General features: G+C 46.9%; 3 protein-coding genes across 5 annotated transcripts; 1 reads left to right on the top strand and 2 right to left on the bottom strand.

Moving 5' to 3' along the window:
- Positions 1–2880: 2880 nt before the first annotated feature.
- Positions 2881–16256, bottom strand: CSTF1 (cleavage stimulation factor subunit 1). 2 transcript variants are annotated; one of them, XM_081097747.1, is made up of 6 exons: positions 16159–16256; positions 12983–13183; positions 11308–11585; positions 10957–11154; positions 10086–10476; positions 2881–5062 (listed from the first exon to the last, which is right to left on the bottom strand). In XM_081097747.1, exons 2-6 carry the CDS (start codon positions 13149–13151, stop codon positions 4803–4805), a joined length of 1296 nt encoding a protein of 431 aa, XP_080953873.1. In that variant the 5' UTR covers positions 13152–13183; positions 16159–16256; the 3' UTR covers positions 2881–4802. The 2 variants fall into 2 exon arrangements, with proteins under 2 accessions (XP_080953873.1, XP_080953872.1); XM_081097746.1 differs by lacking the exon at positions 2881–5062 and adding an exon at positions 6628–8119 and having other exon boundaries at positions 16159–16244.
- A 376-nt stretch (positions 16257–16632) lies between these two features.
- Positions 16633–31637, top strand: AURKA (aurora kinase A). Its single transcript, XM_081097845.1, has 9 exons — positions 16633–16715; positions 19848–19894; positions 20702–20981; positions 22364–22418; positions 23960–24151; positions 25219–25357; positions 27757–27905; positions 30459–30633; positions 30778–31637. The coding sequence occupies exons 2-9, from the start codon at positions 19853–19855 to the stop codon at positions 30961–30963; spliced, it is 1218 nt and encodes a 405-aa protein (XP_080953971.1). The 5' UTR covers positions 16633–16715; positions 19848–19852; the 3' UTR covers positions 30964–31637.
- FAM210B (family with sequence similarity 210 member B) lies at positions 29972–42212 on the bottom strand. 2 transcript variants are annotated; one of them, XM_081097846.1, is made up of 4 exons: positions 41928–42141; positions 35859–36031; positions 35486–35653; positions 29972–30123 (listed from the first exon to the last, which is right to left on the bottom strand). In XM_081097846.1, the coding sequence occupies exons 1-4, from the start codon at positions 42111–42113 to the stop codon at positions 30042–30044; spliced, it is 609 nt and encodes a 202-aa protein (XP_080953972.1). In that variant the 5' UTR covers positions 42114–42141; the 3' UTR covers positions 29972–30041. The 2 variants fall into 2 exon arrangements, with proteins under 2 accessions (XP_080953972.1, XP_080953973.1); XM_081097847.1 differs by lacking the exon at positions 29972–30123 and having other exon boundaries at positions 35377–35653; positions 41928–42212.
- Positions 42213–70143: the final 27931 nt, after the last annotated feature.

Below are 70143 nucleotides of genomic sequence, written 5' to 3' on the forward strand. Positions count from 1 at the left end.
AATACTTCCCACTGTTCTCATGTGGACCTGCAACTCTCAAGCCCCTGGAGCAGTGGCCGTGGGACACTGGGCACTCGATACCTGCTTATTACTTTTTAAAATTTTTATTGATGTCAGAGAGGGAGGAGAGACAGAAACATCAATGATGAGAGTCATTGATTACCTGCCTCCTGCACGCCTCCTACTGGGGATCGAGCCTACAACTTGGGAATGTGCTCTGACCGGAATCAAACCATGACCTCCTGGTTCATAGGTCAACCACTGAGCCACACCAGCTGGGCTCAATACTACTTATTAAAATGCAGCGGACACCAGCATTAAAGGCGTGGCAGGAAACACCAGACTGCATTGCTTTGAAACCATCTGATTAGCTGGCAGATTTGAACCTTGTGAAGGTAAATAAAAAATGGTTCTTTTGGTCAAACTAGAATTGCATAAGCTGCCAACAAATTCCCCTGCCTCCCTTAGCGTAGGGATAAAGCAGGATGGCTGAGACCCCATGGCTACCATAATTACTAGCGGTAACTCACTGTAGTAGCCTTAATTTTGATCCCAAGGTTGAGAGGGAAAAGGAATCAGAGCAAGACTTGGAACAAAAAGCGAAGGGATTGCTGTGGGTGTGCAGTGGTCATGGGACTGGGGGAAAGGCTGAACGTCAGCCGAGAACGAGGAAAAGCAGGACAGAAAGTGTTGCCAGAGGCAAGCAGTCCTGCAGGCGGAGGGAGGGGGAAGGGCAGCTTCGCCCGAGGGCGCAGGGAAAGGGGCTGCAGGACAGGTACTGGCCAAGGAGCGAGAGGCAAAGGATAAAAGCTGCAGAAACAGGGCGAAAGCATGAAGAGCGAAAGCTACAGGAATCGAAATGTTTCCTAACAGCTGTTTGGGTTGTTTCAATCTGCTTGGTCACTTCTGAAGTGTCTTGATCCTTGGTCCCATTTTGATTCCTTGTTGTGGTTCTTCAAACATACGCCTCTCCTCTGCATCTGATAATCAGTCTTCCCAAGTCTGACTGGTTTCTAGCTTCTACTGATTCTCATCACAGTGCTGTTTCTCCAGCTGTTCATGGATTGTGGCCTCGTGATTCTTAGAGCTTTATCAGGAGGCTTGAGGCCTGGGGTTCAATGTGTTCTTCCAGAGAATCTGTGCTGGCTTCTGTCAGGTACCTGAGGCCACTGCCAACTAGGGTTGCCTAAAATTCCTGGCTTGTGTTTCTCCCAGTCACACAGGTCGTGTGAATTGTTCCAGCCTTTTTGGACCAACAGCTTGTGGACATGATTTTCCGAGAAGACCCTGCCCTGTGCCAACTCCACACCCCTCCCTGCAAACCTAGGCACGTGCAGAGTCTCAGGGAACCCTCCTTCTCCCAGGCAGGGTTTTTGTCAAGTTCTCCCTTTCGCTGAGGGGGCACCTTTTGGGTTCTGGGCTTTCTTTCTGGGTCTTGATCAAAGTTCCCACCCTGTGAAAATTCAGCTCAGAAATTAGGCTAGGAGGGATTAATAAATGTCCTTGGTGTAACTGACAGGTAGCTGTCCTGTTAACTTCCTGGATTTATGCATTCTGGTTGTTTTTGCCCCAGGAATCCCTTATTTTCTTGCTAGCTCAGCTATCTATTTATAGCTTAAAAATAAACTCTGTCCAGGTTTGTTCCAAAAAAGTTCTCAGAGCATCTGCCTGCCATATTTTCAGGGACATGTCTCCCCCTCAAAGTACATGCCTTCCCTCTCCCCATCTGTTTATGTCATAGAGGCCTGGCGCACGAGATGCATGCATGGGTAGGGTCCCTATTCCTGGCCAGTGATCAGGGCTGATCAGGTTCCCCGCCTCCTCCTTCCCTCACTCCCTCAGCGCCCCCCCACCACCACCCACTGCTGGTCTCCCACCGTGTTCTGCGCCGCCCCCAGTGGTCAGTGCGTGTCATAGTGAGTGATCGAACTCCCGTTCTCCACGAATTCCCAAGGGGACACTTTGCATGTTAGCCTTTTATATAACTAGAGGCCCAGTGCACGAAAGTTCGTGCACTCGAGGGGGGTGGGGTGGGCAGGAGTCCCTCAGCCCACCTGTGCCCTCTCGCAGTCCAGGACCGCTTGGGGGATGTCCACCTGCTGGCTTAGGCCCACTTCCTGTGAGAGGGATGTCTGACTGCCTAAGCCAGGAGTCAGACATCACTCTCACAGTCCAGGGGCCCTTGCTCCTTACCGCCCGCCTGCTTGCTGCTCCTTACTATTGGGCTTGCTGCTCCTTAGAGCTGCCTCAGAGGTGGGAGAGGCTCCTGCCACTGCCGCTGCGCTTGCCCGGCTTCTGGTTGAGTGACGCTCCCCCTGTGGGAGTGCACTGACCACCAGGGGGCAGCTCCTGCATTGACCCCTGGTGGTCAGTGTGTGTCATAGCAACCGGTTGTTCTGCTGTTTGGTCAATTTGCATATTACTCTTTTATTATATAGGATTATATAGAATAATTGAAGATGTGTTTATAAAAGAAGCTTCCCTGACTCAAGTGCACGCTGAGGATGGTTCTGATGAAGCTCTTTCATCACAGAAAAGGAAGCTGAGGTCTTGAAGAGGAAAGGCTGCCTTCCTGTCTATCTCCCCTCCTTCCCCAGGCTACCCTCCTACCTAGCACGTCACACACCCCCACCCCTTGAACAAGGGAAACCAATGCTTAAGGCAAAAGGCAGGTTTTTCTGAATGACCTAAATGAATGGAACTATACCCAAGTTTTTAAATTCATAGAGTAGAAGAGCAAAGATACACAGCTAAAGGTGATTAAACTACAAAAACCTGACTTCCAGAACAAAGCATTAAAGTGTGAAAAGTAACAATTGAGTCATAATTACAAAAACATTTAAAGCAAGCAAGCTCCAAAACAATGAACTAACTTTAAATTATCATTATATACAAAAAGTTTATTTTAGAAATCACATATCTTTAAAAAATAACATAGTTTTAAATTCTTATCCTGACTGGGTATTATTCACCATTTGAATGCCAGGGTGGTGTGGTACAATTAATTATGTGCAGATACCAAGTTCATGAAATACTCATGGCATTTATACCAGTTCAAAACATTAAGGTAATTTTTTAAAGAAAAAAATAACAAAACCCTATGTTAGAAAGTTCATTTTGGAAACACACAAAAGTATCTTGATCTTGTAAACAGAAGTCCTGAAACTACAGATCCCATTGCTGAGACTATTCCAAAAACTGGAAAAAGTAGGTATTAGTATCTTAATGCACGAACAGTTAAAGGATCCAGCGGGGCTTACATGCAGAGTATAGAGTGGGCATCCCAGGGCGTGTGCCAGAGCAGAACAATGCGGAAATGCCAACCTCTCCTTTAGTTTCACAGGTTGGAAGAAAAAGAAAAGCCAGGAAAAGAAGTGGGAAGCCATGTTTGATAATTTTTTTGATAGAACTGGTTATCTTTGTTCCTAGTCAACTGGTTTCTTTTAATCTTACAAAAGCAGCACCCTTTGATGTCCTAGTTCAAATACCAGGGAATCAGGACATAAAATAAGTTTACTCACTATGCAGCACAAAATATAGGTCTTTGTAAACCTGAACAAAAAGCTGTGATTTAACTCGTTAAGAATGCTTAAAATCGTTTTATAAAGAATTAAAATGATCCTTAAGGATGATGACTAAAGCAGAATTTTTATGCAATCATCATCATATTTTAAAATCCCTGTAACATAAGATAATTACATTACTCTATTTCACACTTTTTACCTAATGTTCCCAGGTTATATTTTTAGGTGCTCCCACCCAGATCATGAGGTATATGTATTTGGGGATAAATATAAACCAAAGATATCTTAGTGAGGGGAGTTTGGGTTCTTTGACCCAGTTAGAGCTCAACACAAAGAAATATTGTCACCTTCTAAAAAAATTTCAAGAAAAAGAAAACTTGTATCAGTCAGTTAATTGCAAATATATTCTGAGAACACAGTTGCCTTGTGTGTCCACGATGAGTAGTTAAGGTTCAGGCTGAAAAATAAGATTTAAAGTTACAGAAGAACAAAGCCAATCAATATTAGCCATTCATGAAGACAAGCAACACCTGAGGGCAGTGGTGGGACCACCTAATTCCGATTAGCTGGGATATAATCTCCAAATCTATGCTTCCCATCAAATGGCGTCATTTGATGGGAAGTGCATTTACTGAAGACGAGCACTGCAGGTATGAAAGGTAATGTGGGAGGTCTGATGAAAGATGCTCCTGTAATCTTCAGGAAAACTGGCCGTTGATGTTACTGAAGTGAAAATGTGTAACAGTAAAGTTGCAGGTCTGAGCTTTATTATTAGGATGTCCTTTCAGAGAACTGATTCTCTGAAGTGGTTTAATAGGGCACGAAACTCGATTCTCAAGGTATGCCTCCTCATCGGTCAAAATGCATTTGGAAAGGAAAACACAGAGAGGATGTGGAACAGGCACAGAAGATGACAAAAGAGCCCAATGAGAATTCCTCAGGACAGATCCACACGAGATCTGGAAAGCACTTTAATACTCTACCCTTCTTCAAAAGATCAAGTTCAGAGAAATGGCAAGTCCTGTATTTACAAAACCGATGAAAATCACTGTAATAATCAGTGAGTGCAGAGCAGGGGTCTGCGTTTCCCACTTTTTCCACCATGATTCCACATCAAGGTAAAAAAGGACCCTTTGTACAAAATCCAAGAAGGATGTAGAGGTGGCAGCCCGACTGCCAAAGATGGTACCACGACTTTCTACTGAGGCTGGTGATGGGACACATGGGAGGGAGGGGCAGGGTCCTCTAGAAAAGAACCCTATTTAAGGCGGGGGGGTTCTAGTCTGTGGTTGACCTCCGGTACCAGAACCTGGCCCTGAAGTCATCGCTGCAGGTCATGAAGCCGGGGTTGGTGGGCGAGTGCACGATGCAGCGCACGATGTTGTTGTGGCCCAGGGACAGCAGGTTTCGGCGCTCAGCTGTGCGTGAGTCCCAGCAGCACAGGCTGATGGTCCTCTCGTCTGGCAGCAGCACGTAGTCCTCTGTATGGTTGAAGACAGCCTGTGTCCGGTGCACCTGCCGCCCGCTCAAGCCAGCACCTGCGCACAGACCAAGAGGTTAAAGGCCAGGTAGCTTTACAAGTTCACACCTTAGACCCTCACTCTGACTGTTCTACTTTGGCTATTAATCCCATAGATGTAAAAAGAGCATTTGAAAATTGCTAAAGTATTACACATCTATTGTGCAATTTTGGGAACTCTAAAGTATGAAAAAGAGAATCAGTTCTGGGCCCAATCCCTTAGACAACTGCTAACTGTGATGCACGCAGAGGTATAGAAACCTTTTAAGAAACAATACAAAACTGGTGCCACATCATATACGTCTTTTCTATCATAGTTTAAACCAACTTTCTGTTGGGTACATTTTCCATCATTTTTACTGTCTGCAAATGTTTCTACCCCATCGTTTAGAAACATCATTACTTAGTTCTTTTCCTGCTAGGCATTTAGTCCGTATCCAATGGTAAGCAACGTGGTGATAAACGTTCTTTGTTCAGAGCACATTACTTCCTTAGAATTAAATTCCTAGGACTAGAATTACTGGGATGTAGGAACATCTACTCTCCAAAAGAAAGCATTATACTGTTTTATGACCATGAAAAAAATATAGTTTGTTTAAACTACTATATAAAGTATAAAAAATAAAAACTGCCTGATAATTTTACACCCATAGTCAATATTTTGATGATTATCCTTCCCATATATCTGTGTTGTACTCATTTGAAATTACGTAAGCCAGAGCATATATCATATGCTGTTTTTATTCCACAGTCAGTAGTGCAGACCATATAAAAAGGGAACATAGGGTAATGAATAACAATACAAACTTTGGTGTCTGAGCTGGAGTCAACACTTGTTAGCGATGTGACCTTGAACAAATTACTTCACCCCATCTTAATTCTCTTGTTTCATGGGGATTATTAAAGCAGCACCCCAACACTGCTGTGGGGATCAAATGAGGGAGAACCTGTTCAACAACTGTTCCTACACAATTTACTCGGGCTTCTGGTGGACATTCATGCTGCCTCTAACTTTCCACCACTCCAGACAATGCTGGGGGGACATCTTCATTTGTGCCTGCACATGCTGCTCAATGGTCTTTTTAGGTTGAATTTCTAAGAGTGAGTATAATGGGTCAAAAGATGCAGGGTCGGGCAAAAGTGGGTTTACAATTTTAAGTACAATAATTATTATTTATTGTTATTTTTCATATGAACCATTGTAAACCTACTTTTGCCTCACCCTGTGTATTTATTTAAAATTTTGTTATGTGACACCAATTGCCCTTCAGAAATATTTTACTAATTAATACTCGTAACAATGTATTTATTGAAATGTTTATCAATATTAGATAATACCAACCTTTTAAATTCCTGAAATCTGATGAGCACAAAATAATACTTCCCTTTTCATTTCTTAGTTTTTCAGTGAGGTTGGTCATTTATCTTTTCTGTGTTCACTGACCAATGTCTGACATGTGTCTATTATATATGCTATGATTATTTCCCCTCTAATCCAGCATTTTACGTTTAACCGGCAGTTTATTTGCTTATAACCTAAACATTGTCAGTTTGAGAAGAAATACACTATGATATATAGATCTTGCCATTTAAATTCTAGGTTTCTTTATTTTTTACCCTCGGTAAAAATTTATCCAAGAAACAGGATACATATATATTTTAAAACATGAACCATCAGAGAGTAAAATAGAAAATTAAGCGTGATTTAAGTTTTGGTGCTCCTTGATTTTTCCTTTTCTTTTTTTAATTCCTTAAAGACGTAGTAGAATAAAAGGATCACTGGCTCTGAATCTCTTTGAGATAACCAGTGATGAAATAAAAAAAACAAACAAAAACCCACACTCTCACACAAGGTCAGGTTACCCATCCCTGCCCTGCCCGCAAGGTAAAAAATAAACTTGTATTAGATGACAATTGATTTTTTAAAAATCCAAGTAGAGAAAGAAGCAATCATTTTTAACTGAAATCCTTCTGTTTTCTGATTACTGTTCAACTTGCTACTGCTTAGCAAAAAGCAACATTTCCATAGTGTTCATCTCAAATCTTATTGCTTTACAACTGTGGTATACCATCCTTTAAAAAAAAAAGATGAAGCAGTCAATCCAGCAATTAATTTGACATGGCTTTCATTGAAAAAGGAAGGGAGAAGAGGGTGGTAGAAAAGAAAAAAACAATAGACAAAAGGTAATTTAAACATACAAAGATTTTCTTAAAAAAAAAAAAATTAAAAAAAAGAGAAAGTTATTTTCAACAAAAGGGAAAAAAGCACTGAAAGCCCATGAGTCAAAGCCATAGCCAAAACCATGTTCTATCTTACTAGTTTTCTTTTTTTGTCCCCCCTTTTTTTCCTTTTCTTTTTTAAAATAAAATCTCTCCGAAACCACCATCACTTTTAATCCTCCCCAGATTGGGCTTCGTCTTCGGGCCCTTCATCCCCAGACTTCTCGGGCGGAGGGCTTTCCGGCTCCTCGTTTCTTTGGGAGAAGGAGTCTTTTCCTTTGATACCTTTGAAGCTGTGGGGCGACCCACTTTCCATTTGCCTTTCACAGGACTTGGCGTCACTGTAGCCTTTAGCCTGGGTTTGGGCATTTTCTTTTCTTCTCTCTCAGGTTTGGACTTCTTAACCCTCTTTTTGTTTTTCTTTTTTGAACTGCCATAGTCACTATCATCATTGTCTTCCATTAGAAAATCTTCGTCGCTGCCGGAATCTTTCTCCTGGAACTGTGGTGCCTCATCCTCTTCTTCTGGTTCTTCTCCGCTGCCCACATCTTCCAGGAGCATCTCTCTCTGTTTAGAAGCTGCTTTAGAGGCTGCCTGCCGCTGCTGGCGCACATTTTTACGATCTTCCTTTTCGTCCTCACTGTCCTCTGCTGAGTGAGAATCATCCTGCTTAGTCTTCCCATCTTTTCCTTCTGAGTCTTCACTATCTTCCTGTGAATTCTTTCCAGACCGCCTTTTATTTTTAGCTTCTCGTGGAGATGATCGCATTTTCTTAGCTGGAGGACCGGATCTCTTCCGTAATCTTCATCAGCATCATCAGAGTCCTGAAACTGAATAATCAACGGCCTTCCCATTTCTGACAGGCCGAGACACGTTCGCTGTTGAATCAGGACTGAGTTGAGAAGCCAAAGACCAGGTGACCACCCCCACCTCAACCCCACGTGCTCTGCGCCCCACCCCCGCAACTTTGGCCGAGGGGGCCGATACCACAGAACCCCGAGCTGCTGGCTTCTCAAACAACGCCGCTTCTCGGTTCAGAGGCCTGCAATCAGACCAAGCCCCCGTACCTCCGTCTCTTCCTTAATTTTGTTTACAGTGTTTTCAATTAACTTTTAACATCAAAACTTCTACTGTTTAATTGGTACTTTTCTCTTTTCCTTCATTATTTTAAGACTAGAGGCCCAATGCATGAAATTCATGCAAGAGTAGGCCTTCCTTCCCCCAGCTGCTGGCACCGGCTTCCGTTGCAGCCCTGGCTTTGTCCAGAAGGTTATCTGGAAGGACACCTGGTCTAATTAGCATATTACTCTTTTATTATTATAGATAATTCTAACTAAACATCTAACTAAACATCTGGAAACATCTAAATTTGCTGACACAAAGGGTCTTAACCTGTGAAATAGGAAAACTGAAATTTGCATATAAATTCAGTACAACCTTATCTAAAATCAACTCCCAACTGCCCAACAAAACCAACCATAAAACATTTCAAACATTCATTAAAAAAAATCCAAATATAATAAATTCTTGTCAGCAGTCTGGTGTATCGTCTCAAGAGGGAGGAGGTTTTTCCATTTTTTAAGATTTTTAAAATTGATTTCAGAGAGGAAGGGAGAGGGAGAGACAGAAACATCAATAATGACAGAGAATCATGGATCGGCTGCCTCCTGCATGCCCCTTACTGAGGATTGAGCCCCCAACCTGGGCATGTGCCCTGACCGGGAATCGAACCGTGACCTCCTGGTTCATAGGTTGACACTCAATCACTGAGCCACGCCGGCCGGGCGGTTTTCCCATTTTACTTGATCACTTTTATACATCCCTTTTGCAGCACACACAGTCTTTTCATAGCAATAATCCAATATTTTTCAAACAAGCTTCATACAAAAGTGCTCAAAGAAGTCACCAAGAACTACAATAAAAAATGACTTTTCCCAACACTTGCTATACCAGAAGCCAGAAAGACAGCAGGAAGGAAACTCAGGTTTCAAGGCACTAAAACTGCAGTAGGCTATGCCGCTCCCTAGTGGCCAAGATCTCACCAACTCTTCAATTTTCTCTGCAACACTATCTTAACACCATAGCAGAGCCCCTTTCAAAACAGTTTTGGGAGCTTTTAGGTTAGAGTCATGCAATTTCAGCACATGACACAGCATATCACAGAGGAGGAAACTAGCTGAAGTTTACTGGAGGTTTTCTATCACACAACAGCCTTTGCTTCTACAGGAACAGAAGAATGAGACACAATATTTTAACAACACTCACTATAAATAGCTAGACTTGAACAGACTACTGTGAAAGGATAAATTTAAATCTCATCACAGAGCTCACAGCCACAACTGTTACCAATTAGAGGCCTACATGAATTAATGAGAAGCAGAAGAACAATTTTTTCTGTCTGAAGCACCCACTTTCTATCTAGGTTCAATTCAGAACACTTGTGGTCTCCCTTGGGGGCTACCTCTGCTCGCTCAGGAATGGGCCAAGATCTTCCCTCTCAGCCTTCCTTGTCCTAATGTGTACACTTATGGGGGCTTTTCTCTGGACTGCAGAGAAGAGGACAGGCAGTCAGCCTGCAAACAGACCACCAGTTCTCAAATGCTACCTGCATGGAATCAGATCTAGTTAAGCTATTATGTATTGAGAAAAGCAAAGGTAAGAAACTAGGGCTCTATTTCCAGCTCTGCCTCTTACTAACTGTAGGGTTAGCTAAACGATTTGGTCCTACCTAGTTTAAGCCTTTGTTTCCCTTATCTAAAATGAGTTCTCGGAACTGTAAAATGATATACACAAGTTTTCAGTAATATCAATTTCTCACATACCTGTGAATCTGACCAGCGTTCGTCCTGTTGATATTTCCCAAAGTTTAGCTATAGAGTCTTTTCCACTTGAAAGAATGTATTTAGAATTTTTGGAAAAGATGGCAGAACAAACTTCAGCACCGTCATGTGCCTTCTCGAAAGTTGTGATGCACCGATTCGAGACGCCATCCCACAACTTGATGCAGCCGTCCTTGCTACCAGTTACGTACATGTTGGCACTAGGGTTGTAATTAACAGAACATATGGCATCGGTGTGTTGATCTTGAGGATTGCAAGAGACAAAACATTGAAATGTGTTGATATCATAGAGCCGAAGAGTAGGATGCTGAGTCCCCACAAGTATAAAGTCTCCGGAAGGGTGAAAAGAGATGGAGCGTAACATTTCAGCTTCCTGTTAGGACAGAGACATGAACGTTAAATGACCAACTGTGGGACAATTATTTCCAGAGGAAATGTGGACAATATTTGATGATGCAAAGAATCCATTAAACAATGGATCAGGTATGAGAAAGAACAAAGTACTTTAAGGTACCAAATGTGACTTCCAGCAAATACCTGACAGTATTAACTGAGTAACTTATTACCATAAGTGACTTTAATGAACTGTTTGTTTTCAAACGGATCTGCAACCTTTAGAGTGAAATGGACTCTGAATCCTTATTGCATGAACTGGACTCATAGCAGTGCCAACCCACCAGAGGATGTGGGTGCATGACAACACGTGAACCATGTGCCACCTGTGGCATACATCCTTCTTACTATACTCTCATTTCATGTATGATCACTGAGACTACTTCTAAAAAGAGAATAGCCACACGACAGCTCACTGTATTTAAGAAAAAACATAAAGCTCTTCCCAAACATTCCTAACCTGAATGTACTTGAAGGCTCTTTTTGCCGAGGGTTTGGAATAATCAAATAACTTAAGGGTGTAATCCCTTGAACCAGAGGCAAGGATCTGTTCCGTTGGGTGGAAAGCAAGACATGTGACTTCGTCCACGTGGTCATAAAGAGTCCGGATCACCGGGTGGTTTTCCATATTCTGTTGTGCAGTCTCATTCATCATAACCTAGACCAGTAAGATAAGGAGATAAGCAAAGTGTGAAATCAGTCTAACTCACAGTGCACTCTGCTACTATGCTCAGTAAAGCTGGTTTAAACCACTCTCCCCTTCTCCCGTGAAGGAACAAAGGCAAACAGTAACAGTGTTACAGGATTTTACCTCTATTGGCATGGCACTTTTGGCCAACATTCTTTCTGTGTCGAGGATCTTTATGGAGGCGTCAGCAGACCCAGTAGCTATTAGCTGCCCATCTCTACTATAGGTAGCTACTCGGCATGGTCCTTTATGGGATGTGACATAGCAGGTTTCATACTCTGAAGCCTCTGGGGACATGGTCTGGACATCTGCATCAAACTCCAGGTCAATGCCCGTGCCTGGGGCAACTGTATCTGAACGACCAATTGCATACTGAACTGCAGTATCATCGTTTTCCATTCCTGAAAGGAATACAAATTAAGGGCATGAAAAGTATTATTTTAAAGGCCAAGACAGGCCCTGGCTGAGTAGCTCAGTTTGTTAGTGTTGCCCAATATGCCAAGGTTGCGGGTTCAATCCCCCATCAGGGCACATACAAGCATCAACCAATGAATGCATAAATAAGTGAAACAACAAATCAATGGTTCTCTCTCCCTAAAAAGTGAGGCCAAGACAAAGTTTGGGATCTGAACTGGGAAAGATGTTTGCCATATCAACTTACTACTTCTTGGAGGTGCATGACACTTAATACTTTCCGAAACTAGGCACACTGACCAGGATGCATGCAGTGACTACACTGTAAGGGAACACAGGCTGTAGAAGGCCAGGCTTCAGTAAGTAGTCACCTCTGCTGATTTTTGCCTCCAAACTGTTCTATGTAACTACAACTACGGAAACAAAAAGCAGTTCTGTAGTTAAACTGTTCATTTTTCCTACTCCAGCTTGTATCGTTAGTGCTGAGATCTGTTAATATAAACTCTGAAGCTCATTAAGTCAGATATATTAACACTAGTGAAACATTTGAAAGAATGTTATTTAAATAAACTGAAGTTTATCAAGAATGTGTTTTAAATTTAAAAAGCTCCACACATCATATAAACAATGTTTATTAGCATAGGAAAAATTAAAAATGCAGATGAACAAAAATATAAAAAAGGATCCTATTTCACCCAGAGATGATTACTGTTAACATGGCCGTATAAATTCTTCTGGACCCTTCTCCATGCATAAAGTTGTTTCACTTCTTAAAACAAAAATTCTCACAACTGGCACTGCCAGGTCAGAGGGTATAAACAGGTTTGATAATTCTGTATTTCACTGAGTGTTTTCTGTGACCCAAGCAAGCACCAGCACATACTAATGAACAAGAAAAGGTCCTGATCTTTGAGGAGCTTGCCATTTTTGTTGTTGGGAGAGGTATAGGTTGTGTGGGAAACAACCCAAAACACTAAAGAAAACTTCAGACAGTACTTGTGCTAGGAAGGAAATGGGACTGTGTGTTAGATTAAGAGCATGTGTGTGTGTGTGTGTGTTGGCGGGGGGGGGGGGGGGGGGGGGGATGGGGATAATAGTGAGGTTGTTTTAGAAAAGGTGAGAAGGAGTCTGGGATGACAATGTGAGTTGAGACTTGAAGAGTCAATAATCTAATGACTGAAGGGTCCAGATAATTTGTATAAAGATCCTGAGGCTAGAACCAGCTCCAAGTCTTCATAACCTGGACTATGCTATCTCCTTCAGTATCCAGCACTGTACTTGACATGTACTAACACTAGAGAAGTGGAAATAATCTTGAAAAATTCTGATGGGTGAGAACATCTGAAACCTTGTCAAGGGATCAATGAACTGCATTCACAGCTACCTAATTTGATGAGATGCAGGAGCTGCTCTGAGGGTGCACAAACAGACTGAGGCTTGATTTCATTGATGAGGCCATTAGCAATGCTGATGAAGCCATCATAGAGCAGCTGGCTAATGATCAACTTGTAAAGCTGCTGGCGGTCCTTCAGGCCCACTTTGGTTCTGTACATCGTGGAGAAGAGGAAAACAATTTCCCTGCCAGCTGCAAAAAGAGAAAAAGGGTGGATGGTGAAGAAGAGAGGCACCAGTAAATCACAGAAGCAACACAGAAATTGGATCTGACTTGCAGGGCTCAAATCCCAGCTCTGCTACCTTCCCTGCCTTATCTTTGGTCAATGACTCGTTTGCCTGAGATCAGGTTCCTCAGCTGTTATATGTTCAGACACTACTGTTTCCACTAGCTGAGTGTATGTTTACTAGTATCAGATATGTTCAGTCTTAATACATGTTTTGAAGTAACTGAGGTTGTTAAATTATTTATTTAGACTAGAGGCCCAGTGCACAAAAATTTGTGCGGGGGGGTGGGGGGGGGAGGGGATCCCTCAGCCCGGCCTGTGCCCTCTCGCAGTCTGGGACCCCTCGGGAGATAACGACCTGCTGGCTTAGGCCAGCTCCCGGGTGGCAGAGGGCAGGCCCAATCCCTAGGTGCAGCACCTGGTCGGGCTCAGAGCAGGGCCGATTGGGGAGTTGGGGGAGCCGCCCCCTGTCATGCACAGAGCAGGGAGGATCTGGAGGTTGCGATGCCACCCCTAGTCATGCTCAGGGTACGGCTGATTGGGGGGTTGGGGCACTGCCCAGTCACACTCAAGGCAGGGTTGATAGGGAAGTTGCGGCGCCACCCCCTGTCACACACAGAGCAGGGTTGATCAGGGGGTTGGGGAGCTCCCCCCTGTCACGCACAGAGTAGGGCCAATAGGGGAGTTGGGGCACCGCTCCCTGTCACACACAGAGCAGGGCGGATCAGGGGGTTGGGGCGCTGCCCCCTGTCATGCACAGAGCAGGGCCCATCAGCGGGGTTGGGGCACCGCCCCTCGTCACACACAGAGCAGGGCGGATCACGGGGTTGGGGCGCCGCCACTCTCACACTCAGGGCAGGGCCTATGGGGAGGTTATGGCTCTACCCCGTCACACAGAGCAGGGCCCGTGGGGGGTGGGGGTGGGTTTGGGGCGCCACCCTCTATCACCCACAGAGCAGGGTCAATCAGGGGGTTGGGGCACTGCACCCTGTCACACACAGAGCAGGGCCGATCAGGGGGTTAGGGCGCTGCACCCTGTCACACACAGAGCCGCAGGGCGATCAGGGGCTTTGGGTGCAGCCCCCTGTCACGCTGATCCCGGTGCCGGGAGGCCTCGCGGCTCCGCTAATCCCAGTGCCAGTGCCGGGAGGCATATTACCCTTTTACTATATAGAATAGAGGCCTGGTGCATGGGTGGGGGCTGGCTGGTTTGCCCTGAAGGGTGTCCTGGATCAGGGTGGGGGTCCCGCTTGGGTGCCTGGCCAGCCTGGGTGAGGGGATGATGGCTGTTTGCAGCTGGTCACACACCCTTCAGGGTGGGAGTCCCCACTGGGGTGCCTGGCCAGTCTGGCTGAGGGGCTGAGGGCTGTTTTCAGGCTGACGGGTGACTGAAGCTCCCAACCGCTCCTTTTTCTTTTTTTATTCTGGGCCAGCTTTAGCTCTGAGGCCTAGGCTGCTGAAAACAGGTTTCTGGCCTTTGTTTACCATCTGTATTTGATACAATGTTGTGGTCCGGCTGGCTGAAGCCGGGCTGAGTAAAGAAGGTTTCTGGGGTTTTGTTTATCTTCTATATTTGCAACATAGTTGCTTAGAGTTGCAGCTGAGAGGTCGGCAAGTCAGGCGGGGAACGTTGGAGTCCTCCTTCACTGAAGCAAGCAAGCCTCATGTTAGTTTCAAGCTGCCTGGCTGCCTGCGGCCATCTTGGCTGACAGTTAATTTGCATATCACCCTGATTAGCCAATGGGAAGGGTAGCAGTTGTATGCCAATTACCATGTTTCTCTTTTATTAGATAGGATAGGATAAGTCAAGATATGAGGGCAAAACACCTACTGTGCTATGAAAACTTAATCAAGCCGAATGCTTTGGAAAGAGTCAAACGTGAATTGCTTAACAAAATATTGGCAAATAACATGGCCAAAACAACAGGAAAGGAGGGAGGCAAAACTTGAAGGATTGGGCACTTAGGCAGATTTACAGATGTCCAAGTGCTCCAGGCACTAGTTATGAGACTTGCTATATACTCTACACACATCGGGTAGGCAACGTATGCGCATTACTTCACTAAATCCTCACCCAATCCTCTTTAGGAGATGGGCCACCTGAAGCCCGGAGAGGTCTAACTCACCCAGGTTCACACAGCCTGTAAATGGCAAAGCCTGGGTTCTAACCCAGGCTACTGGGCCCCGGAGCCCGAGTCCTTAATGCGTTGCTGTACTGATGGGTGTTATAACAGCAGCGACATCCACTGAGCACTCGCCAGACACCGTGCTGCGCACTTTATAAGGCAGCATTTGCTCACTGCATAAGTTCACTCAGTGGACGTAGTAAGTACATGTGGAAGCAAATGCATGTAATTCTATGCTTGCGGAGACAACTCCAGGACACAACAGAGAGGACGAAACTAAGTCAAAGAGGTTAGGAAACCCACTGAAAGTGACATGTGGCTGAGGAACTCGTCCAAGATGAAAGTGGCCGCCAGGACTGTCCACGCGGGAGCCCAGAACTTAACCGCTCCTCCATCCCAGGAGCATTATGGGATGCAGAGAGAGCTTAAAAAGAAGAGGCCGAGCTGCGTTCTCAGCGCATAGAGCGCGGGCTCGCGGGGCTAGTGAGCGCCTAATCGCAACCCCGATTTGCAGGTGAGGACGCCGAAGCCCGAGAACAGAAGAACCCAACCAGGACCGGTTGGGCGCGGGGCTGGAAGAAGGACCGGGAGGGCGGAGAGGGCCCCTCGCTGTGCGCTCCGCTCCCACCCGGCAGAGGTGAACTAGGGTTGGAGGAAGGGAGCGAGGCCCTTGAAGAGGAAGAAGCAGGCCCAGCCTGGCAAGTCAGCGCGCACTCCTCCCGCTCACATGCTCCCGTTCCCCTCCTTCCGTGGTCCCCTAGAGCCCCCCGCCCGCCCGCTCCAGCCGCCCTGCGCACATCCCGGGCCCCAGGTACCCGCGAGTCCAGCTCCCGGTCTCCCGCTCCTCTGCAAAAATGGAGGCACGACTCCGGCTCGATCGCCCGCTCCGCGCGCACACTCACTGCGCACGCGAAAGGCCGCCGCGCCGAGCGCTGCGCGGTCGATCGGCCCACTCGGCCCCGCCCGTCTCGCCATCTTGCTTACTGGCACCTCCGAGAGGTTCGTTCACTTCCTCCGACTTTATCTCCTACGCGACAACACAGACGCCAAGAGGCTTCCGTTTCACAGACAGACGTCCCCTCCCGGAGAGCAGCGCTGGCGCCAGAACAGCGTGGGTCCACGAGCCGGGCCGTTGGCTCCGCACTTCCGGGGCCTGACGGAGCGAGTGCGCCTGCGCGCCGCGTCCGCCCTCCTTGGACCGGATCGGGCCGTCGCGCGGCTGTGAACCAATGGGAAGGCAGCGCCTCTCTAGCCCAGGCCAATCGGCGTTCGGACCAGAGAGTTTAACTCCCATTTAAAATGACTCTCTGCATCTAACGGCTCGGCTCTCGGGAGGACTCGGCGGCCGTGGGTCGGAAGCCGGAGCCAGCAGGTGTCCAGGCCGGGGGGCAGCCGGGGGGCAGCTCCGGGAGGCGGGAGGGCGAGGGCGGCAGGCCTGGGTAGCCTTCGAGCGGGCAGCCGGGCGGTGGGGTGGGGCCGCGGGACTGGCGAGGGAAGAGTCGGGGTGAGCAGGCGTCCCTGGGTCCCGTGTCCTCTGTCCTCCTCCCCTCCCCCTCCCTGTCCTCCGTCTCCCCCAGCCCCGCTTTCCCAGCGCCTTCCCGGCCGCCACCGGGTACTAAGGCGTCCTTGCGCGTGGTGTGTCCTAAACACCCGGAATGGGGGGCTGGGGGTGGGGTGGGGGCTTTCTGATGGGATGGTCCCGGTCAGTGGGCACCTGGGTGAGAGAGCTGACCCGAGGGCTTTGCTGTCTTGCAGCGTATGTTCTAGTCGGGGCGAGGAGTCAGACGACGACCTAGCAAGACAGCTTCCAACAGTGAAAGAAACGTGTGGGTTCCTGGGGGATGGGATAGCCAGGGAAGGCCCTGGTGCTGCGCTAGGTGGATGAGTGTGGATGAATGACAGCCCCGGAGAGGCCCCCTGGGAGGGCTGGAGCCGTTCAGACCGTAGCCTGCCCATGTGGGGTTCTGGGGTGTCCTTTCAGCACGAGGCCCGCCCACCTGATGAATCAGAAGCCCTTGGGCGGACTCAGGTGTTTGCGTCCATCAGGCTCTCCAGGTGATCCTGCTGTTTCCCTGAGAACTAGGGGTGGGACCAGCGCTGGCCAGTCATCTGGGGACGTGGTTCACATGCCGCATCTGATGTGCTGGGTCTGCGGTTGGGCCTGGAAGTCTCTCTTTCTGTCTCTAGTCCTAACCCTCCCCACCAGGTGTGGATGTAGCTGTGCGCTTGACTTTCCATGTCCTTGGTTGAATTTCACTCTCTTCGGCAGCACCCATTTCATTTCCTCTCCACTCTTCATTCGTGCGATGGCATTGGTAGGTTCCATGGAAGAAGGGACACCTGGACCCACAGTGTTGTTAGGTCAACCCTTTTCCTGCTTGAGCTGCAGGAGTCTGTGGAGGTCATCTGGCCGCGTGACTCCTGGCCCTGGCTGTAGAGCAGTCTTCCTGAGCTTCCTCCAGAATTTCTGGATCAGAATCTCACTCCGTTCTGCTTGTTATTCATCTTCCTGGGAAGGAAAAGTTTGTGAAATTGGAGCAAATGTCTGTAGTCTTTGTTGAAGACTGTTGACTCTATGTCCTTTGGCCCATGTGATCTCAGTGTGCAGCTTGTAATTGTGAGGGAAAGTGAAGAAAGCAGAGCCTGTGAGGAATTGGCATTCGCATAGACAAGCATATATTTTCACCTCTTGTCTATTGTTTCTACTAACTCAATGTTTGATGTGAAGTCTCTAGGCCAGTGGTTCTCAACCTCCCTAATGCCGCGACCCTTTAATACAGTTCCTCATGTTGTGGTGACCCCCAATTTCATTGTTACAAATTGAACATAATTAAAGCATAGTGATTAATCACAAAAACAATATGTAATTATGTATGTGTTTTCCGATGGTCTTAGGCGACCCCTGTGAAAGGATCGTTCAGCCCCCAAAGGGGTCACGACCCACAGGTTGAGAACCCCTGCTCTAGGCTCTTAGTGGCCCATCTCCCAGGTGGAGTGATTTGCATATTGATGAATGGCTATGAGAGCTTGGGGAGGGGAGTGCTTTCTGATTGGATGCTGGAATTCAGAGAGCACTGGGTATGAAAAATACAGAAAAGGTTTCTGCTTTCTTGTTTATGTTCTACTTACTTGATAGGTCGCTGCCTTACTCGATGAGTTTAGTAAATGTTATAAGCTATTTTTTTAATATTTTTATTGAGTTTTTTACAGAGAGGAAGGGAGAGGGATGGAGAGTTAGAAACATTGATGAGAGAGAAACATCGATCAGCTGCCTCCTGCATGCCCTCTCCTGGGGATGTGCCCGCAACCAAGGTACATGCCCTTGACCGGAATTGAACCTGGGACCCTTCAGTCCGCAGGCTCTATCCACTGAGCCAAACTGGTCAGGGTAAACTATTTTTATGATTGATTTGCTTTGTTAATGGGTTAATATATTCCCCAAACATTGGTGTACATTCTGTGTGCCAGGCATGTTCTGGGGGAGACCTTGAACAAAATGGAACTAAGCCCTTGTTCTCATAGAGCTTACTTTTTTTGGCAATACTGAGTAGGTAGCTGGATATCTGAGTCTGGAGAGACAGTCAGTAAACAAGTACAAGTAAGATGTTAAGTAAGGGTTATGAAGGAAAGATGGTCTGAAAGGGGACATCTGGCCAGAGACTGAATGAAACGAAGGAACAAGCTACACTTCTATTTGGGGGAAGAGCTTTATAGGTGGAGGAAACAGGAAGTACCAAGGCCCTGTGGCAGGAGACTTGAGGAAAGGAAGGAACTCTGTATGGCTGGTGTGCAATGGACAAGAGGAGATATGGTTAGAGAGGTGGTCAGGGTCCACATTCTGGGACTTAGTAGGCCTACGTCTAAGCTAAGGGAAGAAAGGAGTGGAAAATGAATGAGTGAGCTTGTCATGCTGCCTAGAACGCAGGTAAGATGGAGGCGGAGAACTGACCTGTGCATTTGGACAGTAGGGGCTAGTTATGAGGTGGGCGAAGGGGAGTGGGCTCCAGGAGGATGAGAGAAGTAGTGGGTAGCAGAGATGATCAGTGTGGACAGCTGTTCCAGAGACTTGCTGTTGAAAGAGGAGGCGGAGATGTGGTCATACCTTGAGTTCAGTTAGAGTGTAAAGAGAATTGTTTTTTTTATGAAGGTAGCAGGTGTAGAAGTAGGCTTGAACACTGATGAACGTGATCATTTGAGAGGAGATGATGGAGCAGAGGAGCGAGTCAGTTCAGGAGTGAAGTTTGCATACCAAGAAGGGGAGGGGAGGGTGGGGAGGTGATGGGAGGAGACTGGCTGGGACGGGATGGGACGCAGTGCACAGTACCAGGGGAGAGGTTGGTCTATGGGAAAGGCCCACACCTGAACATTATGTCACATGAGAAAACAGTGCCCTCTTGTCAGCTTCATTGGGACAAAGAAAAAGTGTAAAATTCTGTGTGTTGTTGAGGCTAGGACTCCAATCTAGCAGAACAGGTATAAATTAAAGGTTCTTTTTTCTTTTCAGGCATCATGGACAAATCTAAAGAAAACGGCATTTCAGGGCTGGTTAAGGTAAACTGAATAATCTGTAACCTCAGTCACGTTTATAAAACCCAAATGGGGATCGGTCTTCTATCTGGAATTCTTCTCACCTTCACTTTGGATTTGTAACTTTAGACCACTTTTCTCAGCATTCAGGAGTTGACTCTCTCACTGTGTCTGTTTTGTTCTATTTTGTCTTATACTTACCTATTCAAGTCTGTATTTTCCATTGTATGCAGCATAATGAACACAATAGAAGCCTAATGCTTACCTGTACTTGCTGGCCAGAAATTAATTTCTTTGCCATAGTTTGGTCTGGTCTCAGTTCAGGGAGTGTAAATTCAGAGGAATGTAAAAACAGATGTTAGTGGATGTTTCCTAGGGCTCCACTTTGAGCCGGGTTCTGGTCAGATGTATTCCCCCCGCCCCCCATTTTTTTCTAAACATGTATTGTCAAAGAAATTTCAGTGCAAATGGGATTTTGGTATACTAGTAAAGTTTCTGTATTGCAGCTTTTTGCTAAATCATAATTCCCAAGTCACGGAATTCTTAGAAGTGTTTGTCTTCCTCTTTAAATGGAAGTTGAGTTAATGAACATTGGTTTATGGGAGTACGGTTTTAGGGTGGGGCTGGGGAGGGATTAGGAAGTGCCATTCAGGTATTCCTTTCAGCCATATACCAACCTTGTCCTTTAGAAGTGCTGATTAAAATAGCTTTTTTCTTCCATCTCTTACCCTGACACTCATTATTTTGTTATACCAGAAACAAATTCTCAGGATATTCAGCTTTTGTTTATGAAGACCTTGAAGCTTCTTTTATTTTTCCTTCCTAACCTAGACTACAATTCCATCTGGTGATGGTCCAAAACGTGTTTTGGTGACTCAGCAATTTCCTTCTCAGTATCCGTTACCTGCAAATAGTGGCCAGGCTCAGCGGGTCTTGTGTCCTTTGAATTCCTCCCAGCAAGTTCCTTCAAAAGCACAAAAGCCTGTCTCCAGCCATAAACCGGTTCTGAATCTGAAGCAGAAGCAGTTGCAGGCAACCAGTGGCCCTTGCCCTGTGTCCAGACCACTGAATAATACGCAAAAGAGTGAGCAGCCCCAGCCACCAGCCCCTGGTAAATCAGCTTTTTGAGACTCATTGTGTAGTCATGCTTTCTAGTTAGCTTAAAAAAAAAAGACAAGTGTATAGACTTGTATTTTATATTGTTTGATATAGCCTTCATATAATTTCTATTGAGATTGGGGAGGAGACTTGATGTCAGGTTGAAGTAACAGTTCTTGGTGGGCCAGGCCTGTGGGAAGACCTGGTTCCTACCCTCATGGTACATTTGAGGAGCCAAGTTCCAAGTTCATGGCATGGAGGAAATCGGGGGAAAGTGGATGGGCTGAGGCAGGCTGGGCCAAGGTCACTGTGGGCACTGTTGGTGGTGCTCAGCAGTGGGGCTTCACCCCCTGTGCATTGGGAAGGTGCTGAAAGGTTTGTGAGCAGAGGAGGGACTGACGTGCCTTGTAGATAGCTTATCTGGGGGTGTGGAATGCATTGGAGTAGCAATGCTGCACCCAGGGGTGCAGGATGGTAGGGAGGCCTGAACTGGGGGTTGGGGGGGGAGGGTAGGGGCAGGATGGATAGTAATGGTTCCTATTTACCATCTCTTGAGTACCCACACAGTAAGCTCTGAGATGAGTGCTTTCTCCATCCACCTTGTCTTTCAATCCTCGTAACCACTCTAGGAAGGTAGTCAGAGTCATTAACCCAGTTTTACAGAGGAGGAAGCTGGGACGCAGAAGCATTAAGTAAACTGGACGTGGAGAGCTTGGTTATATTGATGGCATGAGCTGAGATGGTGAACCATGGAAGGAAAAACCAGCTGGGCCCTGCATTCGAATATCTGAGCAGACCATGCTGTGCTGCTGCTAGAGTTCCAAGTGCCAAAGAAAGACAAGAGGCAGTGTCCCACAGCCTCTGGCTGGTGAAATGGGGACGTGAGCCCCGTTGTGCCATTGGTTTGTCGTACATCTTGCTGAATTGGTGGCTTCTAGTTCTGTGTTTCCCCTGACAAGGAGTAGCGTGAAAGGCAGGTAGCGGTTTAGGTTTGGGTGCACATTGTTGATCTTATTTGTATGCAGCATGTGGACAGTTGGCGGTCCCACCTCATGGGAGAAAGGCGACCAGGGGGAGCTTGTCATGAATGGAAGACTGTTCTGCCTTAGAAGCTCTTCATTTGGAAACAGGCTTTGGGGGGAATCTTCAGTCTGGAGCCTTCACGTTATCGGAAGGCCTAACTATACGTGTCTGCTCATCTTTACTCTAGAAATCTGTGAACTTCACAGGGTGGCAGTCGGCTTATGCTGTGGTAGTCTTTTTCTATAAAGAAAACTAAAAATGGCCAGATCATGAATATTTTGGTGATCATTGTTTGATTTACTTCTGTTCTCAGGTATTTAACTTATTCTGTATAGTTATCCTAAAAACGGGTTTTTAAATTATTCTGTGTAGGAAAGAATTCTGAAAAGGAAGTGGCTTCAAAACAGAAAAACGAAGAATCAAAAAAGTAAGCTTTACTTATTTACGAAGTTTTGTGCTATCATTCTATTAGAAAACACCATTTCACTGCAAATTTAATTTTGGGAACTCTAAAAATAAAGAGATCTTTATATTGTAACTTTGAAAATATAAATATTTCTAATTATAAAAGAGGAGGGATTTTAATGATGGATGTTAACTTAGAAACTCAAGTTTTTCAACTTTAGAAAAAGCTTGTGTGAATTTGTTACAGAAATGTGTAAAATAGTTTCTTTCTACCCTCAGAAGTAACCACTGCATATGGTTTGTGTAATATATATATATATAAGTTTGTTTAAAAAACGGGGTCATGTTGTAAGACTGTATATATATGATTGTGTATTTTGACAGTGTTCATAGAATTATTGTGTTCCTTATAACAAAGTATGGCTATGGTATCTTTCCCAGATAGTTTCTAAAAGCCTGCTGTCAATCTTTGAACTGTCTAGATCAGCGGTTCTCAACCTTCCTAATGCCGTGACCCTTTAATACAGTTCCTCATGTTGTGGTGACCCCCAATTTCATTGTTACAAATTGAACATAATTAAAGTATAGTGATTAATCACAAAAACAGATTAGACCAGTGGTTCTCAACCTGTGGGTCGCGACTCCTTTGGGATCGAACGACCTTTTCACAGGGGTCGTCTAAGACCATCAGAACCATGTGAAAGAGCTCCCAGTGGACAAAGCTGGAACAATTTGAGCAACAAAATAAAATAGTATTGGATTGTAACTCAAAGTATAAAAAACTGACGAGTCCATACTAACAAGTGACTCAGTGAATACATAAAGAGAATTCAAAATAATTTTCGTAGATGCCTGCCCCACAGGAGGTGGAACATGACCCCGCTGCTTAAGTGTGGCTGTGCATAGAGCCTTCCTGTGAAGGAGCACAGCATGGAAAGGGAGAAATGTGACAAGCACGCCCTTTGATCCCAAAAGAGTCGCGACCCACAGGTTGAGAACCACTGGTTCCAGATTCTAGAACGTGGTAGGAGCAGGAATGAACACACACTTTTTTGCTTTAGCTGCCTAGCGGAGACTTTCTGAGAATCTAATGGTTCCCCCCTAAATGCCCTGTGGGATCCATCCCTCTTGCTTTACCAGAGTGGTTCTCCACCCCTGAGAGTGTTAGCATGTCCCAGGGGGTTGAGAGGAGGCTGTGGTTAGTTTGCAAGCAGCCCAAGATGGTGTGGAGGCATTCTTCCCTGGCCATTTCTGTAACCTAATCCCTCTTATGGTCTCAGTGTTGTTCAGAGGTCTGTATGCCTTCTGAAATGCCATTGAGTGTTTCAGCACTAATGTCTACATTATTCCTTGTCAATGACTCACAGCCTGTGGCAGGCAGGTGGGGGTGTGAGGGACTTAATGTCTGTGGTGCCTCATTAATCATGGTATTGTCTTGGTTCTGGCAGATGGTACATTCTGAAAAATAACTATAAAATTATATATGGGGTGTGTCTACTACTCATTAATTGTTAGAAGAGATTTGTTTTCTTGATATTTTAAAATGATCACATTTCTTCCTAGAAGGCAATGGACCTTGGAAGATTTTGAAATTGGTCGCCCTCTGGGTAAAGGAAAGTTTGGAAATGTGTACCTGGCGAGGGAAAAACAGAGCAAGTTTATCCTGGCTCTGAAAGTCTTATTCAAAGCCCAGCTGGAGAAAGCAGGCGTGGAGCATCAGATAAGAAGAGAAGTAGAGATACAGTCCCACCTTAGGTGAGTTTTCAGGGATCTCCCAAAGAGTGGTGCACAGAACTCCAAGTGAAGATAAATGGCTGTGAACTGCTTCTTAGGAGGCCTGCCTGCCTCATTGTCCTGCAGAGGGTGATGGAATATGTCATTTTCCGAAGATTTTTGTAGACTTATGTGCTGTGGGCCTGAAAAATGTCTTGGAGGTTTATGTTAACGGAATGATTTTTTTGGGTGGGTAATATGGGGAATGATACCTCTTACTCGGAATTGTGAGCAGAGTTTGCAGGCTTGACTTTGGCCAGAGGCTTTTTTTTTCCCCCCCAGTGTTTTTTTTCAAACTTGAATCAGTTGGTAATACTTAAAAATCTGTATCATGCCTGCATCCCTACTTTGCAACACCTGGCTGGGGTTGAGAAGGACTGATGGCTCTGATGGGCTGTACTTTACTCTCAGCTGCACACGTTTGTCACTCTTGAAGACCGCTTTTATAGCTGTTGTAGCATTCGGTATCCAGTTACTGTGGGAATGTCGCGTCTCTTTCTTTTAATTAACAGAGAATTGACCGTTAGCCAAGTTTTTCCCCCCTAAGAATAAAGACAGCTTAAAGGAAGGAAATAATAGTCTTGGGTAAACCTGAGGTCCACGAACCCCTTGAAAGGCATGTAAACGGATATATGGATATGTGTATTTTTCTTAGAGTGAAGTCTATAGTTTCAGATTCCCAAGTTGGAGTGTGAGGAGGGGGGGTCCTGTGACCAGAACCAGCTTTTACCACTGATTTTACACCAAGAGTTTGTTTGGCCCTGACCGGTTTGACTCAGTGGATAGAGCGTCGGCCTGCGGACTAAAGGGTCCCAGGTTCGATTCCAGTCAAGGGCATGTACCTTGGTTGCGGGCACATCCCCAGTGGGGGGGTGTTCAGGAGGCAGCTGATCGATGTTTCTCTCTCATTGATGTTTCTGGCTCTCTATCCCTCTCCCTTCCTCTCTGTAAAAAATCAGTAAAATATATTTTTTAAAAAAGTTTGGTATTGAGCACATGTCTTGTATGTGCTTTAAAACCAGGTGTTGAGTGTTCACCTTTTGTTGCAGGCATCCAAACATTCTCAGGCTATATGGTTATTTCCATGATGCCACCAGAGTGTACCTAATTTTGGAATACGCACCTCTTGGAACTGTCTATAGAGAACTTCAGAAACTGTCCAGGTTTGATGAGCAGAGAACTGCTACTGTAAGTGCTTGTTTACTGTCCAGCCAGTTCCATGTGCCCTGCCTGTCCTGCATGGCCATGTGCCTTCCATTACAGTAGAGTGGATCTATTGAATGCACTGATAGTTTAATAGGATTGAATATTTGAAGTGGAAAAATCAATTATTGTACCATATATACAGTTAAAATCAGGTACCAGATAGAATGTTGTGGCTGGTTTGTTTTCAAAGCTGTTTTTCTGTGGAAATGTATATAAATAGTGGCCTTTTTGTTTTTAAATGAGCTATTTTAGAATAGTTTTAGATTTACAGAATAATTAAGAAGATAGTACAGATCTGTTTTCTGTATTAGTAATAACACACTTAATTTCTCCTATTAATATCTTACATTATTATGGTACATTCATCATCATAAAGAAATATATTTTTAAATTTTTTTTAATTGAAGAAATATTGATACATCACTGTTAACTGAAGTTCATACTTGTTCAGATATCCTCAGTTTTTCTTATGGTTAGACTAGGTCAGTGGGTGCTTGAGAAGATCATGGAGGTAAACGTGTTCTCATTCCATATCAAAGGTACACAGCGACTCATCACAGTGGTGTTGGCCTTAATCACCTGGCTGAGGGCGTGTTTGTCACATTTCTCCCTTTCCATGCTGTGCTCCTTCACAGGAAGGCTCTATGCACAGCCACACTTAAGCAGCGGGGTCATGTTCCACCTCCCGTGGGGCAGGCATCTACAAAAATTATTTTGAATTCTCCTTATGTATTCACTGAGTCACTTGTTAGTATGGACTCATCAGTTGTTTATACTTTGAGTTACAATCCAATACTATTTTGTTGTTCCAGCTTTGTCCACTGGGAGCTCTTTCACATGGTTCCTGTGTTTTTGACATCCCTCATCATTGTGGAGTGCAGTGTTTTTTATTTTATTTTTATTTTAAGCTTTCTGACACTACAAGATGCTCTAGCCTCATCTTGCATATTTCCTATCCCAGGCCCAGAATTACCGTTTCTCCCAGGAGCCCTAGTTCCTTTTATTGGAATGTGTTACTAGAAACCAAGATCTGGGTGCTGGGTGTGCTCATGCTACTGGTGTCATTACTTCAGCTGACAGAGACAAGGAAGCATGTGTAAACTAATCTGCGTATACATGTGACTACTAGTACATCTACATTTTCATCTGTATCTGTATTCAGCAAAGTACATGTCCATTACGTGGGGATCATTCTACCCTCCTTGCTTTTCTGTAACCTCCCACTCCAGTGTTGGGAAACCTGGATTCCACCGTCTTCCATCTGTTTAATTATTCAGTGCTTGTGGACATGGATGGTGGTATCAGAATGGTTAGCCAGCTACTCCTGTGGGAAACAACTAGTGTGTGCATTTAAGATTTCATCTGTATCTTTTCAGGGGTTGACATAGCTCATTTCTTTTCATTGGTGCATAGTATTTCATTGTATGGACATACCTCAGGTATCCCTTCACTTACTGAAAGGAAAGCCCATTGCCCTCTGCAATTCTAATGTGTAGAAGAGTTTCTGTCTTTACTTTCAATTTATTATCATGTAAATTTTGGCTTGGGCTTTGGCTGAAACAATGAAAAGTATCTTCTGATAATGACATTTGGTTTTTGCCCATTTGTTTAATAAATCTTTCTGGTGTGGAATAATGTTCAGTCCTGTTTAGCAATAGCTTTTGGAAAACAAAGGCTTCTCAAACTTTAGCCGGAGCTAAATACATTTTCTCAGTATCAGTACTAATAACAGTTCTTATCTGTCTGTTAAAGCACATTCTGGCTGAGGTGGTAACTAACAGGACTGACAGCTTGGGGACTCTTAAGCTGATTAATGAATTAGTTTATCCTGAATTTAACATGCCAATACTATACCTGCTTCTAGTTTCTGTCTGTTGTTCAGGATTATTTGCTCCCCTCCCCCCATATTTTTAGTGCAAATGTTTAGCTTCAAACAAATCATTTTGTTGCAAATTGATCTTGGTTTTAAAAATGAGAATAGACTGTACTTGAGATTTTTTTTTTTTGGTGTTTTGGGAAAATTGTTTATGTCTGACTCCCTCATTTGTACTGGTTGTTCAGTATTCTCTTAATTGCTGGGCCATAATTTGTCATGTGGGGATGTAGTTATAGCCCATCACTGTTTTTCCTGTCTTTCGATGTCCCATCTGCTGTGTTAGCAAATAAATAACCTTGCGCCGAATAACTTGTACTTCATGCTGAACACCAATTTGGTTCAATTGATTTCTTTTTTTTTTTGAGTCATCAGTTGGTTCTAATTTTTGCTTTAAAATCTACAAAACATGTTAAAAGTCTATGTTGGGTTTTCTTTCAGAAAACATGTCTAAAATTAACTTGTTATATAAAATCTAAAACTCCGATTTTAATACTTTTTTTGATAGTATATCACAGAATTGACAAATGCCCTGTCATACTGCCACTCAAAGAGAGTTATTCATAGAGACATCAAGCCAGAGAATCTGCTCCTTGGATCAACTGGAGAGCTTAAGATTGCAGATTTTGGGTGGTCTGTACATGCCCCATCCTCCAGGTATGTAACTTGAGGAGGAACTTGTTGGGGTTAGCAAAAGCCCCAGTGGCCACGCATGAGCTAGAGAGTAAAGTACCTAAGCATAGGTGTTGTGCTGAATTGGGACAGGTAACTGACATAATACTTTGGAGTAATTTAGGCCCCGATAGTAAAATAGTGTCTCCCAGGACATTTTAATTCTGCAACCACTTGGACTATTTATTTGTTGTGTCCTAGGCGTGGGATTAAAGACAGTTTATGTCCTTAACGGCTAATGAATGGGAGAGGTAAGTAAACAGATACTACAGGTCTATGACAGAAGAGGTACAGGATGTGTAGAGGGGAGTACGCCTGACATACTACGACAAGTTCTTGGGGGCGGGGCAGCACCTGCCAAGGTCTGGATCTGAGGGCACAATTCTGCGGGAATGCCAACAACCAAATGGGTTTGAAGGGAACTTTCAGGGTGGGGGGTTAAAGATGCTCTTTGGTCTGCTGTCATCAACAGAACAGTCCTTTCTTGTTTTCTCTTAAAATTAAAGCAGAGAGATCAACCTAAGGAAACAATTTAAATCTTAACTGAACTTTGCAAACCAGAGCAAAGTTCTCTACTCTTTTAAATTTAATTTGGGTTTAAATAAGCCTTTGAAACCACCTGTGAAGTAGAACATTTACAAGCATATATTTACTGATTGAAGTTTGTCCACTTTGAGGTAGGGCTTAAAAAGCTATAGCCCGATTACTTAAAAAAATTCAAAGAACTGTTTTACTTTATTTTTTTAATTTAAAAAATCCAGTTTTTAAAAGAAATTGTCTAGCCTAAATAGGCGCCATGGGGTGGGGTGGGCTTGTTTTTATTACCCACCACTTGTAAATTGTTTCTAGCAGTGCATCGGGTCCGCTCTAAAAATCTGGTTGCCTGTCACCACTGGACGCTGTTGGCACCTGCCGAGGCAAACAGTGAAGAATTGTAGGCTTTGTGGCCTCACGGGGCTGAAACTACACCTTAACTGTCCAAGGTGGCACTGGGGCAGGAAAGAGAACTTACTCTTTTCTGAAAAGGACATCTGTGTAAAGGCTGGCCACTTTGCCCTGCCTCCCGAACAGTAATAACCGTAGTGGCTCCGGGTCACTGGGTGCTGTTTACTGCACGCAGTGGTGACGAGAGGGGCTGACTGTCTAGGGAGCTGGCTCCTAGTCTCCAGTCACCATTCAGTTGAGTGAACACTTGTGTGCTCGCTGGGCTCCAGGCGTGACCCAGCACAAGCTTTTCTATGGCAAAGAATAATTAATGTAAAGCAATAAACATCAGCACGGTCTTTGCTCCAGGTTTGTCTGCCACACCAGCTTCTTTCCAGCCTTTGGAAACTCACTGAAACATACAGAGATGCTGAATTGATAGTTGATCGCTCACCTCACTCCCCAGAGCCTACATTCAATAGTTACCATTTTGCCATATGGGCTGTGTCGACTTTTTTTTGGTGAATCTTCAAAAATGAGTTGCATATAGCATGATGCTTTGTCCTTCGAGCACTTCAGTGTGCATCTTCTAAAAATAAGGATGCTGTCCTGTCTGGTCCCAACCATCATCACTCTTTAAGAAAATGAATAACCGCCCTAACCGGTTTGGCTCAGTGGATAGAGCGTCGGCCTGCGGACTGAGGGGTCCCAGGTTCGATTCCGGTCAAGGGCATGTACCTTGGTTGCGGGCACATCCCCAGTAGGGGGTGTGCAGGAGGCAGCTGATTGATGTTTCTCTCTCATTGATGTTTCTGACTCTCTATCCCTCTCTTTTCCTCTCTGTAAAAAATCAATAAAAAAATATATTAAAAAAAAAGAAAATTAATCACCGTGGTAATAGCTAATATTTAGTCCATGTTCAGATTTCTCCAGTTGTCCACGAAATTTTATAGCTGTTCTTTTAAATCAGAATCTAACCAAGAACCATGCATTATATTTGATTGTGTCTCTTTCGTTTAAATTTAGACCAGTTTCCCCACAACTTAAAATGGATTTTTCTGCATGTGGTGACACTTAGTTTTGTCTTTCATCCTCTGTATTTGCTGGAAATTGGGCCAAAGGGCCTGGAGAATATTTTTAACAAGAATACTTCATAGGCCGCCCTCCAATTTTAGTGTCTCTTGTACCAGTGCTGTATCAGAAGGCAGCATGTGCTGTCACAGTGGGACAGTTTAGTTTCTTGTCATCAATGTCACCTCTCTTAAGCTTCTTAGCATATCTGTGATGTAAGAAATGCTACATTGTATTTACAGAGAACTTTGTATGGCTGCCTTTATATAGCAGTGATACTTAAAATTTCTTATTTTTACATCATTTAAGGAGTTCCTGGAGTTGGACAGATTTGGGGTGTGGCTTGGAGGTTAGCCTTGTGATCTTATCCAGCTCTCTAAAGCTGTTTCCTGTAAAAAAGTGGGGATTTAGAACGGCACCTGTCTCAGAGCACAGGCTCTGCCTAGGAAGAGCACTCGGTCAATGGTAGGGTAGTTGTTGATGATTTTAGCAGCTGCTGTGATCACGGAAACAAGCGCGACAACCTGCACCTCCCTCTTCCAGGAGAACCACCCTCTGTGGCACCCTGGACTACCTGCCCCCGGAGATGATCGAAGGCCGAATGCACGATGAGAAGGTGGATCTCTGGAGCCTCGGAGTTCTTTGCTATGAATTTTTGGTTGGGAAGCCTCCTTTTGAGGCAAGCACATACCAAGAGACCTACAAAAGAATATCTCGGGTAAGACACAACGGGAAGGGGCCCAGCACCGCTGTGAGAGCCCTTCCTGTCCTTCTCAGCCTTCCCTTGAGGCTACGGTCGGAATGTTTGTACTGTTCTCTCTAAACCACGTTTTGTGATGGCCTGTCACTTACTTTACTCCAGGTTGAATTCACATTCCCTGACTTTGTACGAGAGGGGGCCAGGGACCTGATTTCAAGACTGTTGATGCATAACCCCAACCAAAGGCTGACCCTGAAAGAAGTACTGGAACACCCCTGGATCACGGCAAATTCCTCAAAACCATCAAGTAGCCAAAAATCCAAAGAATCAACCAGCAAGCAATCTTAAGACTCTTGCAGGGGGAGAGCCTCTGAGCCAGGGCTGCTGTGTCAGTGGTCAGAATACACTCCTGACATAATCTACTACCGACTGCCTGCTCGCAATCCGCAGCGCTGGGGAAAAGTATAGAAGGTTCCACTTCAATAAACGTGACACGGAAGCGCAAGTAGCCACGAGAATCGTGCTCACTTCACTGGTTTTATCCTCCTGAGGCAAGGTGCGAGTGCCGCCCCCCTGCAGCCCGTGTGGACTGAGGGTCCTTGTGGAAGGTGAACTCCAAGTTGGCTGTGGGCAGAGTGGCCCCTTCGTCCTGACCCGATCAGTTCAGGAGCTGTGCAATAACCTCCCAGGTACCTGCGTGGTGTGTAACCTCCTGGGTGGCCACACCTGGTAAAGTTGTCAGAATGAATATGTGATTCTTTTAAATGTTAAAATAAAGAGATGTGCATAGACTTTGTCCCTTCTGGATGCTCTGTCTCCCCTGTTGGGCCGGTTGGCTAGTCCTCCTCAACCACTCATCCTGCCTGATACTCTATGAAACAGGACCATAGGCTCTTCCTCCATCATGGGACTTGCTTGAAACACAGCTGAGAAGTGTCTCAGCCAGTTCTAAATGTTAAGTACTTTTAAAAAATGTTTTTTCATGGTTTATATATTGTTTTTATAAATACATTAAGACATACAAAATGGTTACTCTTTTTCAAGTTCTCGTGTATAACCTGGAAATTACAGTGTTTTCCAGGAGCTCACAGTGTACCCTTTGAGCAGTGCTGGGCTTGGCTTGGGACTGGGGGGGGGTGGGGGGGGAGGGGCAGGGGAGGAGGCCGGGGAGGCAGAGAGGCCTGTGCAGGGCTGTGGTGTCAAGGCTGAGGTTCTGGAGCCAGGCTGGCATGTGAACACCTCCATTCTCTCACTTGCAGTGGTGGGGGACACAGCTTGGGAGAATGGCCACTGACTATGGGCGGGGGGCAGGAGGGGGCAGATTGTGATGGGGTAATTAGGAGTTGGGAGAGGTGCCCAGCAGGTGGCATCTGAGACTTGAAGGACATGGAGGATTTAAAGGTTGGAGGCTGGTGTGGCGAGAAGTCCTGCTGCTGAAGGAGGATGGCAGGAAACATGGCACGGGAGTGGGGAGCTATGGCTGTGACCGCGTGGCAGATGGTGCGCCCTCCATCCTTCAACTGTGCCGTGTGCCCATGAAGCGTTAGTTCCTTTTCTAGGCAGTGGACATGCAGTGCAGTGCTCGGTGACAGCCCAGCTCATGGAGCTGGACTCCTCAGTGGGTGGTCCTCGTCCTGGGGACTCGACTGACAGTCACTGAGCAGAAGTGGGTGCTCCCGGGCTGGTACAGGGACTGAGCGGAGGAGGGCTCTGAGCCAGTGCTGCAGGTGGTCAGGAGACAGGGGGAGGAGTCATGGGCATCCACATCCCCGCCTGCCCACCTTGGGGCTCTGACCTGGTGTCAGCAGGATGGCAAAGAGCCCATACACGGGGTGAGCTGGTTCTTTGCAAGCTGACTTTCCAAGTGTGGTCTCTGTCTTGATTCTCTGGTGAAGGAATGTTCCCTTAACCAGAATCTCTCATTCTTCCCCAAACAGGGATCTGGGCTTGACCACTGTTCACCGTGGCTTATAAAAGTGGAAGCCCCTTCCACACAGCTGGAGGCTTCTTTCTGTGCTCCCCGGTCCCCTGCTCCATGGCGCACCTCGGGGGCTTATTTTTCTATTACACCGGAGTTACAGCATATGTGTAAGCTTGGAACAAATACACGAACATGGGTCTGGAGTATGGGGGTGACTTCACCTGGAAATGAGCAGGTGCCACAAGAAGCAGGTCTGTCCCATTTTTGGTCTCATGTTCTATGTGCCTAACATGCAGAGTTACATATCTGTTTCTAGCTGCCAACGTCATCTGCTCATCAACCAAAGATGGTCAACTTGACAAGGACGAAGGAAAAGGTGGAAGTGTTGAACTTACTGAGAATTAGTAGACAAATATGCTCTCATGGCCAACTTTCAGTGCAAGAGACTAAATATCAAAAATGTCCTAAATATAAGAAAGTGGCCAACACCCACTTCCATATCAATGTTGATGAAGAAGTCATGGCAACTTTAAAACACAACTGCAGTGTCCAATGAGCTTTGAGCTGAACCCACTTTCCAAAGTAGTAATACTTCATGTACCTTCACGCCAGCTATAGTTAATATGACGTGACTAACTTTACCTGTTACAGTAGCTAAACTTCTGCCGTTTCCCCAACCAGAATCGCACACAGCAAGAATATAGCCATTATAGTCACACAGTGCTGCTTCATAATCAGCATCAATTATTGCTCACCAGAAGAGCAATCAAAGTTTCATAAACTACAGAGAGGTTTGTTTCACGGCACTTAAGCTGCTCATTTTGTTAGATAAAAAAATGAGAGGTGAACAATGGCTTTACATGTTAAAAATAGATCATCTGTTTTATTTCTAGTTGCATAAAAACAGTGAAAATACAAGCCAGTTGTAGATCTTGCTGGTAAGCTGACATAATGATCCTTTAATTTCCTCACCCTCTCGGTTCTGCTGTTCTGTTCTGACCACTGGCCATGGGAGAGGAGTGGAGTCAGGGCTTAGAAGAGACTCTATGGCTATTTGATGTGATAATTAGTTTTATTGCTTGCCCTTTCAGTCCACTCCCATTACTCCAAACAGAATCAAAGTTTAAAATTTAAGCCCTTAAATCTGTAGGAGTCAGTCAGGTTTTTTTTTTTTTTTTTTTTGCATAGGCATGACGAGGGATCTGTTTGATATAGAAAGGGGTTAGAAGCCCGAAGCCAATGGTTTAAATAAAGACAGATGAGATCAAAATGCTGGTCTCCCAGGCCAGTGTGCCTCAATGGTGGAGCATCAACCCATGAACCAGAAGGTCATGGGTTTGATTCCCTGTCAGGACATACCTGGGTTGTGGGCTCAATCCCCGGTGGGGGCGTGCAGAAGACAGCCAATCATGTTTCTCTCTCACTGATGTTTCTATCCTTTTCTCTAAAATCAATAAAAACATATTAAAAAGAAAAGAAAATGCTGGTCTGATCCACATGAAGAGTGACCTCGAACCAGTATCGGGCATCTCGATCCGCTGTGTGGATGTCCCAGAAAAACAGTTTCAACCTGAAACTGGTAAAACCTTTTGGCACTGAGCTAGTTGCTTTGAAAGGAATACAACAAAATGATCCACTCTAGAGATCTTATAAATGGGGAATTCGTCCCATAATGACATTTATAAAACTGAAGTGATTGACATGGATTACTAGGGAACTGTCAACAGCCAGATCATAAAATCAGGACTGTCAGGTTATATAGTACCTTTAGTTTTCTGATTGTCCCAAGTGTAATGAAACAAACTGGGAGATGCGGGGCAAAAAGGGGAGCCAGAAAGAAACAACTAACTCCCTTGACCAGGGCAGAACTAGTTAGACTGCGGTTCCCAGAGTGTGGAGCCAGAGCTCAGTGTGGACTGATGCTGAGTCCCACAGGCCGGCTCCTCCAGGGCGGGCAATGGAGACATTCCTTCCCTCCCCGCCTCCTGTATTTCATAGTTGTCTTCCCTGTATAGCAAGTGCTACTACCCTTTTTAGAGCGATATTCAAAATCTTTCTGTTACTGTACATAATTTTAACATAGTTGAAAAATAGAAGCAGCAACAGAATGTAAACACTGACAGCTCTGGAATGTTTGGAGTTTGAGATACAGGGTTAGGCCAGGACTGTCTCAGATGTCCACATCCTCTGAGGACCTGGGCTGCAGGAGCCACAGGACGCCATTACCGCTGGACAGAGACAAATGACCCTGACCTACTCTCATGAAATCTGAGAAAAACAACCTGAGCTAGGCCCCGGCTTGTCTGGATTTGACGGGATTTGGGGACTAAGGAAACACCAGAAATACTTGTTTTCCTTTCCCCCAGACAAGTGTAACGAATGTAAAGGTGTTGATGCTAATTATTACATACTGTTAAGTCTTCAATTCTGCTTCATTAATGGCAGCACTGGCAGCTGTTCTGCAGAATATTGCATATTAAACCGCAGGCAGCCTGACCACAAATACTGCAGGAAAGGGAATTTTAAAATTAGCTTAATGAATTGTTGCTCTTTAAGAATGTGAACAAAGATGGACCCCTAGGGCCATCTTTCAGAGGAACAGTTCTAAAGTAAGCTAGTAAGCTAACAGTTGACGATGACGACTCACTTGTGATGTTTTGCTGACATTTTAGATAATGCATATAAGCCCTATGGTGAGTAGTCCTAACAAAATTGATAAAGCAAGACAAATTACAATTACTTAAACACTCGAATTTTGCTGGCAAAAGTAAAACTTATCCATGAGAACATAGAAAGTAGCCCCTGCCCCCCAAAACAAACAAACCCCTACAACCCTAAAATCAATCCAAATTGTGTAATTTAACAGAAAGGGGTCTCCAGGCCCATAGTTGAAGAGTTCATCAAGGGTTTGCAGGGGGAGGTTTAAAAAATCCCACTTTCCGAAAATACCTGACAAGCAAGGGCACGGAAACCAAGGTGATGCTGATTCTGACGGGTGCAAACAGCTTGTGGATGGCGTAGGCCACCACGAACGTGCTTGTGCCCGCGGCCATTTTTGACTGGACCAATGACTCCTTAAATCCGAGTTTAAGCAGGATGGCCGACATGTCCACACCACTGGAGGGCAAAGAGGCAAAAACAAAACGATTATTAGAGCAAGCGGTTACATTGAGACAACGATTTGGCTCTGAGATTTACATTATTTAAAAAAATGTGATGACAGTAGCTAGATGAATAAAAAGTCTTGGACAGAAAGTAATTATTCCCCAAAAACCTCCCGTGACAGTAGAAAACAAACATTTGTGACTGTCAGCAATCTCACCTGGAAACAACCATGTAAAACATGCCCAGGGAGACCAGTGAGATTCCAATGTGCACCGACACGCCGACGGCTCCGTATTCCTGGAAAACCTTCTTCAGCTGCTGTGACTTGCTTTGCTTTTTCTCCTCTGTTTTGCTGAGGTCGCTGACTGTGGTGGTGGTTTTGCTGGGGTTCTGTGCACAAATCAGAGAAGGGGGAGCCTCCAGGTCAGGAGCAGGGATGTCGGGTGGTCACCAGCCTCCACATCACACAGTGCTCCACTGGTCCTTCCACAGTGGGAGCCCAGCTACCCTCTGTCTTACCTGGGGAGCGGAGGCTAATTAATGCCCACTTAGCCACTAATTCAGTGAAAGGCTGGGAACTAGTAGGATGGGCAGAATGATGGCCCCAAAGATGTCCAAATCCTAGTCCCCAGAAGCTGAGACTGTCACCTTACAAGAGGATCTTGCAGGTGTGATTAGGTTCAGGATTTAGATGGGCAGGTCAACCTGGACTCTCTGAGTGGGACCCGTGTGATCTTAAGAGTCCCTGTGAGGGAGGCAGGAGGGCCAGAGGGCAGGTGTGAGGACAGCAGCAGGGCCTGAGGCTGGAAGGTGCTCCCTGCTGGCTTGAGGACAGGACAGAGGGAGGACTGCCAGCGCCTCTGGACAGGAAGTGGGCTTTCCCCCGCAGCCCCCAGGAGCAACCAGCCCAGCCGGCACCTTGACTTTACCTCTGTGAGACCCAGTTTAGGTTGCTGAGCCCAGAACAGTACAGTAGTAAATGTGTGTTGTTTTAAGCCCTCGGTCTGTGGTTCCATCCGCAAGAGGCACTAACGCCTTAGGGCTCAGACCTGGGGGCAATGATGACACTAGATCAGTGATGGCGAACCTTTTGAGCTCGGCGTGTCAGCATTTTGAAAAACCCTAACTCTGGTGCCGTGTCACATATAGAAATTTTTTGATATTTGCAACCACAGTAAAACAAAGACTTATATTTTTGATATTTATTTTATATATTTAAATGCCATTTAACAAAGAAAAATCAACCAAAAAAATGAGTTCACGTGTCACCTCTGACACGCGTGTCATAGGTTCGCCATCACTGCACTATATTGAGCACGTTCTCTGGGCCAGGTAGCGCTCGCATGATTCTGTCCATCTGCAGTCTGCTTTCATCTTCCCAAAACCTGGAAGTAGATACTGTTGCTCTTTCTACTTTCCAGAGGAGCAACACCAGCTCAGGCCGAGGAACCAGCTCGGGCCGAGGAACCGGCTCAGGCAGAGGAACCAGCCCGAAGCCACACAACTGGAACTCAGGTGGCCCGAGCGCACAGCCTGAGCACTCGACAACCACGCTAATCGCTATGAAACAAGCACGTGGGGCCCAAAAATCAAGAGCAAAGCGATGGCACATTTACGTCCAGAATCCAGATTTACCCTGCGATCCCCGCAGATAAAGGAAGGGCCAGTTCCGGGCCATACACACTGGCTGGGATTGGCACAGACACAGTTCACTGCGCGTGGTGTCTGCTAACATCTACGGAGAACTACGGGGTCTGCAATGTTTGGAAGAAACAAAAAAGCCAAAAGCGTTGGATTAGACAACAAAGACGAAAACGCCCAATATGGAGCTTGCCTTTTTTATCAGAAGATTTCTTTAGCCCTGGACAGACGTCAGAGCTCTTCTCGGCAGGTAGTATCTGGGTCGGCTGTAGGTACGGCCTGGCAGAGGCCGGGACGCCTTCCTCCCTGTATTTTTAGAGCTGCACTTCAAAGGGACGAGTGTGACAGCCCAGAATCCCCAAGAGGTAGGGGAGGACCCCTGGAGTGAAAATGAAACAGTGCAGGGCAGCAGTGCACATGGCAGAGGCCCCCACATTCAACCAGGTGTGCCGGCCGGAGAGAGGGCACGTCCCAGCCCTGCCCAGCCTGCTCAGGAGCAGCTTGGACCTCCGCGGGGGCCCCAGGGGCCCAGACGCTGCTGGTCTGTTTGCCCAGAGTCTTCCCTGAGTTTTAATCACACACAACAGCTACTCATTTTTGCCCCTCTTCCCCCCTGTACAAAACTCCGATTTATAAGTTAAAAGAGTCTCGTCTTTACCCCCGATGGGAAGAGCACCCTCTTTGTCCCAAACTGCAGTTGGAGCTGAAAAAACACAGCCCCCAAAACCCAGAAGCGTGGGCCTTGGATGAACTCTGTTTCACTAAATGCTATTTGCTTCTCTGGGAATTGTGTTGAGGTCATGGGGGTGGGAGTGGGGACGAACAGTACTTCTCACTGCCTTTTTGTTTGACTTGCATGTTTTTTTCAGACTTAAAAGGAACACTTTACAAAGGGGGAGGGCCAGTGAGGGGCGACGGAGTCTCAGATTGAATTCTGACAGGTGGTAAGCAGAGCGTTTTTGGAAAGGTTTGAAAACCACCGGTGTCCTATTGAGTCCGGCGTTGGGCTTGGCGCTTGAAAGGCGTCATTTCATAACAATCCCCCAAACCCTGTCATGTGGCCACCCTGTCGCTCCAGCTTTGACAGGCAGGACACAGGGCGGGGGGCGATGAGCTGGCTGGCAGTGCCTGGACTGGTTACAGTGCTGGTCACCACCCAGCCACACGGCCTCTAAGCTCCCCATCTTGTCCTAAGAGTGGAATATTCCTAAAGGAGGACACTTCCGGGACCTTCAAGGCCCCCCCCCCCCCCCCGCGTGTGTGTGGGGGGGCGGGGGAGAGGAAAGCTGTGATCAGTCTCCTCCTTTTGGTTGGCCCCCTTTCCTCGCACTGCCGCCCACCCGCCGAATGGCTGCTCCCCTCATTATCACACTGCAGATGGGAGAGCTGCTAGGTGTTGGGTCCTGATAGTACGAACCACCCACAACCGCACTTCCAAGTGGCAACCGACATTCTGACTGAGGCTGGTGTCGGCTGGGATCCCCGACCAAGCCCACTGATGCCCATCTGTCCACGCACTGGACCGAGCGCAGCTGTCTCTGTGGAGCACCGCCCCCCCCCTTTTAACCACCTCTATTTTGGCAAAAGGCCTTTGGCCCAAAAAGAGACATAACAAGGCAGTCTGGCTTCCAGCTACAAAATAACCAGCATCTGCTGCAAGGGAGTGGGACAATGTCCAGACACAAGGGATGGTTTTTAACTTTTCTGAGTTAGAATCTGACCTGGACAATTTTCTTCCTTCTATCTGGGTAGGAGGAAAAATCTTTAAGCACTGTGAGCCATGCATTTTTCTTCCTACTCTGGAGGAGACTAAAGCTAAAGGAAGTTCTGAAGAGGTGACTTGTAAGGAATGGAGACTTTTCAGACATTCATTTCTTAGTGAAATATCACCTTACACATTAGGCACTGCCTGGGATGCATACACTGAAATATCCCTATACTTAGACATAGTGCTTTCATATACTTGTGTGAGTGTGTGTGTGATGCCCCTCCACTATTCATAAAAGTACAAAAGTCTGTATTAGAAGGAGCAGGAAGGTTTGAAGAATGAACCAAAGATCTTGCTCACAAGTTGTTCACATTATTTGGGGTGACACCTGTTTTCACTCATTTGATAAATAATATTACTACTAAACATTATATTGTGTTTAGCCTGTACCGGTTCTGAGTACTTTGAAAATATTAATTCATATAATCCTCTCCACAACCCTGTGAGTTAGGCACTACTGTCACCCCCACTTAACAGAAGGGGATCCTGGAAGCTCAGCGAGGTTGAGTAACTTTCCGAGGATCACACAGGGATTACCTGTGAAAGCTGGGATCAAACCTGAGTCTGTTTCTAAGGCCTTTGCCTGTCTATGCTCCTCACTTACTCACGAGTGCCGGCTCCGTGCGAGGCACTGCTCCGAGTGTGGAAGGTACAGTAATGAACAAAGCAGACAAAACCTCATCCTCTGGGAGCCTCAGGTCTAGTTGGAGGGGAGGGACAATAAGCAGAAAAGGAAACTAGCAAGGCTAAATGAGACAAGTGTTGTGGAGAAACACCAGCGAGGAGAGCAGAAAGGTAGAAAGTATGCCAGGGACATTACCTTGTTTCCCACTCACGCTCTATGAAATATGAATTAATATCCCATTTTACAGATGAAAAAACTGAGACACAGAAGTGAGAGAATTTGATCAAGGCCACAGAACTTGGAGGCCACAGAGACAGGAATACAGGGAATCTGGGACTACACCGTCACTGTACACCAAGCATGTCAAACTCGCGGCCCGCGGGCTGCATGCGGCCCACAACAAATGTTTTTGCGGCCCAGGCAATATAACAGTATGTAAGAAACGTTTTAATAAAAATTTTGTAACTTAATTTTTATAATATCCTGTTATACATAATTATTAATAACGAACTACAACGTTCACTAATGACGGATGACTATCATCGTGTTGCATTCATTTCCCTTACACGCCTTATGCGCAGGCACACCACTTCTCTCCACTAATACCAGCAGTGAATATTTTAGCAGCCGATGGCCATTCATTAGTTTTGGACTAACTTGTTTGGTGTGCACAACAGGAAATAGTTTGCTTTTGGAGAACAAGAAAAATAGGTTTATTTGCATGACGCTTATTAATTTGTGCAGTTATTCAGTGTCTGATAAGTTAATGTTCAAGAAAAAATATTAATTTTTATTAAAATGTTCTATTATTTTATATTAACGATTACTCATTTATTTTAGCCCTTTGTATTCAGCATGTCTCTATCGAAATAAACCTATGTTTCTATTGAAGCTTTTGTTAATTTTTTTGCAGCCCACATAAACTTAAACCATGTTTATTTGGCCCGTGTTAGCCTTTGAGTTTGACATGCTTGCTGTACACACACATCTCTCTCTCTCTCTCTCTCTCTCTCTCTCACACACACACACACACACACACACATACATACGTGCATACACATCAGTGCCAGGACCTGGACTGGGGACAGGTTGATGTGGCTGCTGGGACAGACAAGCAGGTCAGAAGAGCATTCCAGATGATGAGTGCAGAAAAGATCCACACCCAGGGGCTTAAGGGGGCCAATGGAGGCATCCAGGGCATCACTGGTGGGCAGGGAAGGCTTCCTGGAGGAAGGGCTGAGCCATGAAGAATCACAGGAAGCAGCTGGGTGTGTGTGGAGGGTGCCAGACTCCCGAGGACCCCCAAACTGGGCTCAGGACTTAGAGACAAGATCTGTCTGATGGGGGAGAAGGCAGGGAAGGAAGTTTCTCCATCTGTGCAGGAGGCATGGTGAGGACATGGGTCCAATGCCCACCGAACATTTGTTCAGCAAGTGCTAACTAGGTTAGCACCATGCTATGCCTGCATCAGCTCACAGACTTGTCCCTTAAACTCTGGTTGGGTGGTGCTATTATTAGCCCCCTGAAAGGTGAGGCCGCAGGCCCAGAGGTCTTCAGCCTTGGGGTGAGGTCACACCACTGGTGGGAGCTGGTCCTGATGGTACCCAGGCAAAGGGACCGCCGGGTGCCAAGCTTGAGACCCTGGTGGGGCAGGAGGCCGGGTTCTGCATGTCCCAACACTTGCTAGTCCCCTCTCTCCATTAGACTGTTTTTCTTTAAGGAGACACACTTAAAGGAAACACAGTTCTTTTTATATATAATATATATATATATACACATGCCTTTACTACCATTCTGAATGGAACCGGTTTCCACTAACTATACCGAGAAGGCAACCGCAATGAAATAACACCAGCTCTTGCGGGAGTCTCGCCTGAAGTCTGCACTTTTGGTTAGACAAGGTTAGCTGGTCTCTAACAACTCCCAGTGAGGAGGCCCTACCGTGACTTCAAAAGGGAGCGACTCAGGGCCAACTTACCCCACGCGAAGGCCTCCCCTACACTTTGCCCGGCGGCCGGCCCTTTGGGAACCCGGGCCCCCTCCGCTGGAGACGCCGACCCGGGCAGATCGCTAAACTTGCCGGTCGGTTTCTCAGCCGTCAGCTGGGAGGATCGCCGCCTCGGTGGGCAGAAATGTGGGGTCCGGGGCCCTGGAGGTGCTTGGTCTCGGGCAACTTCGCGGGCAAAGCTCTCCTCTGGCGGAAGTGGACCCGGGATCAGGGCGCCGGAGTCGGGGTGGGTGGAGAGGCTTACCTGGTGGCCGCCGCAGTCCCCGCGGGCCGCGCACAGCAGTCGGGCGTCTGGCCCCGGTCGGAGCAGCGGCAGGAACAGGGGCGGCGGGGCGCAAGGGGCCGGGGCGCCCAGGAGCCAGGAGGCGCGAGGCCCGCCCCGGGCGCTAATTCTGCCCGCGGGGCCCAGCAGCACCAGCAGGCGGGCCATGGCGCGCGGCGAGGCGCTGGGGTCGCGGGGCCGATCGGAAGGAAAGCGAGCCGGCGCCCCAAGCGGCGTGGGCGGGGCCGGAACGCGCGCGCCCTCATTGGCCCCGCCCACCGACCCCGCCCCGTCGGAGCCCAGAAGTCGCCCGGGATGGGCGGGGCCGGGGCTGGAAACCGGGCGGGGTGGGCGGGGCCGGAGCTGGGAATCGGCCGGGTGGGCGGGGCTGCAGACCTGCGCCTTTTCTGCCTGGGCCGCGGAATTCTGCCGGCGACCAGTGGACTGGCTACCCCCGGGTCACAGGCCAGCCCGGCTCCGAGAGAGGGGAGTGGCGGGAAGTGGCAGGGCCCAGGCGTGATGGGAAACGTTGTGGCCATCTTCGGGGAACAGCGGCCACTGTTATGGGTTAGCTCAGCGAGATAGACCACCGACTCAGAATTTAAATTTTAAGAGCCTTTATTAAGCTGGCCAGCTGACTGCCAGCTGTGTCCCTCCCCTAAGAGCCTCACAGCTTGCAGTGCTGACTGAAAGTACAGCAAGACCTTTTATCTGCAATACTACAAAGTATTTCCAAGAAAAAAACAAACTGCAAAGCGGTTCATTAGCCATTTCTGATACTGGCTGGATAAAAGTTCACATAAAGTTTACAAATACAAACGGGAGGAAAGCAAGGTCACACCTGGCTGGGTTTAATCATAACACATTGCTTTTCTAGCGAGATAATTAGCAATTTTTCTCTCCCGTGGTCCCTGCCCCTAGCACACCACCTATTCAGGAACAACCAACAGATAATCTGTGGTCAGAAGGGAGCCTTTCCCAACACCCCACCCACCTCTCACACCTGACCCTGTGCAGCATTGTTTTCATTGAAAGTAGAGGCACCAAAATGTTTTTAGATCTTTGCTATTTTCAGCAGGAAAGAATTTAGCACAGGGAACTGGTGCTTGGGAAGTCATCTGAAAGCTGCAGGAGTGGGTATTAGGCTGGGCCCCCAGGAAAGACTCCCTGCCCAGTGGGAGGAGGTGCCCCCTCAGCCACAACTGACTTCTAGGACACTCTGCACAGCTGTGACCCGGGGATCGGGAAACTGCTGCCCCCGCAAGTGCCCTCTAGCTCCCACAAAACAGGTCACTGGGCACTGCCTCTGCCACAGCTGCCTGTGCACAGCCTGGGTTCCGCTGCAGAAAACCTCACATCTCTGCAAACATGGTCACAGCAGCAAACAGCCCCGGGAAGATGCCTCTGCCCCACTTCTGCCTTCAAAATATCGTGCAAGCCCATCCAACCAGCAGAAACGAATTCATATCCAGAAACCTAGCTGCATAGGAGTTTGGGCAATTTCAGACTTTCGTCTAGGAGTGAGATCTTGCCAATGTACCTCATGTGCCTGGTATTGATAAAAATGGGGCGAGGCTGGTGGGCTCAGTGGTTGAGCATCCATCCATGAACCAGGAGGTCATAATTTGATTCCCTGTCAGGTTTCAGGCTTGATCCCCAGTAGAGGACATGCAGGAGGCAGCTGATCAATGATTCTTTCTCATCATTGATGTTTCTATCTATCTCTCCCTCTCCCTTCCTCTGAAATTAATAAATATATTTTTTAAAAAATAGGGTCATGCTGTACATATGCATTATAATGAGTTTTTCACTTCATAGATCACTAATGTCTTTCCTGTTAAAACCATACATATAGAACACTATTTATTTACCATTCATGTTTACCGATCTCAGAGAGAAGAAGGGAGAGAGAGAGAAACATTGATGTGAGAGAAACATTGTTCCATTGTTTCCTGCACTCACTGGACTGGTATTGAATCTGCAACCTGGGCATGTGCCCTGACCGGCAATTGATTGGTTCCCCCGCCCCCATTTTTGCTATTATAACTTGAACTTAATTGACAAATCCACCAGCCTTTTTTTCTTTTCCAGTTCCCATCATTCGTGGCATCTTGCAGCAACAGATGGTGTTGCTAACCCTTGCCTTGAAACTGTCTCATCCACTCATTTACTGGCTCATTCAATATGTGCTTATGGGTACCAACTGCATGTGTGTGGTTCGCTTCCATCACACAGCACCTACTGATGCTTCTCACTCTGTGACACAGGGTCTTTGGAGGCAAACAGGTCAGAGTTACATTCTGGAGCTCGTGACAATTAGCTGTGTAACCTCCCTGAGCCTCGGCTTTCTTTTTCTGTAATACTAGAGGCCCGGTGCATGAAATTTGTGCATGGGGGTGGGGTTCCCCTCAGCCTATCCTGCACCCTCTCCAATCCAGGACCCCTTGTGGGATGTGAGAGGGATGTCCGACTGCCGGTTTAATATTTTTTAATTAAACTACCTTATAGGTAGTTTAATAAACTGGCATTCGGACATCCTTCTCACAATCCTGGACCTCTGGCTCCTAATTGCTCACCTGCCTGCCTGGTTGCTCCTAACTGCCCCCCCACACCCCCTGCCAGCCTGATTGCCCCTCACTGCCTCTGCGTGCTGGCCTGACCACCCCTAACTGCCACCCACCCCGCCGGCCTGGTCACCCCCAACTGCCCCCACTGCTGGCCTGGTCACCCCCAACTGCCCCCCCCCTCCACCAGCCTGGTCGCCCCACGCAGCCTGCTGTTCAGTCGTTTGGTCGTCCCTCACTAACCCCCCCTGCCAGCCTGGTTGTAGGCAGCCATCTTGTGAGGGTTAATTTGCATATTACCTCTTTATTATTTAGGAGGATGGGAATAACAGCACCTGCTTCTCTGGCTTCCTGAAAGAATGAAAAGCAATCCTGTGTGTGCACCAAAGGCTTGGAGTCAGTGCCCCAGAAGCTTCACTCTCCATCCCCCTTCCGTCCATCTCCATAAACATGGCCTTGTGGGGCATCATGCACGCCTCTCAGACCACCGCTGAATTGGAAACCGTGAAGGCGAGAGCTATAGTCTCTTGTAAAAGGAGACACATGTGTTAGCTAATTTGCTTGGCAACTATTCATCCAGCATCAGTGTCATGCTTGGTGCTGTGCTAGGCACAAAGGGAGACAGGAGAAATACAGGCCAGGGTCCCTCCCTGGTCTTGGAGATGACAAATACAAAAGAACCCTCGTGAACCGAATGTCACCCGTGGTAGGTGCTGCCACTCACTTCAGAGTGACCCCTTTCTCCTACTGGCCCACCCCATGGGAGCTTTGTCCCTGTTTGAACTGGGTCTGATTTTGGATCATTATCTCTGCTTTCTGCATCACGTTGAGAAAGAATCATGGCTGAGAACATGGGCCACGGTGACAGAACGACCTGGATTTGATTCTGACTCAGCCACTTACTAATTGTGGCCCCTTGGCAAGACACTTCACCTTTCTACACTTCACACACAGTCCTCATCTCTGATGTGGGGACAGTAATAGTAAACACCTTCGTTTGGTGTGAGGCTTAAGTTGGATAACATCTTTAGGGTGCTTAACCTAGTCCCTGGCTCATGGCAGGAGCTCAGAGTTATTAGAGGAATTCTGATTCCTCCTGCCCTGGTTCCTGCCTTGTTGGGTTTTCTCCTCTTTCCACAAATAAGATGGAAAATTGGTCCAATGCTTTGGGAGTAATGGCATTTTATGGATGACCTGGGGCTGTGTTCCCACTTTACTGTGCGTTAATCGTGTGACTGGGCAAGTCATTCAACATCTCTGAGCCTCAGTTTTATTATCTGTAAAATGGGAATAGTAACAGCACCCACCTCATGAGGTTCCTGTGAAGATTAAGACGAATCATGAACCTAGGGTAGTTGTCATAGGGCTTGGTACATTCAGTACCCTCCAGAAATCTAGTCGTAGTGGGCACAACTTCATGCATTCATCCTGAGAAGTGATGTGGGCTTTATTGCGTCCACTGAGAAAAGTGGTAGCTGGTTGGAGGATGGAGATGCTGATGTGGCATTTTGAGAATCTCTTCTCAACTGCCTTTGAGATAGAAACAGATAGAAACTTCTCAATACTTAGGAAGGATCTGGATTAGCTGGGACTGTGATGTCTGAAGTTCTCTCTTTTTTATGATGTCTGAAATGGTTGCTAATGATAATGTCTCGAGTCAGTGACTCAGTCACTGTGGACTAGCACTCCGGCTCCAGCTTGGCCCCTCCACTGACCGGCTCTGGGGATGACAAGCAAGAGATGTGAACTCACTAGACCAGTGGTTGGCGAACTGCGGCTCGTGAGCCACATGCGGCTCTTTGGCCCCTTGAGTGTGGCTCTTCCACAAAATACCGACTTCTGCGCATGGGCCACGAAGTCTCAATCACACTGTACGTGCGCGCCCGCACATGGTATTCTGTGGAAGAGCCACACTCAAGGGGCCAAAGAGCCGCATGTGGCTCGCGAGCTGCAGTTTGCCGATCACTGCACTAGCCTAACACAGCTTCTGCGTTTCTCTGGGTAAGATGGAGACAAATACACAGGCCCCATGCGGAGGAGGAACTGGGCAGGCAGTGAAAGCATTCTGTGTGTGTGTGTGTGTGTGTGTGTGTGTGCGTGCGCGCGCAGGGGAAACAAAGCCATTTGATTCACTGTTTTCCCTTTTAATAGATTACCAAGGAAAAGGGTGGGAGGTGGGCTGGGGAGAGATATGACCTCCCAATATCTATCCGGGAAGAATATTTTTTGTTACTTCTAGACGCAGGCTGCTGGCATTTGAATCTTAGTCCTGCTACTTGCTGCTAGCTGACCTTGGCCACTGACCTTAATCTTGCTGTGTGTATTTCCTTATCTGTAAAGTGGGGGTATGATGTTACTGACTGTGGGAATGCTGGAGGTTGGTCCAGTAAGGCCCTTAGAATAGAGCCTGGCATGCAGCAACCCACCTGCTGCCTACTCCTGGCAGGAGGACCCCATTTATTATCCTTGTTGTCATACTGTGTCATTCAGAGGAGATTCTGCCCCATGAGCAGCTGCTCCTTATTGCAGGGTTTGCTGCCAGGCCCTGAGTGCCTCCCGTGGAACTAAGAACAAACCCACGGGGCTGGCATTATCATCATTCACATTGTGCAGATGATGGCATTAGAGAGGTTACAGGAGGGTGGTCTGGGCTCCTGGGCCCCCAGCCCATGGGAGGACAGAGGCTGCTTGGTCAGCAACTCAGGCACTCTCTGTGGCTGAGGACTTCGCCTGGTCCTCGAAGGCGATCTGCATCCCAAAGGTGGTAAGGGCTGGGGAGCTGGGCCTCAGAGGCAGCCCACAGGGGCCCGCTGGCTGCAGCTGGTGATGCCTGCAGGGACAGCCTGACTTACTCTCAACAACCAGTCCTGCCCTGTGCACTGATAGCCCTGTCCTAGGTGCCCTCGCCCAGCAGGTGGCGCTGCAGGCCTCGGGAGGCTTCCACCACGGAGAGCTGAGGCAGAGCCTGCTTCTTACGTTTGGGGCGAATTTTACAATCTGAAAATACAAGGACCTGAGACAGTCCCCTGGGTAAAGCAGTTTCTGGATCTTTCAGCAAATCGCTTCTGCACTCGAGTTACGAATTGCCTTTTGTGAAGCCCGAACGGGAAAATAATCTTAACCACTCACTGAGTGCTTTTTTTGGGTTGTTTTTTTCTTACAAAATATATTTTTATTGATTTCAGAGAGGAAGGGATAGGGAGAGAGAGATAGAAACATTAATGATGACAGAGAATCATTGACTGGCTGCCTCCTGCACGCCCCCTATTGGAGATGGAGCCCACAACCCAGGCATGTACTCTTGACCAGAATCAAACCTGGGACTCTTCAGTTCGCAGACGGATGCTCTATCCACTGAGCCAAACCGGCTAGGGCTTTTGGGGTTGTTATTGCTTCTTTTTCTTTCATTTTTGCCTAAATTTTTTGTTAGATCAAAATGGGTTCACATTTATGCAAAGCATATGGCTCAACTGACATAGTCTCTAAGGAGAAGTACGCAAACACAGCAGCTGGAACCCGGGTGGGTCTGGCTCCAGGGCTGCCTTTTTCTGTCTTCCAGCTGCTGAGTAATCACCCTCCTTTCCCTCTTTACCCCCTACCCCCCAATGATTCCCTGAGCAGAAAAGGGGATATTTATTGGGGGGAAGGAAACGGTGAATGGAAAGGCGCTGTTTCCTGAGGAGCGAAGGGTGAGTCCAGGCCCTGCACAGCCGGCGTGTTCCTGGCTGGGACGGGGCTTTGGGAGGTATGGGGTACGCATCACTCTGGGATCAGGAAATGAGACAGGGCAAGGCTGGTGCGGGAGGGCAGTGCCATGTCCATCTAAGGGGCAGCTGCCTTTAGCTCTAGCACATCATGTGCCCAATGTGGACACATCTACTGATTTCGTAAGATAAGTTGTGTGCAAAGTGGCCACGGTGGCTCAGTTCCTCCCTCCCACCCAGAGGCGGGGTCTGTTTTCTACCCCCAGAATCTGGGCTGGCTTGTGACGTGCTTTGGCAATAGCACGCAGTGGAAGTGATGGGGTATGTTGGAGCCCAGGCCTCAAGGGGCCTTGTGCGTTCAGCTCTTGCTCTTAGAACTAGCCTGCTGGAGGGGGAGACCAAGGGGAGGAGGGTAAGGCATCCAGCTGAGGCCAGCCTTGAGCAGCCGGCCCCATCTAGGCCAGCAGCTGATCACAAACCTGTGACCAAGCACCACTGAGATCAGCTAAGCTAGCCCAGCCCAGCTCAGCTGCCTGGCTGACCAGCCCAACTGCTGGACCCCAGCATCATGAGACAACAAATGGTTGTTGCACGGAAAATGCTAACTGATCCAAGCTGGCCATCTGCATTTAAAGAATGTAAAATCTCCTGATTTTTAAATGTTGAAAATGAACAACCAAACAATAACAACAAACCCACCAACCAAAACCTCTACAGGTTGAACTAACTATTTCTGAGTTCCCTGGCTGCAGGGATCACCAGTTCCCAAAAGGTGCCATAGAGCCTGTGGAACAGACTCTTGCCGCTTGCAGCAGTCTTGGTGCGTGCAGACTTTAGTGAATTTAGAAATGCTAAGTGAGTGCTAATGCAGAGAAGGACTTGGGACTACCCTCAACTGGCACTCATCTGCCTGGGCTTTCCTCTGGGGTATGGAGTTTCAACTTTTGTATCTATGGGTTTCTTTGTTCCAGATTCTCTCTGGTCCTGTTAAAAGCAGAATCTTTAAGCTTCAGTAATGAACAGAGCCCTGATCTTGTTACTGCAGTGGGCCTGGGCACCAGCAGAGAGTTAGCTCCTGCCCATCAGCTTGTTTTAATAACTTCAGTGGTGAGAAATCAATGGGTATTGACTAGGGCGAGGAAACGGGTGTTTGGAATCAGCGAAGTGGTTGCTCAAGATGGAGCTAGAGACTCTTCTTTTGCACTTCAGATTTTCAAGGTTTCCAAGTTGTTTTGCCTGCATCGTCTGTGAAATTTTAAAGAGCCACTAAAAGCAATCTTGGTCCTGAATGTCTGACATAATGAAACAGATGTAATTCCCTCAGATTTGCAAAACTGGGAAAGAAAATAGAAAGCCTCCGGGAGGTAGGAGGGGCCCCGGGTTCTTGCGGGGGAATTTTCTCTGAGTTATTCACTGATGGGTCTTTTCTGAGACAGGAAGGATGGGGTGGTGCATCTTTTACACAATGGAGCCAGTGTGCGTCCTCTGCCTTCGGACTCGAGGCTCATCTGTGCTTGCAGATGCTCCCAACATTATTTCCATTTCATAAGCTGCGATCACTCCAGCTAATGGATCGGTGGAGAGGAGGCCCAGTGTTCAGAACATCTTTTCTCTGAGTGAAGACGGGGACTCCCCTACATCAGATTACATGGGTGGGCAGGAGGCAGCTCCTTTTGTAAAAATTAAGATATAATTGGCATGTAACATTACGTGAATTTGAAGTGTACAGTTGTTGGTTTGCTTCATTTATATATTACAAGAGGATTATAGAGTAGCATTAGCTAACACCTGTATCATGTCACATAGTTATCATTCTTTTGAGTTGAGAATACTTAGGACGGTCTCTTAGCAACTGTGAAGTGTATAGCAGTGCTGTTGACTGTAGCTATTATGCTGGGCATTAGATTTCAGAACTCATTGACCCATTGCCTGTAAGTCTGTACACTTTAGCATCATCTCCCCATTCCCACCCCAGGCCCTGGTAACCACCATGCTACTCTGTTTGTACAAGCTCAGTGTGTTTTAGATTCCGTGTGTAAGTGATGCCATACAATAATTGTCTTTTGTTTTCCGACTTACCACGCTTAGCATAATGCCTACAAGGCATCCATGTTGTCGCCAATGGCAGGATTGGCTGAGTCGTGAACCTTCCATCGTGTGCGTACGCTGCATCTTTAGTATTCATCCGTTTACAGACACTTCAATGGTTTCTATATCTTGGCTATTGTGGGAAATGCTGCAATGGGAGTGCAGCTATCCCTTTGAGATACTGGTTCCCATCCCATCAGATATATACCAGGCCGGGGACTGCTGGGTCACATGGTAGTTCCCTTTGTAATTACTTGAGGGGCCACCGTACTGTTTTCCACAGAGATGTGCCACTTTGCACTCCCACGGGCACTGCAGAAGGGTTCCCTTTCTCCATATCGTTGCCAGCACTTGTTATCTCCTGGGGATGGTTTCTTTAAAAAGCAGATCCCGGGTCCAGGCGAAAGCCACTGGTTCAGAGTCCTTGGGGTGGGGCCTGGGGTTTTGTAAAGTTAACAAGCTATGTAGGTGATTTTGTGCAGCGCGTTAGAGGTGCGGGGAGCAGGCATGTGGGGCACGGGTGAGCCCCGGAAAGACGTCCCCTATGCCAAAGTCTGAGCTGAAAGGTCTCAGTGAAATGCTGACCTGAAGCCTAGAACGTACAGACAGTCAGCTTGGAGTCCTGCCAGTAGGATCAGGAGAGACTTTTCCAGATATTTAAGACCATATCTTAGCACAGGGTCAAAGGCCCAGCTCCTGCTGAGGGACACCCATCTCTGTGTCTGACTCAGAATACTTCCGCGTGGAACTGGCCATTCGGCAGGAAGGTGACACTGTGTGGACTGCGGTAGTTGCCCATCGCTGCGTTGCTGATCACCCCGACAATCAGTGGCTCAAAACAAGAGCGTTAATGTAAAAAACCATTGAAACCTGTAAAGAATTTTTGTGAGTTTATCTGAGCCAAACTGTCGACATATGCCGGGAAGCAGAACCTCAATGAATTGAGATAATGCTCTGGAGAATGGCAGGGTACATCTGTATTTATACATTGCAATCAAAGGAAAGGGACGTAGGTGGGTTACATGAAACCCATTGGTGATAGACTAGAGAGGCGGGAGAAAGCAAAGCAGGAAAACCCCTGGGACTGGATAAAAAGTAAAATGATAGACACATACTTAGGTGAGTACAGGAACAATTAACATGATAATGAAGGAATTTGTGGTCTCTGTCCTGGCGCCCAGCACATTAGGTTGTGCCCCAAGGGGTCTGGAAAAAGGGAAATTACAAGTTACCCAGACATTCCAAGGGTGTGTTATTATAGACCAGGGGTGGGCAAACTCTTTGACTCGAGTGCCACAGTGGGTTCTTAAACTGGACCGGAGGGCCGGAACAAAAGCATGGATAGAGTGTTTGTGTGAACTAATATAAATTCAAAGTAAACATCATTACATAAAAGGGTGCAGTCTTTTTTTTTTTTTAGTTTTATTCATTTCAAAAGGGCTGGATCCGGCCCGCGGGCCGTAGTTTGCCCAGCCCTGTTTAGACGCACAAAGACAGACAGGCTCAGTTAAGGCAAAGGTTGACCTTGTCAGTGAAGATCCCGGCCTAGGATGTAACTGCCCGCCATCACTGCTTTTAGTTAAAGTTTAATTTCAGACCATCCTTTGTGGCTACTTTAGGTCTCTGAGTCTGCAAGACTGTCATGCAGGCCTCCCCTGAGCTTGTCAGGTCAGCATGTGGCCCCTTCCGTCCACAACAGAAAACATTTATTATCACTCACAGTTACTGTGGGTCAGGAATTCGGAACAACTTAACTAGGTGGCTCTGCCTCAAGATTTTTCATGAGGTTGCAGTCAACATGTGGGCTGCAGTAATCTGAAGGTTTGATTGGGGCTGGACGGCCCATTCCAAGGCGGCCCATCGCATGGCAGGCCCACTGGTGTTGGCTGCGGGCACGTCCCCTCCACAGAGCAGCCTGAGGTCCTCACATTACAGTGCCTGGCTTTCCCAGGCCAAGTGATCTCAGGAGACAAAGGAGAAGCTGTGGTGTTCTTTGTGACCTAGATTTGGAAAGCACACACTTCTGCAATAGCTTTTTGGTCACAGAGGTCAGGCCTATTCAAGGTGGGAGGGGGTGACGCCAAAATGTGAATTCCAGGAAGTGAGGATCATTGGGGACCACTTTGGAGGCTGGCTGCCACATGAACAATATTCACCGTGTCACAAAAGTAATAGTAACTAGTATAGATGGAGGGCTGACTATGGGCTAAGACCTGTACAATGCTCTTTACACACAGAATCTCACGCATATAAATGCTGTTCGTTGGTTTTTTAACATTTAGAAGTAATTCAGCCAAGCATGAAAGGCTTAGGGTGTAAGTTCAGATTTCAGAAGGAATTGTAAATAAAAACGGTTTAGAAACATACAAGCCAGATATTGTGAAGTGAACAGGAGGGAGGACTGGAAAGGAGGGAGGACAGATGCTGTGAGGTGGACGGGAGGGGCGACTGGAGAGAAGGATGTGGGAGCTAGTGAGCAACCTGCAAAGGCAGGGCCTCAAGGATCCTGTGGGAAGTTGGTGGAACAAGAAATAGAGGGCTGAGAGTCACTGAGTAGAGCTATGAGTATCAAACAGAGATAGAGAGGGGACGTTCTGAGCTGATTCCTGTTGGTGGGCAGGCGATGCAGGGCTAACTTCAGGAATCCGTATAAGCATGTTATTTAGAGCTGGGCAGGTGAACACTGGGGTTTGTTAGTTGGAAATTGGTGCTACGGGCCCCACTGGAATGATTCTGCAGGGGAAGACATGGAGGCCAGACTAGGAGAAAGAGGGTTAGACATTTCAGGGACTTCCCCGGGGAAGCGGGCAGTGGTCTCAAACCTGAACTTCACAGAACCACCTGCTGGGCTTGTTAGAACCTGGCTGTTGGGCCGGTGCCCCGAGTTCCTGCTGCAGCAGTCCTGGGGGGAGTAAGAGAAACGCTCCCGTGTCTCCCCGACACAGACCTCTGTGACCGACTCCAACACCAGGGGTGTTCCACAGTTCCGCTCAGTTCCAACACCATCTACTTGGGGTCAGCGTCAGATCCCACAAGTGGAGAGCTCAGTCCCACAAGACCAACCCCACTTCACATGCCAATCACCAGTCCAGGTTGTCCCCTGGGCTCCTGGCCAACTGCCTATAAATAGGAGTTCCCTAGCCTTCCAGCCCACTTGGGTTTGATAATTGCCAGGACAGCTCACAGAACACAGGGAACACACTCCTGCCCAGACTCAGCCTGTTCTGAAGCCCCCACCACCCTGGCCCTCCCCGTGCGGGGCTCTCGGCCTGACGGGGAAAGTGACAGAACAGCTCAGAGGACACAGGACTTTCAAAAAACATGAGAGAAGAGGGTGCTGACAGTAGTGTCTTCCATGCCTTTTCTTTCACATTGAATTACTACTCAGGAGCATGAATACTTTGAGTTCAGTGACTAATTTCCTCCTGTAATTTTATTCCAGAACATTGCCTTCTTAGAGGTCTCCATGGCACCCAGGGGAAGAACACAGACCCACCTGAATACCATGCAATGTACAGCAATACCTACCAGCTGTGCGTGCAGAACATGACCGCTTGTCTAGAACACTTGCTGAAAAGCAGTGTCCTGGGTCATTCATTCGTGTGTTCGTTCATTTATTCATCCAATAAATATTGACTGGGCGTCTTCTGTGCGCCAGCCCCGGTTTGGGTGCTGGGGTACCGCTGCGAATAAGAAAGACAAAATGCTGTCCCAAGGGAGCTGACATTCATGAGAGACCCTCCCCCAGTAAACACTGTCCTGTGTGTGGTGGCAGAGCAGAGTACATGCTACAGGGGGGAAAGGCGGGAGAGGCGAGAGTGCCACCTGACATCGGCAGGCAGGGCACCTGGGGAGTGTCACCAGGTGGTGACATGCAAGCAGAGGCCTGAGGCAGTCTGGGAGTGAGCCACGTGGCCACCTGGGGAGCAGCATGCTGTATAGAGGGAGCGGTAAATGCAAAGGTCTGAGGCCAAAACGTGCCTGAAGTTTGCCATTGAGGGTGAAGAAAGGTGGCCAAGAAGAAAGAAGTTAGTAGATGTTTAGACCCATCTGTGCTTCCTCAACCTCTGGCTTATGGACCCAGTTTTCCTTCACTCTGTCCTCTGAATTCTACACACACACACACACACACACACACACACACACACACATCATATATCATCTCTATGGTTATGGCGTAAGAAAAGGGAAATATAAACCACAATTACCTTTTAATTAGGACAGAATCTTCTTAAATGGAAGGCGTGTGATTCTTGGTTTGGATACACAAAAAGGAGCGTGGTGCTGAATCGGGGCGAAGGGCCACAGGGGAGTGGTATTTCTTTCTGTACCAGGAGAGGGACGTTTGGAGCAGGAGGGCAACCAGGAGGGCGGGCACTGGAGGAACCGTGGCAGGAGGGGGTGGGGGCTCCGAGGGAGTGGAGTGGACTCTGAGGAAGCTCCCATGGCAGGTGGCTGAGGGTTTGCAGAGGAAGGGACAGAGAGGGGCGTTCTGAGCTGATTCCTGTTGGTGGGCAGGCGATGCATGGCTAACTTCAGGAATAATTGTATAAGCATATTTATATTTAAATATAAAATAACTTATTGTTTTTTGCAGTTTATTTTAGTTTATTTAATCAACACTTCCTTAGCACTTAGCCCAGCATGGTTCTAAGTGGTGTTTGAAATGTGTTGTTTTTTTTTTTTTTGAGATACAATTCATATACCATAAAATTCACCCTTTTCAAAAAGGTGTACAATTCAGTGGTTTTAGTATATTCAGAAAATTGTACAAGCATCATCACTATCTAATTTCAGAACATTTTCACCCTGAAAATGTTAGGGTGGTAAAATGTACCTATTAACTGTCATTGCCCAGGTGTACAAAATATTTACTCGTTGAATCTTCATTACAAGTCTAAGGTAGACTATGATTATCCATCGCTTCCCAAGGAAGAACTGCACCCGGGGTTCATAGAAGGTGGAATTTGGGTTTGAACCCGGGACATCTGGCCCAAGAGCCCACAGTAAGAATTAATTTACTGATAACAAGTGAAGGCATTTCTACATGCCACGGGGTGGGGTGGGGGGTGGGGGGCATCCAATATGGACAAAAGCAACACTAGTCAGCAAATAAGGAAACATCACACTCATAAAACTCCCCTACCCTGTATCTACCTCTCCCCTCTCACCCTCTCAACCTTTAGTGCAGATCTTCTGATTTACACCCCAGTTTAAACTATTCTTACACTCTTCTCCATCTCTGTGAAAACCACCTTCAACCGCCTGGTTTCTCAAGTCAAAGGTTTGGAAGATTCTTTTGCTTTCTCCCTTCTTCTCATCCTTCACGTCCTATCCATTTTCAAGTCTCGTTGACTCCATCTCCAACACCCTCAGCGCGTTCACTGTTTCCATCAGAGCCGCTGCTGACTTGAGTCCACACCAGCTCTCCCGTGGACTCAGCTGATTGCAAGTCATCCAGCGTGCCCTCTGTTCTGCTTCTACACTTTTGCACACGCTTTGTGCACTGCCTGGAATGCCCCCCCCCCCCCCTACTGTCCACTCGGTAAGGTCTTTTCCAAGAGTAACAAGTCAATAAAATGAGATGTGAAAAAGGCTTTTTTTCCCCGCAGGCCCGGGGGAGAAGTGAAGTGGAGGTTGCTGTAGACCACGTCACGCTGAGCAATTCGGGCAGGACGATGACGTCAGCCTCCACAAGTGGACGGTGGCAAAGCGAGACCTCCGCTCCCTGGAGGGTGAAAGGTAGGAGCCTCACGCTCCGGGAGAGGCCCCGGCTCCGGGAGCACAGGCTTCGGTTGGGATTCTCACTCTCCTCAGTGCCCTCACTTCTTTCTGAGCCCCAGTTTCTTCACTGGGAGTAACTCCCGGCCCGTGGGGGTGGGGAGGGTTAGAGACTAAATCGAGCAGGCTGGGCGCAAAGCTGGTCAGGATTAATATACGAAATCATGTCACCGTGACGTCGCAGGTCCGATCTGTTAAACCTGGGGCTGGAATTCATTTGGGATTTGGCAGAAAGCGCAGCAAGAACTTTATAGAAATAAAATTCATCCTTTCATTTTCCGAAGAACTTTCTAATGGAAGGGAACTTCCTAACCTGTGGGCCTGGGAGGCGGGGCGGGGAACTCAGAGCAGCGCAGACAGGCTTTTTGCAGAAAGCACCCAAGTCCTCTTCACATTTTTTTTAAAAATATATTTTATTGATTTTTTACAGAGAGAAGGGAGAGAGATAAGAGTTAGAAACATCGATGAGAGAGAGAAACATCGATCAGCTGCCTCCTGCACATCTCCTACTGGGGATGTGCCCGCAACCCAGGTACATGCCCTTGACCGGAATCGAACCTGGGACCTTTTAGTCCGCAGGCTGACGCTCTATCCACTGAGCCAAACCGGTTTCAGCCCTCTTCACATTTAAACAGCACAAAGCCGTGCATTTGCTCTCAGGCGGCCCGCAGACGAGATTGCACTTCCAGCTAAAACACTGTGAGTTCTCCAGGGAAGGCCTGGACTTGATGCTCACAGGCATCAGGGACCCTACTTCTCAGCCCCAAATCCAAACCGGGCTGCTCGCAACAGAGCCCGACTCGCACCCGGGGCTGTGGAGCCTCAGTTCAGAGCCGCCTGTGCGCACTGTGTGGGCGTTGTGGGAAGATATGCCCTGACCACTCTCTCCTCCCTGCCCCTTGGTCTCCTGTGTGCCTCCTACTGGCCAAACCAAGTCAGTCCCAGGCCACCCAGCAGGGGGAAGGCGAGAAGGGCGGGGAGCAGGTGGACAGAGCAACCGGCTCAAGAGGAAGCACGGCCAGCGGGAAGTCCGCGGAGCAGCCGGATGCCAGAGAAAACACCTCGTTTCCCAGAGCAGAGAGCTCCGTGTTGTCCTGGCAGCACGTGGTGCGTGTTGGGGCAGCTTCCGGACCCAGTGCAGACCTTCCATTTCTCTGAAAAAGGCTCCTCTGGTACCTGCTTTTTATTTAGATTTCCCTTAAGATTGTGCCGGAAGAAAATGTTCTGTGCATTAGAGGCCTGCTACACAATCACTCTGCAGAGCACTCGAACCCGGCGTGCCCCCTCGTCTGCAAGCAATTCGCTCAAGCAAAATGCTCCTTGAACTCCAACCTGGGCTTTCGCACGTGGGATGGAAGACTCTCGTGACTGGTCTTGCCTTTGAGGCTCCCCCCAGCCGCCGCGTGAGCAGCCCCCACGGAGAAGGCCTGACATTATGGTGGAATGTGTTGCTTCCTCCCTCCGTTCAGAGAGGTGAGAAAGGGCGGGCGAGGGGCGGTGTTGGGCTCAGTGCCCCCACAGCCCTGGCTGCTCCTGAGGAAGGTCGTAGCAGCTCAGATGAGGGGGTGTTACCATTCAGAAAAGGCGCTCTCCCCGGGGAAGGAGTTGCGGAGTGTACAGCGGTCTCAGGGTGCTGCTGAGAAATGTCTGATTTATGCGTGCTGTGGGCACTGCTTGTTCCCGGAGAATGTCACAGGTCCGCGCTGGGGAAACCTTGCTCTCTCCTTCTCTTCGCTTCAGCAGCCTTTCTGAGGGAGGGAGCCTGCTTCCCCACTTCTTGTGGTGTACGGAGCCTTCCTCCTGTTCCAGAACCCCCCATTTTCCGTGGTAAATACGTTACCTGGCCATTCCCTGGGAAGCTGAGCTTGGCGTGCTCCTCAGGGTGGGCGCCACTCCAAGGCCTCCCCACAGCCCTGCTGTCCAGAGCCAGCCCTGCCTCTGCCAACTGCAGGAGCTGCCTGACCCTTCCCTTTATTGCTCCCACTGTAATGTCTCAACTTTATACCAGAAAGGAAGACACGCAGAGCATCCTGGCAGCTTATGTCCTTGTTCCAGCAAAACTCTGCAGAAACCTGTGTTTCAGTGAGGAGCAGCCCCCTGCGTGGAACTGGTGTCTGCATACCTTGGGGAGGCCTTGGCCCTCAGGCAGACATTTGGAAGGAGGCGCTCGTGTGCGGCGCAGGGCGCGCACGTGTGTGTGTGTGTGTGTGTGTGTGTGTGTGTGTGTGTGTGCGCGTGCTGGCAGCTAAAGGTGAGACCAGGAATGCTGCTCACACGCACAGGGCACAGGGCAGTCTCACCACAGGGTGGGGGCCCCAGATGCCATCATGCAGGTGGAGAAGCCCCAGGAGAACTGAAGCCTGCTAGGCAAGCAGGCCCGTGTGTGCAGGATTCCACTCCCTTGCTATGTCCCTACCTGTGAACCCCTGATATTTTACATTAGCATTCGAATGCTTCCAACAGTGTTCACTGAGTGCCCATCATGCACTGGGCACTGTTTTGGGCTCTGCAGGTGCAGCAGGGAACACGATCAGGCCTGTCTGTGTGGAGCCCTCGTCTGCAGGGAGTGCATTTCTCCAGTGGGGACGCCTCTGTCTATCGCTTTGTAACCTGCCTCTGGTTCCTTTCAGCCAGGTTCCTCTGACCCCCTGCTCCTCTGCCTGGGCGGCGCGGACTGGGTGCTGCAAGTGCTCAGGTGTTACGATTCCGCAGGAAGCCTTCTCTGGAAGCCCGGAGACCACCAGCAGAGTGGGAGGAATGTGGGTTCTGGAGTCAGATGGAAGCACCGTCAAATGGTGGCTTGGCTCTTTAGGAAGCTGTGTGCCTCTCATCTCTCGGTGTCTCACCCTTTTCATCTGTAAAGTGGGGCTAATAATTATGCCTATTGCTGAGTTGTGTCACTTTGGGATGTCAGTCAGGGCCAGAGGCCCCAGGGGTTACCCTGAGGCAAGAGTTGGGGAGCATCATAAGATATAGGCCAGGGAGTCATGAGCCTCTCTCTCTCTCTCTCTCTCTCTCTCTCTCTCTCTCTCTCTCTCTCTTTCTCTCTCTCTCTCTCTCTCTCTCTCTCTCTCTCTCTCTCTTTTCATTAAGCCACTTTGAGCTTCAGTCCCTTGCAACTCCTAGACAGAATCTTGACAGCCTATATCCAGTTTCAAATTTATTTTTCTGTGCCATATACTTTAATACAATTTCTTGTTCATTTTAAAATAAGCTTGGTACAATATGTCTGGTTCTGAAAGCATCAGGTGTTCTGACCAGAGTGAAGGGAAAACAGTAAGGTTGAGCCTGGTCTCAATTTGTCTTGATGAGCAACGGCGTTGGCAGCATTGGCAACTGAGACTCGGTAGTTCTTTGCTTTGACTAATTGAAATGGGAACGGATTCTGGCCTTAGCAATTTTCATTTCCCTGGGGATTTTGATCTTTTAAACTTTTCTCTCTGTTCTGGGTTGTTCATATAAAGGCTCTTTTGGAGTTGAAATAAACTTCAGTTCTGATATGACATCAGTTCTGTCTGTCCATTAACAGTGGGGTGGAAGGGTTGTATCAGGATAGTCCCTCATTAGCAGATAAGCATTCTGCAGGCTTACCTGTGTGCCTGCCTTTGCCTTTTGGCCTGAGCTCAGGGGGAATGTATGGGTTAGAGAGTTTGTTTTAATTTTTGAGGGGGATTTGTGAAATGAATTTGGACTAGTCAAGAGGAGCCAGAAAGCGTTTCATGTAATGGATTTCGTTTTTTAAGCTATAAAACATTTAATAGTTACAAATCTGGGAAAAGTTTGGCAGTGTCATTAAGATACTTTGTGATTTTGTTGGGGAGAGTGTAAATTGGTAGAACCCCTTTGAAAGACAAGTTGGAAAACCTATTAAATGTAAAATGCACATGTCCTTGACCCTCATCCCACTTCCAGGAGCTTTTGCTACAGACACACACTGATATGAGCACCAATAGGGACGTTCAAGGTTACTTACTGTAGTATTTTCTCTATGGCAAAAGATTAAAATAATCTCCAAGTCTTCATCAGTAAGACAGCTATACAAGGGCAGAAGCTTAAGGGAACATTAAAGACTGCAAGGCACCTCTAGATACCATTACAAAATGCCCTCCAAACTAAGACACAGCATAATGCATACAGTATGCTGCTTTCTGTGTGAAAAGAAAGGCACACGTGTACACACAAACACAACCCCACATCCTATCTCTGGATGTCTATAGAAGACCTGTTAAGAGCGAATGCATGCCCTAGCTGGTTTGGCTCAATGGATAGAGCGTCAGCCTGCGGACTGAAGGGTCTCAGGTTCGATTCTGGCCAAGGGCACATGCCTCAGTTGCGGGCTCGATCCCCAGTAGGGGGCGTGCAGGAGGCAGCCAATCAGTGATTCTCTCTCATCATTGATGTTTCTATCTCTCTCTCCCTCTCCCTTCCTCTCTAAAATCAATAAAATATATTTTTTTTAAAAAAGAGTGAATGCATCTGGTCAGAGGAACTGAGGTGCTAAAAGATAGAAGTGGTGGGAGACCATCTAAACCCCTTTTGTATTCTTATATTAGTACTAGAGGCCCAGTGCATGAAATTCGTGAATGGGTAGGGTCCCTAGTGGCTGCCAGCTGATGGCCAAGGCCTCCCTTTGCACCTGCGTTGGCCTGGCGCTGTCCGCTCACCTGCTCTACCATCCCACTGCGGTCCCGCTCTTGTCCGGGCCCATCAGGGCCGGCAGTGCTTCCACTGTTGCCTGCTGCCAGAATTGCGTCGCTGATGCCCGCCATGTTCTGCGCCACCCTCTGATGGTCACTGCACATCTAACTCCTGGTCGGTCGAACTCCCGCCTGTAGGGACAATGTGCATATTAGCCTTTTATTATATAGGATTTTTTCCATGTTTATCTATCCTCTAGTTAAAATAAATAAAAGTAATTAAAAATGTTTAAAAAATCTTCATTGTTGAGAGTATTATAGATGCTCCATTCCCCAGCGTTGACCCCTTCACCTGGTTCCCACTCTGACCCAGGCCTTCACCACCCTATTGCCTATGCCCATAGGTAATGCATACATGCATAGAAGTTCTTTGGTTAATCTTTTCCTGCCACTTCTCCTCTTCCCTCTGAGAGTCATCAGTCTATTCCATATTTCCATACCTCTGGTTCTATTTTGTTCATTAGATTTCTTATTTGTTTATTTTGATATTTAGATTCAATTGTTGATAGAGATGTATTTATTGCCATTTTATTGTTCATATTTTTTATCTTTTTCTCCTTCTTCTTTCTCTTTTTAAAGAATACCTTTCAACATTTCATGTAATACTGGTTTGGTGGTGATGAACTCCTTTAGCTTTTTCTTGTCTGTGAAACTTTTATCTGACCTTTAATTCTAAATGATAGTGTTGCTGGGTAGAATAATGTTGGTTGTAGGTCCTTGCTATTCATCACTTTTAATATTTCTTGCCACTCCCTTCTGGCCTACAAAGTTTCTGTTGAGAAATTAGCTGTCAGTAGTATGGGTGTTCCCTTGTAGGTAACTAACTGCTTTTCTCTTGCTGCTTTTAAGATTCTCTCTTTGTCTTTAACCTTTGACATTTTAATTATGATGTGTCTTGGTGTGGGCCTTTTTGGATTCCTCTTGTTTGGCACTTTCTGTGCTTCCTGGACTTGTAAGTCATTTCGTTCATCAGGTAGGAGGAGTTTTTTGTCATTATTTCTTCAAACAGGTTTTCAACATCTTCCTCTGTCTCTTCTCCTTCTGCCATCCCAATGACTTGAATGTTGGTACACTTGAAGTTGTCCCAGAGGCTCCTTACACTGTCTTCATATTTTTGGATTCTTTTTTCCTTTTTCTCTTTTGATTGGGTGTTTTTTGCTTTGTCATATTCCAAATTGTTGATTTGATTATTGGCATTCTCCATTCTACTGTAAATTATTTATTTATTTTTTTATATTTTATTTATTTTTTACAGAGAGGAAGGGAGAGAGATAGAGAGTTAGAAACATCGATGAGAGAGAAACATCGATCAGCTGCCTCCTGCACATCTCCTACTGGGGATGTGCCCGCAACCCAGGTACATGCCCCTGACCGGAATCGAACCTGGGACCTTTCAGTACGCAGGCCGATGCTCTATCCACTGAGCCAAACCAGTTTCGGCTGTAAATTATTTTTTATCTTAGTTAGTGTATTCTTCATTTCTGACTGGTCCTTTTTCATATCTTTGATGTTCTCACTAATTTCCTTGAAATTCTCACTAAGTCCCTTGAAGCTCTCATTAAGATCCTTGATCTCTGGCCAGTTTTGCTCAGTGATTAGAGTGCTGGCCTGCAGACCAAAGGGTTGTGGGTTTGATTCTCTGTCAAGGGTGTGTACCTCAGTTGCAGGATTGATTCCTGGCCCTGGTTGGGTGTGAGCGGTAGGCAACCAATTGATGTGTCTCTCTCACTTGGATGTTTCTCTCTCTCTCTCTCTCTCTCTCTCTCTCTCTCTCTCTCTCTCTCTCTCCCTTTCCCTCCTCCCTTCTACTCTCTCTAAAAATCAATGGGAAAATAAAAGATCCTTCAGCATCCTTATAACCATTGTTTGAACTCTGTATCTAGTAGTTTGCTTGCTTCTATTTCACTTAGTTCTTTTTTTTGGAGATTTCTTTCATTTGTGACATGTTTCTTTGTCTCTGCATTTTTGCTGCATCCCTGTGTTTGTTCCTAGGTATTAGATAGACCTGCTATATCTCCTGAAATTGGTAGAGTGGCCTTGTGTGGCAGGTGTCCTGTAGGGCCCAGTGGCTCAGCCTCCCCACTCACCTGAGTTGCACATTCTAGGTACATCCATATGTGGGCTGTGTGCACAGATTTGTAGTTGAGCCTTTGGGAGGAATTGACCCAAGCCAATTGGCTGTGAGGACCAGCTGTGACTATAGTGGAAGAGCTGTTGTGCAGAAGACATCCCTATGGAGCAGGACTTGTTTCAGTGGGGCTTTGATGCTCACTGTGTCTGCCTCTTGAATATGTCACTTGTGGATGTGTAGAGTTTTAATCTGGCATGGTCTAATGCTGTCCACTGGCTCTGGGGACCGCCCCTGGAGGTGAAAAGTTAGCTCCTGCCTGTGCCCTGCCTGGGGCCAACTGTCAGGAGCTACAGAGCAAGCTGCAGATAGCTGCCACCTTTTTTTGGGCTTGGAAGTGCCTAGGAGAGGCTAGGCCAGTGATGGTGAACCTTTTGAGCTCGGTGTGTCAGCATTTTGAAAAACCCTAATTTAACTCTGGTGCTGTGTCACATATAGAAATTTTTTGATATTTGCAACCATAATAAAACAAAGACTTATATTTTTGACATTTATTTTATATATTTAAATGCCATTTAACAAAGAAAAATCAACCAAAAAAATGAGTTCGCGTGTCACCTCTGACACGCGTGTCAGAGGTTCGCCATCACTGGGCTAGGCTGTGAAGCAAGGCAGGTTGCTGCTAGTTCCAGGCCTGGGGCCTCTTATTGAGTGGCATGATACCAGCTGTTGCTTGTTTGAGAGATTTTAGCAAAATCTGAAGCCTGAGCCAGGACAGGCCATTCATATGGAAAAGCCACCATAAACAGCTTGGGTGGGGCTGAAAATTGGCTGGGGCAGGGTCTCAGGGACTCACTGGGATGGAGTGAACAGTGTGAGCCAGGTTAATTAACCGAGACTCAGATACAGCCCCTGCCAGTCAGCTCTGCGATGGAGGAGGTCTCAGCATAGGAACAATGACCACTGCAATTACCCCTATTTGGGAGAAAGCCACCCCTGAGTTCTTGCTCCAATGCCAGATAATCCAGTTCCTTCCTATATGTCCCTGGATTCCCCTCAAGCTGCTGCCCCAGCACTAGAGCTCAGAGGGAGCAAGTTCAAGTAAGTCTGTGCACTGGCCCCTAAGAGGAACTGCCTGGGTCTCTAGCTGCCTTCATGTCACTCAGCCACAATCCCCACTGGTTTTTATAACCCAAAGTTACAGAGGCTTCTTTTCATAGCTCTGGAACCCTGGGCTGAGGGGTCTGGTGTGGGGCTTGGACTCCTTGCACCTTACAGGAGGTCTCTGCAGCCTAGATATCCCTCCCAATTAAAAACACGCAACACTTGGGTTTTGGACCAACCCGTTCTGTGCCTCTGCCCCTCCTATTAGTCTCAATGTGCTTTCTTCTTTAATACTCCAGTTGTAGGGCTTCCATTCAGCCAGATTTCAGGCAGTTCTGAGTGATGGTTGTTCTGTATTTTAGTTGTAATTTTGATGTGGTTGTGGGAGGTGGCAAGTACCGCATTTATCTAAGCTGCCATCTTAGTCCTTCCCCCTATAACCTAGTTATTAATTCAATAAAAGTATCTTGGCAATAATTTGGCCATTTTCAACTTTGCTTCTAGGACCAGGATTCGTAGCCTCAAGTGGGTTTGCAGATGCACTTTAAGAGGAGGTCTATGTAGCTGTGTGTGCCTGGATGTGTTTTCAAATGGTGGGATCCACAATTTTCATCGGGTTCTCAGAGTGGTCCAGGAGCTCAAAAAGGTCAAGAACTGCTACTTTAGAGACGGAGCCTCATCTGTGGCAAGCAGGGCGAGTTTGTACGAGATGAAAGCCCAGCTCTGACTTGCTGCTGAGCCCTTGGGAAATCACTTGAATCTTGATGAGTCTAGCAATGAATGCTGAGTGGGAAGTGTCCTCAGTCCTGCTGCTGACTGAGTTATTAGCTCATGCATGGTGTCCAGGCTGTTGGGGAGGGACTGAGGTTAATTGCCAAATGATGAGTGGAAAGGTGGTGTAGAAGACCAGTGCACACCAACTTTGATGTGAGTCCAGATCAAAACCTGGACTTTTTCATTATAAATCAATAAAAAAGAACAGGCTGGTGACTTATTAATCCGGGAAAGAACAACATCGTTTTTTCACTTGCTCAAGATAAAAACATCAGAATCATTCCCAGCTCTTCTTTCTCTCATATTACAGATCCATATTTACATATGAATGTGCATTGAAAAAGCCCTGGAGACCTAAATCCCAACTGACTGAGGTTTCCATCAGGAAAGGGGATGAAAAGAAATTGGGAAGCAGGTAATCAAAGGGGACTTTAGTCTTATCTGTAATGTTTCAGCTTTTTATCAGGGAACATATTCCTTCTTCCTTCCTACCTAACTTTCGTATACTTATCCATTCATCCATCTATTCTTCCATCCATCCACCCACCCACCCACCTACCTACCCATCTATTCATTCATCCAAGATATATCCACTGAATGCCAAGTATGTGGCAATCGTTGGGTTAGACATGAGATATGCAAGTTAAAAAGACAGACATTGTTCCTGCTCTCATGGAACGTGGAGTCTATTAAGGCAAAGGACGATAACGCTAAAAATCCCACAAATCGCTATGTAATGACTGTGACAATTATTACGGAAAAGTGTGGGGCATTAGGAAAAGATACGACAGAGGACTTTTCTCCCCAATAGCTGCTTCTCCCAAGCGCCCTTTTAATATTTTTATATTAATGTAATGATTTGGTATTAATTGTGGTGTGAGAATTCCTAGAAGTGGGAGCTACCTTAATGATGAAGAGCCTTCTCTTGGGGACTGTTGAAATGGTGGTGTTTAATATCTGAATATTATTTATTAAATTAAACTATCAATTATATGGTAAATCTTTATTTCTATATTGCGCCAGTCTGCACAAGTGTTTTTGACTGATTTTTTTTTGGGGGGGGGGACAGTTTCTCCACAATTTTCTCTAGGAACATCTGCAGTTTATCCCCAACCCCTCCAACTCCCAGACTTGTAATATAATTGGACATCAGTACCTGCCTCAATTTATCTCCCAGTCATTAAGTAGAATGCAGAAATTAAACCTGAGCCAGACACTAGTTTTGGCATTTTGAAAACCTTTAGTCATTTACTCCACATGGGGTGGGCACTTTATTATCCTCATTATCCAGTAGAGGAATCTTGCCACGACCTGCATGGCTAGGGTTCAGGATCTTAAGGAGAGGTCGACACACAAATGAAAATGCTATATAAGAAATATGAATTTGGAAGGCATTGGGGGCCAGGTGGAGCCTCTTTCTTGAAGAGACACACTGACTTCTGGCCTGGTTCGCTATTTATTTACTTGAATACACATTTGCCCTTTAGCAGTGCATACAGGCACATCAAAGGTAAAGTTTGGTAAACAGTAAAAGGATTTTCAGGTAAGGGAATTGCCTTGATCCACCACTATCTCAACAGAGGAGGTGCTTAGCGTCAGCCCTGCTAACGCCTTCCGCATTCCTTGGTGCACTGACAGTATTGGCAAGTGGTGGCTTCCCACAGAATCTGAGAAATCTAAGGAACTTTCCCAGGGTCACAGAGCTAGGAGGTAGAGGGGCCAGGTCACCAGTCTCCGTGGAAATCTTTTTAGTTTCTCTCACTGTTTTATCTTATTGAATTGTGGGGTTTCTATACTCAGACACCATTAGGGGCCTATTTAGTGTCATTCACTGTGCCTTGGGGACTGTGAGCCCTTTGAGGGCAGGCCAGTGCTGGGTCTCATCCATCCCTGCATCCCTGCTGTCCTCAGCACATAGTAGGCTCAAAAGGAATGTTGGTGAAATACAGAGGTGGCGACCCTTCACTGCTGGCCTTGGAGGAATTTTTCTCCCAGTCAGGTCGCCTGGCCCAGCCACTTACAACTGATGTCCTGAAACCTTTCTAGAAAAGTACCCCCACCAAAGCCGCTGCGTCAGCACTGCCTGCACAGGCCTGTGTCCCTTTATTCTGGCGAGTATAACCAGGAGCTATTTGAATTATTATTTCCTCCCAGAACACAGGAAGCTCTTGCAATTAGGAGACACAATTGGAGCTCCGCAGAGGGGAACATTGTGAGTGACCCAGCACTAGGTAGACAAGCCCCCAAAGGCCTGGGCAGGTACAGATGCCCATACAGTGTGTTCCCTGACACGGGGATTGTCCGGGGCTCAAAACCCAAATCGCTGTCCTCTCAAAAGCTGAAATGCTCAGTCCACTCTACATAATGCACTAAAATTGCCTCCTCGAGGTTGTAGATGGTTGAAATTAACTGATTCAAGTAATCCACAGAGCAATTTATGAACCACATTCTCATTAAGGAAATAAAGGAACATTGGCTGCATAATTTAATAAAAGCTGCTTCCATTCAACTGTAGAAACAGCTGAGTTATCCAGCAGGGCTTTGGTTTAACTTTTGCATTTGGCTTAATGGCTGGAACTAATTCAGCCCGGTGCTGGCCTCTGAATTATGACCAAGCCATAGCAATTGAGGTGTGGGGGCGGGGGCGGGAGGCATAGGGAGAGTGAACTGCCGATGTTCCAGGGTAAATTAGGGAAGAACTGGCCAAAAAAAGAAAAAAAAATCAATCAAAAGAAGCATTTATAGGTTGGTGTTTGCAAAGAAATTATTTTCTGTTTGTTTAATTAAATGTATGTTAATTTAAAAAAGAGGGAGAGGAATTATTATTAAATTATTGTTCGTCATCTGCCAGAATTAGGGCTAGGCATTTGGGCATATATTTCATCAGCATGAGATTTTATGTAGGTGGGGGGAAGGGAAAGATGTCTCCAGCGAGGAGGCCTCAGAGATGGGATTAGAGAGGTGGTTAAGGTTTGGTTCCCATGTGGGGTTGGCTTTCCCACAGAGAAAGAGAAGACACAGGGAGGCCACTGACAGGGAAGCCTGGAGACCAATGTCTCTGCCACTTCTGAGTGCTGTGCCACGGAAGATGGAGAACGGCTCAGAGCAGTGGGGGTGCAAGGGGAGGCCTCATGCTTGGTTTTTCCCAGCGTGCCATCCTGAGCTGGCAATCTCCAAGCTGCTTGATTGGAACAGGCACACTATCAGCAAACCCAGGGGCCAGAATGAATCAGCTGCAGTCCCCCAACACACCTGGGCTGTTCTCCCAGCAGTACTTTGTGGTGTGGTTCTGAAAGCATTAAGTGCTTTTAGAAGATATTCGAGAAATAAAGGACAGCAGAGAAGAATACCCGCAATTCCACCACTGAAACACAAGCATGATCATATTCGGGAATATTCCCTTCAGAATCATAACATACGGGCTCTTTATCCTCATTTTTAAAAATATGTTTTTATTGATTTCAGAGAGAGAAAGCGAGAGGGAGAGGGAGAGAGAGAGAAACATCAATGATGAGAGAGAATCATTGATCCACTGCCTCCTGCACACTCTCTACTGGGGAGCAAGCCCACAACCCCCCCACGTGCCCTAACCTCTCGGTGACCTCCTGGTTAATGGATCGATGCCCAACCACAGAGCCACACCCGCTGGGCTGGTGTCCTCTTTTTCACTTACATTAGGTCCTAAACATTTCCAATTTATCACACAGTTTAGAACCATTAGTTTTAGGGTAAGATAATATTCTATCCAGCGGATATATAAGAATTGACTTTATTATTTCTACCCTATCTGGATAGATCAGTTGTCCCCTATATGTTCCCCAAATATAACAACTTTGCCAATATAATCTTTCTCTTAAATTATTTCTTGGGATCTTGATTTCACTCATCAAACGGCAGAGTTGATCGGCAGAGGAAATGAGCAAAAAGGAAGTCAGCGAAACAAGAAGAGCTTCCTGGGGTCAGATGCCAGGCCCGAAAACCAGCTGATCTGTTTTCCTTCTAAAAATTATGTCCTGCAAAAATATGGCTGAGTGAGGGGTCACCTTGTGTAACGTTACAGGGTGACAGGACCAAATAAGTATGAGAAAAAGTTAAACATTTCAGCACATGATTTCCGTCCTGGATGTCCCCGAGACTTGGACATGGTGATGTGCCTTGTGAATGATCTAGAGCCGCCCTGCCCAGGAGATCCATTTCCGTGCAGATTGAAATGTCCTTGGTACTGCCCAGAGTGGATGTCACTAGCTACCTACAGCTACTGAGCACTTGAAGTTTAAGTTTAGTTTTATTTTAATTAACTTAAATGTAAATCAGCACATGTGGTTAGCGTTTTCACACTGGAGAGGGCAGGTCTGGAGGAAGATGTCATATGATGTCTGTCTTAAATTTACCTGGTCACAGACTGTTATATTTTCCCCTGTGGCATCTCTGGAAAAAAGAGTATGCTTCACGAAACACATGTGGGCAAAGCTGATGCAGAATATATCCTCCTCAAGGGTCTTTGAGAATAAAAGACCTTTCAGGAAAGTAGGAGAAATTGAGAAGCAAAGGTGAGTTATTTTACATAAGAACCTCATTTACTAGTCTCTGTTTATTAATTGCTGCATTCACACCCCTCCCCTCCCCCCATTTCATAATTACTTTTTGTGAGTAGGGTCTCTAGTTGGCCAGCTTATGTCAGACTGTGGTCGGGACTGCTGGCCAGCTTATGGATTGGCTTCCTTGTGAATGATACTTACCAGTGGTCCAATCAACTGTGGCTGTGGAGGTCATGTGGTACCAAACATGGGTGCCTAAGGGCTGTCTTGATGAAGAGTTCTCCGTTGAGGACATGCTGCTCAGATCTGATTGTGGGTAGCACAACAAGGTATTAACTGGTAAGCAACGTGTAAGAAAGCACTGTCTAGTCTTGATATTTCTGAATCTCAGTTACCTTCCCTGTAAAATGATGATGGTACTGAGGAATTAGAAAGTTGTTATTAAGGTGGCAGGATATACCTAGGTTGTGGGTTTGATCCCCAATTGGGTTGCATACAGGAGGCAACCAATCAATGTTTCTCTCGTTCTCTTTCTCTCTCTCTCTAAAATCAATAAAAGGAAAACCATATCCTTTGGTGAGGATTGAAAAAAAGAAAGATGGCATGATATCCTATGTAATAAAACCATAATATGCAAATTGACCAAACCGCAGACCACCAGCAATGACTGGTCGCTATGATATGCACTGACCATGAGGGGGTAGATGCTCAACACAGGAGCTGCCCCCTGCCGGTCAGTGCGCTCCCACAGGGGGAGCTCTGCTCAGCCAGCAGCAGGGCTCACGGCTGGCTGGTGAGCACAGCGGTGGTGGTGAGAGCCTCTCTCGCCTCCCCTGCAGGTGGGCGGTAAGGAGCAAGGGGTCCCCAACTGTGAGAGGGC

This window comes from Myotis nattereri (assembly GCF_964212035.1).
Source record: "Myotis nattereri genome assembly, chromosome: 8".
Lineage (NCBI taxonomy): Eukaryota > Metazoa > Chordata > Mammalia > Chiroptera > Vespertilionidae > Myotis > Myotis nattereri.

Excerpts from the sequence above, each read along its gene's own strand:
- CSTF1 (XM_081097746.1), bottom strand. The coding sequence starts at position 13,151 with ATGTACAGAACCAAAGTGGGCCTGAAGGACCGCCAGCAGCTTTACAAG. Across the intron at positions 11,155-11,307 it reads AAAGTGCCATGCCAATAGAG|GTTATGATGAATGAGACTGC; the intron begins GTAAAATCCTGT and ends TTACTGGTCTAG. Across the intron at positions 8,120-10,085 it reads AACGCTGGTCAGATTCACAG|AAATGGGAAGGCCGTTGATT; the intron begins GTATGTGAGAAA and ends TCGGCCTGTCAG.
- AURKA (XM_081097845.1), top strand. The coding sequence starts at position 19,853 with ATGGACAAATCTAAAGAAAACGGCATTTCAGGGCTGGTTAAG. Across the intron at positions 24,152-25,218 it reads GAGATACAGTCCCACCTTAG|GCATCCAAACATTCTCAGGC; the intron begins GTGAGTTTTCAG and ends CTTTTGTTGCAG. Across the intron at positions 25,358-27,756 it reads ATGAGCAGAGAACTGCTACT|TATATCACAGAATTGACAAA; the intron begins GTAAGTGCTTGT and ends TTTTTTTGATAG.
- FAM210B (XM_081097846.1), bottom strand. The coding sequence starts at position 42,113 with ATGGCCCGCCTGCTGGTGCTGCTGGGCCCCGCGGGCAGAATTAGCGCC. Across the intron at positions 35,654-35,858 it reads TTTTACATGGTTGTTTCCAG|TGGTGTGGACATGTCGGCCA; the intron begins GTGAGATTGCTG and ends TTTGCCCTCCAG. Across the intron at positions 30,124-35,485 it reads TCCGTGCCCTTGCTTGTCAG|ATATGCTAAGAAGCTTAAGA; the intron begins GTATTTTCGGAA and ends CTTACATCACAG.